This window comes from Microcaecilia unicolor, chromosome 8 (genome assembly GCF_901765095.1).
Source record: "Microcaecilia unicolor chromosome 8, aMicUni1.1, whole genome shotgun sequence".
In the NCBI taxonomy this organism is placed as follows: Eukaryota; Metazoa; Chordata; class Amphibia; order Gymnophiona; family Siphonopidae; genus Microcaecilia; species Microcaecilia unicolor.
Window position 1 is genome coordinate 214,153,747 of NC_044038.1, and position 72,089 is coordinate 214,225,835.

A 72,089-nucleotide genomic window follows, 5' to 3' on the forward strand; every position below is an offset into this window, starting at 1 on the left:
TATTTAGAATATGCTTAGGCACAGTTCATACGACTAAATCTAAGCATGTCCATTTACACCAATGAAAAGCTGGTGTAAATCCCTGCACATAGATTTACACGCACTGGCTCATATTTTAAAACAGCAAGCGTAGATTTTGGAATGCCCATTAGCACGCCCTTAACCATGCCCCTTTTTGCCTGCGCATGTTAGAATTTAGACACAGTACATTACAGAATACGCTTAGCAATGTATGTGCGTAAATTCTAATTTTTGCCAATTAGTGCTCATTATTGCTTGTTAAGAGCTGTTAACAATGCTTAACAGCTTGTTAAAACAATTAATCTACTTGCATAGTTATAGAATATGCCTAGATTTACACATGGAACTGCGTGTAACTCTAGGCGCGCTATATAGAATCTTGGGCTAGGTGCCCGCTCAGCGACATTCTATAACAGTGGTCTCTAACACGCGGCCCCAGCAGTCCATTTTTGTGACCCCATAACTGAAACAGAAAAATTGAACTGGCTCACCTGAAGGATGTGGCACCGTTGCATGTGTAAGCATGTAAGCATGTCAATGTGAGGCATACGCTTTGCAGGGCCTTTTCTCTACCTGCCTCCTGATGGTGCCGCATCCTTTGGGAACACCAATTCAATTCCTCTATGAGGCAATTCCATTTTTCTGCCATTAACCACTTAAAAGGTCATTTTAAAAGCCTTTTCCATGTATAAAATGATGATTAGTTGTCATGACTAAAAGTATGTCCAGTGCTGTAGGCGTGTCCTAGTAGAGTAGGAATGATCCAGAGGGGAGTTTGGGTGGAATGTGGGTGGGATAAATGAAACCACCCATTTGCTCAGATTTTATGAGCCACACAAAGGCAATTCATATCCATCTAAAATCAAACACCGGATTGATTATTTATTTTATTAGGATTTATTTACCGCCTTTTTGAAGGAATTCACTCAAGGTGGTGTACAAGAATAAGTCAAGCAAAAGCAATAGACAATTACAGCAGTAAAAATATTCAAGCAACCATACAAAGTATGGCATAGTATATGACATTACAATGTCAACATAATACGTAATAAAATCTTTTCATGGACAGCCTAGGGTATAAGCAAAGATGTAACATATAGATAGTTAAGATATGCTAACAGGAGTAAGAAAATAAGGGACTAGTTAATTTGATTCTACAAGAATTTATCTTTATAAAATCTCACTTTATTTTGGCTTATTATCACTTGCAAAACCCATAAAGGAAACTCCTGAGTAACAGGGATGGGATTTGAACCCAGGAAAGCAGGGAACATGCACATAGGATCTCTGAGGGACAGGAAGGGGTTGAAGAGCTAAAGTTAGTAAAGTGAAAGTTTAAATGTTCACTTTCCATCCATGAATTACCATTAAAGTTCATGAAATCTCATGAGGTTCACAATCATGAATAATGTGTCTAGCTCAACAGGTCATAATTGCCTAACTGGGCATGAAGAGGTTTTAACTTATGACAACTAGTCTGCCTATCTCCTTATATTGAGAAGGCAAGCCTTGTCTCAGTTGTGCCTGCCATGATAACATCAAGACTGGGTTGTTGTAATGCACTCTACACTGGTCTAATTACAAAGGGTTTGCACCAGCTCCAATTGATTCAGAATGCTGCAGCAAGACTAATACAAGTTCGTAAGTGGCATGACCACATCACACCATTTTTGCATAAGCTTCACAGGCTACCAGTAGATTACAGAGCCAAATTTAAAACTCTATGGGGTCCTTTTACAAAGGCACGCTGAAAAATAGCCTGCAGTATTGTAGGCGCGGGTTTTGGGTGTGTGCTGCTCCATATTTTAGTGCGCCTGTAAAAAAGGCCTTTTTTTGCCGAAAATGGACATGCGGCAAAATCAAAATTGCCGCGTGTCCATTTTGGTGGGTCTGAGACCTTACTGCCAGCCTAGCAGTAAAGACTCATGTGGTAACCAGGCGGTAATGACCTATCCGTGCCAAATACCACTTGGCGCACGTCCGTTATCCGCACCCAAAAATAAAAAGTATTTTTCAGACGCGTGTATCGGATGTGTGCCAAAAATGAAATTACCGCAAGAGCCAAAATGGACGGTAACTCCATTTTGGCACATGTTGGGCACACATAGACACTTACGCAGCTTAGTAAAAGGGCCCCTATGTTTGACCTTCAAGGCCCCTACAGGAAATGGCCCAGAGTACTTGAAGAGCAGTATCACCCTCTACATACCTTCAAGGTCACTAAGGTCCTCCCAAGGAGTTTCCTAACTACACCCTCTCCAAAGGAAATCACAGGATGTGATACCAACAAGCGAGTCTTCTCCGGAGTAGCCCCCACACTCTGGAATGCACTTCCTGAAAGGCTTCGCTTAACACAAGACTATCTCTGCTTCAGAAAGCAGGTGAAAGCTTGGCTCTTCAACCAAGCCTTTAACGGAAGAAGTAAATGACTCCGATTGCACATATTATATAGCAGGTCATGTTTATCCACAAGATAATGTGCCGACCGCAAAGCAGACGAGGGACAGTACAGTGTGATCAGACTGGCAAGGTAAAGAGGGGAACCTGAGTGAAGAGTGTGAAAAGTAATGGCAAGGACCTTTTGAGTAATCTGGGATTTAATCGGGAGCCTATTTACCAGCCTAAATTCATCTGCGTAGTCAAATGGGTAACAGCTTAATATTGCCAATTTTCCACAGAGTTAAGTCGAATGCCAATGCTCTAATCAGATAGTGCTGCTGAAAATAGGTACCTAAGTCACTTCTCTGTAAGTGGTTGCCACCATACTGATAATTGCTTTTGACTATCGGGTCATGTATTTATTATTCATATTTACAAACTGCCTATTGATTAAAAGGCTCAAAGCAGTGTGTATGTCCATGGGGCTCATTTTCAAAGCACTTAGACATACAAAATTCCATTGGTTATTATGTGTTTGTAAGTATGTATGAATATAATATAGGAAGATGGACAGACAGACAATAAGCTCAACAGATATATATATATTTTTTTTTCCAGGAAATATCGTCTGCATGGGGGACACTATCTCATGAGCAACAGAAAGTGGAATTGCAACTCTAGTTTTGCAGGAACACACATTGCATAATAATCTTAGCAGCATGACCATAAGGTTTGCTAATTGCCACATCTGTTTAACAGCTGTCAGATGTTTGCCGTATGCTGCTATCAATATTGCAACAGAGAGTATTACAGGGAGTGCTATTGAATTCTGTTATTAATCTGCCATAGATGCTACTTAAGTCAGCAATGTCTCCTTATATTAGAGCACTAGTTATAAAACACACACATGCATGCACTGCATAGCTGCTTACACAGGTATACAGAGGCATCCTACTTGGTTTAGATATGAAGCCCAATTTGCTATAGACACATGCTGCTGACTTAGTTTTTTCCTTCCTTAACATAGGCCCTCTTTTACTAAAGTGTGCTAAACAGTAACAGGGGGATGATCAGATGCAAACGCTGGCGCTAGTTGCTGTTAGCGCCATACTAGAGCCGGCGTTTGTTACCGCCCAATGATCAGAGTCCCCGAGCGTGTGAAACAATGCGCTCGAGGGCTCTGAACGCAACTAACAATCAAAACAGGGCTAAACATATTCATCCCCAATGATCAGTGACCAGCGCGCCAAAGATGGGGTTGCTGGCTGCGGCAAACCCTATGCCAGATCCGAGCTGGCGTTAGGGTTTGCAGATCATTGGGGAGGAATGGTGAGCCCTGTCCAGCATGCATTTGCATGCTAGCAGGCCACCATTCCCCCCAAGAAAGCAAACCTGGAAGACCCCCCCCCCCCAGCGACAGGAGGCCGGTGGTCCAGTGGACCTCCGGTCCCCCCGATGATCCCCCCCCAGGTTCAGGGAGGGCTGGAGATCCGGTGGTTCTCCAGCCCCCCCTAACTCCCCTCAACATTTCCAAAACAGTCCCTGGTGGCCCAGTGGGTGACCAACCCCACCCCCCTCGACGATCCCCCTCCCCAGGTTCAGGGTGGGCTGGAGATCTGGTGGGTCTCCAGCCCCCTCCAACCCCCCAAGCAAAGGGTCCCTGGTGGTCCAGTGATCAATCCACCCCCCTCCCTATCTACTCCCCTACCTTGTAGGTTGGAGGAGGGAGGTAGCCTGCCTCCCTCCTCTTCCTTTGATGCCGCAAAATGGCGGCGCCCAGCCCTGCCCAGTGTATCTGTTGACCATACTGGATGGACCGTACAGGTCTTTATTTGCCATCATTTACTATGTTACTATAAATAGTGCACGGTCTTCGGAAAGCTTGCACACTCTCTCACAGTGTATGCACTCTTCTCAAAGAATACATCCTCTCTCTCTTGATGGTGCACACACTTTAATTTAATTTAATTTGGCATTTATAACCCGCTTTACCGATAAGTTTGAAGCGATTTACATTTAACAGTATGTTATCAAAAGTTTAGCTAACATTAATTAGTAATAACTTACAATGGAACTGTTCAGTATACAGTAAACAATATTACATTACATCTTATTAACTAGCTAGACATGGTTGAGCATAATTGTTTATTTAAGGTCATATTTAATATGAAATTTGATAGTCTTTGGAGCTCATAGGGGGTCTTTTACTAAGGCGTGCTCACATTTTTAGCACAAGCTAAACATTAGCGACGCCCATAGGAATGCATTGGCATCTCTAACATTTAGCACGCGCCCAATTTTAGCACGCACTAAAAACGTGAGCACACCTTAGTAAAAGGGGGTCTTAGTCTATATTGTAGACCCTTCGCCATTTTTATCGGGGCAAGTTCAGGTTCCGTGTGAGTGTTCTGCTAGGTTTAGCAGGTGGTTTCGTGTTTCATCTTTCGTGTCTTGTGTAGATGTGGGCTAGTTTTCCTGAGGTTCAGCCAAAGTGTTTCTGAAATAACCAAGTTTTAACTAAGCGTCTGAAATGCAGATACTCTGTTATTAATGTCTCACGGCAGTAAGTTCCACAGTTTCGCTCCTTTGTCTGGTAAGGGCTGTCTGGTAAGGTTTGTCTCTTTGCGGATGATACTAAACTCTGCAACAAGGTGGACACCCTGGAGGGTGTGAAAGAACCAGGCACACCCATTAAAGGGGGGCCGACCACAACCGGGCTGAAGGCCAGCAAAGACAGAAGTGTGGGGGAGGGTACAGGGAGGGCCTAGCTAGAGAGCAGAGGTAGCAGTGGGAGGGAAACAAGGGGTAGCAAGGGGAGGGGGCAGGAAAAAAGGGGAGGAGCAAGGGAGGAGGAGAGAGGAATTTGAACTGCACAGGAAGTCCTTTTGAATTTGGAAGCAGGAGAAGAGCAACGCTGGGCAGCAGCTCCTGAAATTTTTACAGGCACATGTTTTGTGTCTGCCCTGGGCAGAGCTTGTGCAGAGTACAGCCAAAGAAGCTCTTACAGCAGAGCACGATATTCCAGCAAATTGAGAACAAATTTTATGGTATGTAGACATTTAAAACTTTGTGCAAGGCATTTTAGCTTTCTCCTGCCGACCCCCATTTAGTTTTTCCAGGATGGCCGGCCATCTCGGGTTAGCTGCCTATCTCACGGCATTACGTGCACTAGGCTAGAGTCCCACATACGCTGCCCATGGCGCATGGCAGATAGGTTTGCCACAGAGCGGTTGCCATTTTTGGCCGGCCATGCAGTGCTCACAATCTGCAGTGCATAGCACGGCACTGAGGCACGACTAGGAAGACCTTGTGCACAGTACTGAACCGAGGCACAAACTATCTCAGGGAGACGAAAACACCTTTAATGGTACGTCATTTTTGCTCTTCTCCTGCCTCAGCGGCACACCGCACGTTAAGATGCGGTGATGGCCGGCCACTAATAATTGGCCAACAGTTACGCACTATACAGCAACGGACCTTCGAGCCCCGTTGTGGCTAGCCACGCCGTGTTATCTAATTTGAAAAATAAATGCGGTATAAGCCGTCCATGCCATTACGGCGACGGACCTTAAGCCCCGTTATGGCCGGCCACACCAGATTTTCGATGTAATGCGGCAAAAATGAGTGCAGTATAAATCGCTCATGCTGTATAAGCCGCCCAGGCCACGCAGAGCTATACAAGCCCCATTGTGGTCTGCCACGCCGTGTTATCTAATTCGGTAAAATTTAGTGCGGTATAAGTTGCCCATGTTGTATAAGCTGCCCATGTCACACAGCACTACGGCCATGCTGTGTTTTCTACTCGGTCAACTACGCTTTATCCTAAACGTGACTTACCGGCGCCATGTCTGTATGATTGGTCTGCCATGCGATATTTGAGATGCGGGTTTTTGCAGAAACGTCCACATTGCGATCCTCGCTAGTCAGGGTCTTCTCTTGCGGGCCACTTATTCGCTACGCGTTGTAATTGCCCGCCCATACAGTCGGCCATTAACCTACAGAGGCACGTACGGCAGTGGTGAATTTCGATAGGGTGGCCATTTGCATGAGTGCCGATTGTAAAAACGGTGGCCACTTTCAATACACCGCCCATTCTGACTAGCAGTAAAATTTGGAAAAGGCAGCCAGTTTTATGGCGCTAAAATTCACTAGAATGGACATTCCAAATACAAATTTAACCGCAGCGGCCACCTTGGATACCGCACGCATTTGTGTCTTTGACACACGGCATAGGCTGGAACAATTGATATCATACCGTTTGGTGCCAGCATAGCGGGACACAGTACTTAGGGGCATCAGACAAACATATCGGTTACAGTATGCTACTCTCAGCTGCCGTTAGGACCAGGTCCACGGGGGGAAGGGTTGGTACAACAGTGTTAGTCCTAGAGGGCCATGTGCACTTAGCGGCCATTTTGACTAGAGCGGCCACGTGGACTAAAGCAGCTAATTTGAAAACGGTGGCCATTTTGATAGAAGGACCACCAGTCTTACTGATTTATCTGCCGGATTTACAGGGGCCTGGCCATTTTAATTTTAGCAGCCCATTTTGCATACGGCAGCCGTTTTGACTACCAGGCCAAATTTGAATGTAACAGCCATCGCCCGTGGGGCTTTAGGCCAGCCATTTAAGGAAGGGCGCACTGCGCAGACAGCACGCAGTCGGATATGTAGCTGTGAGCAAGGAGGGTACAGTTTACACAGGCACCACAAGATGCACGCAGCGATTGGGGAAGCCGGCGTCACCACAATCAGTTATTATGAGGTCATTTTGCTTTAAATTGTCTATTCTTTTAGTCTCTCCATTGCAGTAATGTCATTGTAGTGTGCGAAGGAGACATATGCACCAGCAAGGCCAGCCAAGCGGCCCACCAAAACTCCGCCAGCTAAGACGCGGAGTGCTGTGGCCCCAGACCTTAGAAGTCACAGTGGACCTACACCACAAGCACAGATGGTGCGGGGGTCTGCAAGGGAGGTAGCAGCACCGCAGACTCCACCTCCATAGTTGCGGGGCTACCGCCAGTACCGGCAAGGGGTAAGTCTAATGACAGCAGCACACTCCTTCCAGCGCAGACGCATGACATAACTAGATATGCAGTATGGGACGATAAGAACGGGTAACGGAGCCCAATATGGCAGGACAGAATGCGGTTGTGGCACCGGTCGGTGCACAGGGGACCAGTCAGGATGTGGGAGTACTTAATCACAGGAGCGATGCATTAGGTACCGTTCTCACAATACAGGTGGATCGATATCTTCTCCCTTCTTCTGTGGGAGTTGCATGAGGAGGGTACCGTAGGCAGGGATAGCGTAACAGATAAGAAGCCCAAGATATTCGGGTCCTTCATGGGCTGGTCGGAGGCTGTTCACATACTTAGGACACTCAGCTGTTGACATACTCAGGACACTCACTATAGTGAAGGAAACGGAAAGGGGCCCGGACTTGGTGTGGGATATGGAATATAATTTTAAAAGCGCATGAGATATTTAGGGGACGGGCATGGCTTAACTAAGATATTAAATTTACAAGAAAGCAGTGCAGACAATCCATTCATATCGGGTCAGCACCAGTGGTAGTCCTGTCAGGCAATGCCGTCAGGACAAAGGCAGGACGGAGGCAGCGGACATTGCACCTAGCACCCGACACGCCCGTGCGGGCAGGCATGCTGCAGGGCAAGGCAGGCTCCCCAGAGACAGGGAACAGCAATCTAGTAACACGGGACAGGGTACTGAGGGAGCTAGCACTCCCCCCATCAAGCTTATGAGACAGGAGAAAGCAACCTATTAACTCAGGACAGGGTCCGGAAGCCATCAAGCTTCAAGGTTAGCCCGTTACCCTGACAGAACGGGTGCATCACCACAGGTTTCCAATCAGGTTGCATGATTCCATATTAGAGGACAACACCACAGTGACAACACTACCCCAACAATGCATCCTCGATTCACATGCATCGACAGATAGCTGCAGGCAAGATTACCAAAGAACTATTGCTAGGCTGCATAGCGGGGCTGTTTGAGGACCCGCCCTTCAAGGCAACAACAGTGTCTCTGCTAGGCATAATACCAAGGAAGAAGCTGGGGAAAGGTAGGCCCAGTCGTAATTTGTCCCGCCACATAGGAACATCAGTAAATGACTACATTGACCATAGCAGCTGTACAGTACAATATGCATCTGTAGACAATGCCATTCAAATAATTCGGCGGCAAGGCAACTAGGCACATTGGGCTAAGGTGGACGGAGATTCGGCTTTTCGCACCTTGCCTTTACACCCACAGCCCTTTCCCTTGTTAGGTGTCAGGTTCCAGGAGAGGTTTTATTGCGATAAATATGTCCCCATGTGTGGCCACATCTAGTGCGCATACTTCAAAGAGCTTAGCATGTTTGTGCACGGGGTAGTGGAACAACTAGCCCCCGCTAGGTCTCTGGTCCTCATCTGGAGGACTTCCTGTTCAAAGACCGGGAATCACAAGAGTGGACGGATGTGTTACAGGTCTTTATCCACTTGGCACAGAAATTGGACATCCCATTAGCCGTTGAAAAAACAGTAGACCCACGGCGAATCCTTACATTATAGGTATTGAATTGGAACTAGATGTTCCAGACTGCCGGCTGACAAAATTGATAAGCTTGCCAGAGCGGCGAATACGAGGTGGCACTGTAAAAAAGCAAGGCTGAAGCAGGTACAGGAACTCCTGGGTCCAGTAGGCTTCGCAATAAGGGTGATTCCCAATAGCTTTAGCAACATCGGGAACAAACAAAGCGCATTTTCATCTCAGACGTACACAGGACATCAAGCGAGATTTAGCAGGTTCTTGGCCCATGGGATTTCATTTTGGCACGATTCACCCACTCTCACGGAAACCCTGCATTTTCTTTACAGATGCGGCAGATTTACTTCCAGGGAGCGTGGTGCGCAGCAAGCTCGGGTTTCAGCAGGGACCACGTAGGATATCATGTTTCCTGGGGGGACCTGGCATATCTCACAAGTTAATTGTAATTCCCTCAGACAATATGGCAGTAGTTGTCCGCCATGCACTTCCCACAAGTTATGTGTGCAGACAGATAGTTCCGCAGTGATTACAGCTAAACATATACCAGGCAGGGAGAATGGTTATAGTGGATGCTCTTTCTCGTTTTTAGAGCACAGACCCGGAAATGGGACCCGATGCTGCGATAGTTAACAGATATCTCGCGGACAAGATACACAACCGCACATATAGTCAACACTTAGAAGAGAAGGGTGGTACTGATATATTCCCGGCCCCCAGCATGTATGAAGGGAATTAGCAGAAACCAGGTCTCAATCATGTTCGCAGCCATCAGTTTTCTCGCCAAAGCGGTGGCTGTCCAAAATCCATCTAGGTCATTTGTTGTCATGAGACTGATGAAAGGATGGGGCAGGCCGGGAGTACCCTACCCAGGTAAAAGAAAACCCAGTACCGGCAGGGAAATGGGCCGTCTCTTTGCATCATTAGAGGAGATAAGTGACACTGAGTTGAGGGCCGTCGAGTCAAATGCGCATTCTCATTAGCTTTGCATGGTGCTCTGCGAGTCAGTGAGTTGGTGGCTACGTACAAGCATGCCCACCATGGCATGTCCCTCTTAATACGTGACGCGGCCATTACAGCCGCGGCAACTGACCTACTTATTCACAAATCAAAATGGATCGGAACGGACATGCCCTGTCCTGAACCTTTAAGCCGACTTAAAACAAAGACCAAAGACCAGCCTGCTGATTCATACACTATGTACAGTACCCACTCATTTAGGATTAGGGCAGCTACGGCAGTGGCAGCGCTAGGAGTGTCCATAGAGGCCATCAAAAGACTGGGCCGATGGCGACCTAATGTATATAAGCGCTACATCAGACCCATCTAGTGTATACAAGCGGTACATTGGACCCATTAAGGCATCCACAGCAAAGTGATAATGGTTGCTTGCACTGTGCTAACATGTTGCTTCCCATTATATTCTGTTACAGGTATCCATATCCAGAATGAGCTGCAGCGGATTTGGATATGCGGTCACTCATCACTTGTATGTACATTGGGCACAGGGAAAGGCGGTGGGCGCATAGAAGGGCAGCAGTGAGACCGAACAGTGAGAGCCTGGGTTGTCAGAGCGATAGAGGAGCCAGGGCGATAGAGTAGCCATAACAGGGTATAGGTAAGGGAGGGAGGCTTCAGGCATTCTTGTGTGCATTAAAAGTCATACGATCCCACATGACTTGCGAATAGATACAAGCCATAGCGTTAGGGCATGACCGCAGCCAGGAGGGGTGGGGGACCACGGCAAACGAGGTGTCGTTGCCGTGGCCTGTGGCGTTAGACTACAATGTTTACGCACAGCCAGCAATGGGTACACAGCAGCTTGACACATAACAGTTACAAGTTTGGGGTAACTACTGCTGCAGAAAGAGTTGTGTGGAAAATTATCAAGTTGATGCAAATGGTAGGCTTGCATGTGAGCAGCCTTGTTATAAGGAAACAACGTGTATACAGCTTGTCTCCTGGCTTGGGCGGCCGGGAGGCCTAGAACGTCATTTTGTAAATGTGGTAGGTGCCTCCTTCAACGGGAAACAACGTGTATACAGCTTGTCTCCTGGCTTGGGCGGCCGGGAGGCCTAGAACGTCATTTTGTAAATGTGGTAGGTGCCTCCTTCAACGGGAGACACCAAGTGACATCGGGTGCTTGGAAAACAGCACAGGGGGCCACAGGGGCTTGGTACGGCTTGGCCTGTGGCCCAGAATATGCAACTACGTGTAGAAGCTGTGTACCCGGGTAGAAATGCATGCTGGCATAATGATTAGTAGAAGATGTAATGTAATTTGTTTAAGTTGTAACAATTTTGATGTTCCTGGCTGCGGCCAAAATAAATCCAATTCTATCGAAGATATGGCTTGTAGTGTGGTATTGAAGGGGGCGGGGGTTGATAGTCTGAGTGTGTGCCGAATGCCCGAGTTGAGAACCAGGCACACCCATTAAAGGGGGGCCGACCACAACCGGGCTGAAGGCCAGCAAAGACAGAAGTGTGGGGGAGGGTACAGGGAGGGCCTAGCTAGAGAGCAGAGGTAGCAGTGGGAGGGAAACAAGGGGTAGCAAGGGGAGGGGGCAGGAAAAAAGGGGAGGAGCAAGGGAGGAGGAGAGAGGAATTTGAACTGCACAGGAAGTCCTTTTGAATTTGGAAGCAGGAGAAGAGCAACGCCCACCCGCCCACCCACTTGAGAGGCAAGATTTGTCGCAGCGAGGCGTTAGACTACAATGTTTACGCACAGCCAGCAATGGGTACACAGCAGCTTGACACATAACAGTTACAAGTTTGGGGTAACTACTGCTGCAGAAAGAGTTGTGTGGAAAATTATCAAGTTGATGCAAATGGTAGGCTTGCATGTGAGCAGCCTTGTTATAAGGAAACAACGTGTATACAGCTTGTCTCCTGGCTTGGGCGGCCGGGAGGCCTAGAACGTCATTTTGTAAATGTGGTAGGTGCCTCCTTCAACGGGAAACAACGTGTATACAGCTTGTCTCCTGGCTTGGGCGGCCGGGAGGCCTAGAACGTCATTTTGTAAATGTGGTAGGTGCCTCCTTCAACGGGAGACACCAAGTGACATCGGGTGCTTGGAAAACAGCACAGGGGGCCACAGGGGCTTGGTACGGCTTGGCCTGTGGCCCAGAATATGCAACTACGTGTAGAAGCTGTGTACCCGGGTAGAAATGCATGCTGGCATAATGATTAGTAGAAGATGTAATGTAATTTGTTTAAGTTGTAACAATTTTGATGTTCCTGGCTGCGGCCAAAATAAATCCAATTCTATCGAAGATATGGCTTGTAGTGTGGTATTGAAGGGGGCGGGGGTTGATAGTCTGAGTGTGTGCCGAATGCCCGAGTTGTGACATGAGGAAGGACCTAGCGAAGCTAGAGGAATGGGCCGATATTTGGCAACTAAGGTTTAATCCCAAAAAATGCAGGGTCATGCACTTGGGTCGCAAAAATCCGAGGGAACGGTACAGTAGAGGGGGTGTAGTGGTTCAGTGTGCGAAGGAAGAGCGGGACTTGGGAGTGATCGTGTCTGACGACCTTAAAGCTTTCAAACAGGTAGAAAAAGCGACGGTCAAAGCCAGAAGGATGCTTGGGTGCATAAAGAGAGGCTTGACCAGCAGGAAAAAGGAGTGATAGTGCCGTTGTACAAGTCTCTAGTGAGGCCCCATTTGGAGTACTGCGTGCAGTTCTGGAGACTGTACCTACGGAAAGATATAAACAGGATGGAGTCGGTCCAGAGGGCGGCTACGAAATTAGTAAGTGGTCTTGAATGCAAAAATTATAGGGACAGGCTTATGAACCTCAACATGTATATGCTGGAAGAGAGGAGGGAAAGAGGAGACATGATAGAAACATTTAAATATCTCAAGGGCATTTATGTACAGGAAGCGAGCCTTTTCCAAATGAAGGAGAGCTCTGGAATGAGGGGGCATATGACAAAGTTAAGAGGAAATAGGCTTAGGAGTAACTTAAGGAAGTAAATTATTTCACAGAAAGGGTGGTGAAGGCATGGAATGGCCTCCCGGTGGAGGTGGTGGAGTCGAGGACTGTTCCAGAATTTAAAAAGGCATGGGATAAGCATGTGGGATTGCTTAGGAACAGGAAGAATTAGGGGTTACAGAGGATGGGCAGACTGGATGGGTCATATGGCCTTTATCTGCTGTCATGTTTCTATGTTTCTATGTTGTGAGTTTTCTTTCTTCAAGGTTCTTCTGATGCATGCACTATCGGGAAAGAGCGTGCCCTATTGAAAAATAGTGTTCACTCTCCATTGCCAAACATTTTTAAAAAATTTAAAGAAACAAAACACAAATTCTCATCAATGGCAATGGAAAGTACACAAAATTATAATGATTGCCTGCACACCACAGTATTCATTTGAAACAACATGGGAAATACCAATGATATTTTCCATTTCATTTCATGTCATTTGTTTTGTCCAAAACTATAGGAAAAGACTTGAAATGTTGCTTTTTTAAAAATCTCTGTCATAAACTGTGGGACTCTTTTACTAAAGCTTAATGTACACACTAAAATGCTAAGAAGCCCATAGATTTTATTATTATTATTACATTTATATACCACATTATCCAAAAAATAGGAATGAGTTCAATGTGTTTTACGGATTAGCTTAAAATTTAAAGTATAGATTACAACAATATTGAAATAATAAACTATAGTGGCAAATAACTGTATATATTGATGGATATATCAATGAATTAATAATATTTTACATTCTGATAGAATTGCAATAAGAACGGTAAACCGGAGTTGTCAGTTATTTCTTACAGTATAGACTAATGAGATGAATTTTGAATTGAATTTGAAAAGAAATGGGATTTCAGCAGTTTACGGAATTGTACGTAATCTGGATAAGATCTAAGGTTTAGGAAGACAGTGCTAACATTTGGTTCCAATATAAGTGAAATCAGCAGATAGAACTGATTTTTTTTAAATTATTTATTTGGATTTTGCTCACACCTTTTTCCCTAGTAGCTCAAGGTGAGTTACAATCAAGTACACTGAGTATTTCTCTGTCCCTGGAGGGCTCACAATCTAATTTTGTACCTGAGACAATGGAAGGTTATGTGACTTGCCCAAGGTCACAAGGAGCAGCAGTGGGATTTGAAGCAGCCACCTCTGGATTTTATTTATATTTATTTATTTGTTGCATTTGTACCCCACATTTTCCCACTTATTTACAGGCTCAATGTGGCTTACATAGTACCGTCAAAGGCGTTTGCCCAGTCGGTGGATAACAAATACAAAGTTGTATAGTGATTGTATGAGGTGTAAGTGGAGGGTCAGAATGGATGAAGATTGCGTGATGTCCTGTTCAATCATAGTCATGCTGTGTTGGTAGGTGAAGAGTGTTACGTGGGGTTGTTGGGGTAGGCCTTTTTGAAGAGGTTGGGTTTTAGTGATTTCCTGAAGTTCAAGTGGTCGTGGATTGTTTTCACAGCTTTTGGGAGCCCATTCCGTAGTTGTGCGCTTATGTAGGAGAAGCCGGCTGCGTAAGTTGTTTTGTATTTCAGTCCTTTGCAATTTGGGTAGTGTAGGTTTAGGTAGGATCTTGACGATCTGACTTTGTTTCTTATTGGTAAGTCTATAAGATCTGTCAAGGATGTCAAGACCGGTACTCTAACCACTGGGCCACTCCTCCATTTTTATACTACATATTTAAAGTTTGGTGGATGAAGTAGAAGGGAGCTTCTGGCTTCAGAGGAGGCTTTACATGAAGATATCTCTATTATAAAATGGGCTTCTTAGAATTTCGCACATGCTAATTCCATGCTTTAGTAAAAGGGCCCCTGTGTGCACTATTCACAAAGAGTGTGCACTATTCACAAGTGTGCACTCTTCGTACTTAAAGGGCAATTCTATAACCTAGATGCCAACATTTACATGTCCCTTGTGCACGTAAGTATACAGAATACTTGTACGCTTACTCATCAAAGTGCTCAGGGTTGACTAACGGGCTTGTGGCACCTTGAACCAGTTTGCATTAGGCTGGTGCCCTTCCCCCCCTATGGGTCTAGCATCTCTCTCCTTCCCCATCCCTACTTATCATTTCTATAGCGCTACTAGACGTACGCAGCGCTGTACACTGGGCTTGATGGACCTTTGGTCTTTCCCAGTATGGCAATACTTATGTATTTATTTATTTATATTTACATACCCACAGTTATGCCAGGTCTAAGGGAGTATAACTGCGGGTTTATAAGTACACTGATACTGGGCTATGCTACCATTCTATAATGGAGTCTGGGTGGCCAGATTCCGTTATAGGGTAGGTTCCCATCGCACATCCCATTGCCCCCATTTGCAGAAATTTCCCCTTATTGTGCAACCTTTTAGAAGAGGTTTTAACACACTGTTACTACAAAATATTAATGCAGTGTAGTGCAAGAGGTCCTTGGTTGATCATTTAGCCCTCACTATCCTGTTCTTTGAGAGTTCCAGTCAAAATAGGTGAGACCAGGCTTGTTCTGGATAATGAGTTTTCCTGGAGATACTTGAAATCCTGAGTAATGGAAGTTTTTTCTAACATTTAAGTTCAGCAAAATCACGGGACAAGTATAGTCAAACTCTAATGGAGAGGAAAGGATTGTAGAGCTTATTAATTAGCATAGATGGGCAGACTAGATAGGCAATTCGCTATTATCCGACATCATTTTCTAAATTCTTCTGTTATAGATGTGTACTTTCAGTAGCTAGCATTTGGTTTATTAGCACACCTGTGGGTATGTCCCTGCTGGATCCTCCAAACCGCATAGGCTGGATAAGGCAGCAGTAGGAACACAGCAGCAATGGGAAGAAGGGAACAACAACAACACCGCTATTGGATGGGGCAGGAATTATAAAGAAACTTCAGACCGCCCAGAACACAGCAGCCAGGCTTATATTTGGAAAAACACGCTATGATAGCGCCAAACCACTCCGAGAAAAACTGCACTGGCTCCCAATCAAACAACGCATTGCCTTCAAGGTCTGCACCATGGTTCATAAAATTATCTACGGAGAAGTCCCGAGATACATGATAGACCTGCCAATCAGAAACACTACAAGATCAGCACGAACTTACCTAAATCTCCACTACCCAAGTACTAAAGGACTCAAATACAAATCAACTTATGCATCCAGCTTTTCTTACTTAAGCGCACAACTAAGTCCCGAGATACATGATAGACCTGCCAATCAGAAACACTACAAGATCAGCACGAACTTACCTAAATCTCCACTACCCAAGTACTAAAGGACTCAACTACAAATCAACTTATGCATCCAGCTTTTCTTACTTAAGTGCACAACTAAGGAATCGCACTGCCAAAAATAGTAAAAACAACGTACGACCACCTAAATTTCCGGAAAGAACTAAAAACAAACCTGTTCAAAAAGGCATACCCCACCGACCCAACATAAAAACCCAAGTTCCTGCGACACTGCAAAACCAAAGACTGTAATGGACACACCTTAACCCTCAACCCCTCTCCCTAACTTCCCCCTAAGTATCTACCAAACACGATCCTTCCTACCATCAATATCACCTGTATTTGTTCACACCGCAACTGGCGAACACCGTTACGGTACCATGTAAGCCACATTCAGCCTGCAAATGGGTGGGAAAATGTGGGATACAAATGAAACAAATAAAAACAAATTATCTGCTAATAATTAATTAAGAGCTCCTTTTACTAAGCGGTGGTAAGCCCAAAACAGGAAGTTGCAGTAGAGAGGGTGGGATGCAGAAGAAAGAAGGCCATGGAGACAGTCTCTGACTGTAAATTGGTGTCGGCTGCAGGAAGCTGTAGGTGAGACCAACGGGAAAGAAGAAGGCAGGGGAGAAAAGTGGCAGTGGTTGGGGGGGGAGGAGAGCAGTGGTAGTGGTGGTGGGGGGTAACAGCGATGGAGAGCAGCAGTGGGGGGGGGGGGGGCATGAAGAGTTTTTGCTCCAGGCCCAGCTTTGTCTCTCAGCGGCCCTGTTTACAAGGTCTGCCTTTTTGTTTCCTTCTCAATATTAGTGCATGGCCATTAATGCAAAAAATAGAAAAAAAAAGACATTTTACAGCCACATAAAGAACGGTCTTAGCCTCTGGGAATGACTGTGTAAGCCAGGGCACGCTAAAGGCACTGAAAAGAACTGGCATAAGGGATTTTTGTTTTTTTTAGGGGAAGGGGAAAAGAAATTCAACAAATAGGCAGGTGTCACGTAAAAAAAAAGTTAGTAATTGTGGATTTAGTCACACAGAGGTAATGGCAGCTGCACTGGATCCTTACCTAGCTGCAGTATAAATTGGTGATGTTTTCTTTTGACCTAAAATGAAGGCCCTTTTGGAGTGATCCAAAGATGTGGTGCATGCCACAAAATATTTTAATCCAATACAAGGTGCCACAAAATCAATTTTGCGATCTCTACACTCTAACCCACTGTAAACCCAGCTTTGCCAAGTTGATTCCAAATGTTTTTCTTCTGTTTTCTGCAGCTATTATGCAGGAGCAGAATTTGAATCATATTGGTAATTGCAGTCGAACTGCTGAATTGTTTGAAATTGGCTTTGTAGAAGGCATAAAACAAATTAGAAGCAATCTCTGCTAGCCTCAATGATTTCAGTAAACATATACTCACTGGCAAAACCACATACATAATGAAACAGCACCCTCTACTGAAAAAAGGAAATGTTGTACTCTGTGTTCTGACCTGAGCGATGAGGAAGCCAAGTTAGAATTTTAGCAATTCTCCCAGAAAGCATAGACAGTGGTTTCCAAATATATTCTGTGGGATCCCCAAGCTAGTCAGGTTTTTAGGACGCCCATGATGAAATGTATGAAAGTTTTTAGTGTGTAGTCTGGGAGGGTCTGCTCAGCAGGTATGGCTGTAATTCAGTCAGGTTCTATACTTGGATTCTATTGCAGTGCATATAGGGAAGCCATTCTCAATTTCTGGAAATCACTAAAGACCGATCTGTTCAAAAAGTCATACACTACTGATCCAACTTAAGTAACTGAACTCAGCAACACAACGAAGCCATAACCTGCAATGAACAATAAATCACTCTTCTTCTCTTGATTCTCTAATGTTCTGTAACAACATCACTCTGTATTTGTTTCATCACCGGAGGTGACTAATACCTCACGGTACTATGTAAGCCACATTGAGCCTGCAAAGAGGTGGGGAAATGTGGGGTACAAATGCAACAAATAAATAAATATATATATTGAGAGAGAGTTATATTTATTTACTTTTTTTATTTATTAGGATTTATTTACCGCCTGTTTGAACATATGTCATAAATGTCTGCAACCCTTTTCTTTAGTTCCCATTTCCTGCTGGTAGAGCAGATGGGTTCCTTCTCAGTGAGAAAAATGGCTTTCCACCTCTCATCTTCAACAGACTGAGAGGAAGGGCAATGAAGTTACACAGCATCAGCACCTCTGTCCTTGGAATTTGGAGAAGGGGAAGACAGCCCCGTTTCTTTCCAGTAGGTGGGCCTGGATAGAGGCACATGGTTTGGCTCTACCTTCTCTTGTGTCTGGAGGATGATGGAGGATGAGTTGTTTCTTACAATGTTCACTCCAGGTGTCTCACAATCTCCTTTCAACATGCCGGCATGGCCCTACCCCAAGACCAAGGTGAGAATTACTGTCCTACACAAAAAGAACAATCTAAATGCAACCTAGGAATTAATTCTATAAAACCAGTCCTAAATACCTACGACTAACTTAGGCGCAGATCATGTGTATTACATAATAGTGTGCATAGTTTTTTAAAATTGTAAATTGGTAAAGAACGCCGGTTATCATACCGAGCTGAGCAACAGTAGTATGAAGCTTTTCCTTTCTATTCTACACAAACACTAGAAGTGGTCTATCAATGTTTTTTTAGATTCATATCACATTTTTGTTTCACAACTGAACAAACAAGTGAATCTGATTTTTGAATTTACACCTACGTGAACATTTACACCTATGCCTGGTGTTAAGGGCTCATGCCTAAATTATAGGCATGTATCTAACCTATTGTGATAGTATTAAGGAAATATTAGGGCACAGATATAGAATTGTCCTTTAAAGTCAAAAGCTGAATTAAGCACATAGAGGGTAATTCTATTCCATGATGTCCACTAGAGGGGCTGGTTATGATATCTATTTCAAGTCTATCTTATACTGCCCTGAAAAGCCAGAACACAGTAATTCAAATTTTTGTCACAACTAAGCTAACTTACCAGATGTCCTGTAGTTACTGTATTTCTTAATATAGAAGCTGTATAATTAGATTGTAAACCTATTAGCGACAGGGAAATATTTATGTACCTGAATGTTGCTCATCTTGAATTATTACTGAAAAGGGTGTCAGCTAAATACAAATCCCCAGAAATAAAAAAAAAATAAATAAAACAAAAATGAATGCCCATCTCAAGTTGTTAGCATGTAAATGATTGAATTTATGTGTGCATCTGTGCACTCCACCCACAAGCGTGCTCACTGACAAAATACATGCCATCAAAACATGATGTGTCGGTCTGAATTGTATGAAGGGTCATTTACTTGCCTTCCTGCTGCCTTAAACTAGAATCCTTACAGAATTACTTCCATAATGGTGGCCTGCGATATAATCAAAGAGATGGCTTTCATTTCATTACAGCTACATACAGGCTCAATTTCATCCAAATCTAATTGAGGCCCACAGAATGACTTTTACTCCTCTAATTTAATCCATTCACTTCATTTAGGGCCCTTTCACAAAGGTGCAGGAGGGCCTACACACATACAGCCCGTGCCAAATCAGCACTACCACCTGGCTAGTGCGTGAGCTGGGCGGTAATTCCGAATTTGGCGTGTGTTAAATCCCCCGGTAGAAAATTATTTTCTATTTTCCACTGCAGGTCGCTTACCTGGTGGTAAACAGCTGCTGGCGCATGCTGCATGCTTACCTTGCGGGTAGTGCGTGAGACCTTACCACTAGGTCAATAGGTGGCATTAAGGTCTCAGGCTGAAAATGGATGCGCGCTGGTTTCAATTTTAGCACACGTCCGTATTCCGGCCCCTTAAAAAAAGGCCCTTTTTCCTAGATGCAGTAGAGAATGGCCCAGTGCACACCCAAAAGATGCGCTCGCACTGCCATAGGACACTTTTTACCGTGGCTTAGTAAAAGGACTCCTTAGTCTCAAGTTCTCAGAATTAATAATTTTTTTCTGATCTGAAGAAGGTATTGTCTTTGAAAGCTAATTTAAAAAAAAAGTATTGGTAGTCTAATAAAAAAAGGTATCATCTTATTTTCTTGTTTTATTTCTATTTATTACCTTTAAAGGTGGACTAACCCAGCTACCACACCACTTTACTCAGCGTACAAAGTTCCTTTTTACAAAGAGAGTTTTGAGAATCCTCTTTAAATTTGGTCACCATCAGGGGCATTTTCGAAAGAGAAGGGTGCCCATCTTTCGACACAAATTGGGAGATGGGCGTCTTTCTCTCAGGGTCGCCCAAATTGGCATAATGAAAAGCCGATTTTGGGCGTCAACTGCTTTCCATCACGGGGACGACCAAAGTTCACAGGGGCGTGTTGGCAGCATACTGAACGCGGGACGGGGGCATGGTTAAGAGATGGGCGTCCTTGGCCGATAATGGAAAAAAGAAGTGCGTCCCTGACGAGCATTTGGCTGACTTTACTTGGTCCATTTTTTTCATGACCAAGTCTCAAAAAGGTGCCCGAACTGACCAGATGACCACTGGAGGGAATCGGGGATCACCTCCCCTTACTCCCCCAGTGGTCACCAACCCCCTCCCAGCCCAAAAAAATTAAAAAAAACATTTTTTCCAGCCTCAAATGTCATACCCAGCTCCATGACAGCAGTATGCAGGTCCCTGGAGCAGTTTTTAGTGGGTGCAGTTCACTTCAGGCAGGCAGACCCAGGCCCATCCCCCCTTACACGTGGTGGTAAATGTGAGCCCACCAAAACCCACTGTACCCACATCTAGGTGACCCCCTTCATCCCCTAGGGCTATGGTAGTGGTGTACAGTTGTGGGGAGTGGGGTTTTTTTTGGGGGGGGGTTGGGGGGCACAGCACACAAGGTAAGGGAGCTATGCACCTGGGAGCAATTTGTGAAGTCCACTGCAGTGCCCTCTAGGGTGCCTGGTTGGTGTCCTGGCATGTCAGGGGGACCAGTGCACTACGAATGCTGGCTCCTCCCATGACCAAATGCCTTGGATTTGGTCGCTTTTGAGACGGGCGTCCTCGGTTTCCATTATCGGCGAAAACCGAGGTCGCCCATCTCTAAGGTCAACGATCTCAACATTTAGGTCGACCATCTCTTAGGTCAACCTAAATGTTGAGATTTGGGCGTCCCCGACCGTATTATCGAAACGAAAGATGGACGCCCATCTTGTTTCAATAATATGGGATGCCCGGCCCCTTCGCGGGGATGTCCTCAGAGATGGGCGCCCTTAGAGATGTGCGTCCCCATTTGATTACCCCCCTCCATGGCTCTCTCTTCGTGTTCTTTCAGCTTGTAGCCACACCTCTCTTTCTCCACTATGAGATGTCATGTTCCAAGTTAAACAGTAAAAGAAAAGAATACCTATGGATAGAGCAGGCCATCAAAGAAAAACTGAGAATGAAACAAGAAACTCAAGAAAAGGTTTTAATTTTTTTATTTTTTTTTAAATCAGGGGGTATATACACAAAGAACATTGATAAGAAGCTGTATTCTACAAGCGGTCAAGTTTCTATATTTGGAAGCTGGGATATATCTTTAACAGTGGGGAACACAGTAACCAGGCAGAATGGATGAATCAGTGAAGAAGTTGGTTGTCAGCATGATAATAGTTTATATGTGTCTTCTGCTTCACCTGATACTTCTGCCTTATAATTTTTGAATAAGGTAAGTTGCAGGCTTCATTCCTATATCTATAAATGTCGTGCTTTAGGTGCTGCAATTTCTGTGCAGATTCCCTGGATAGAATTTCAGACAGTTGCAGAAGCAGAGGTGTAGCCAGAAAGCAGATTTTAGGTGGGTCTAGGCAAGTGGGTGGCCACCAAGTGTTCTTCCCCTCCCCCCACCCCACCAAAATAATATCTCAGCTGGTGGGAAAACCTTGGCAGTCTGCAGCAGTCATGCACTGAAAACTGAGCATGCGCAGGTGCCAGTATCGTGGACAGCAGCATTTTCGTTACCAGCTGGCGGAGCTTGGGATCCCCACCAGCTACCACTAATCATGTGCTGTTGGGTGGGCCTGAGCCCTAAGCCCACCTGTGGCTACGGCACTGAAGATAAGGCCATGACAACCTTACAGAAACCTAAGCCAAAGTGTTGTGGATTGTTAATGGTTCTAGGGGTTTTTTCAAGCCCACTTGAACTGTGTTCGATTCTACAAATCTGACAAGTTATCAATGACCTGACTCTAATTTATCAACACTGGGAGCGTTAATTGAAAAATGTATCCTTCATCTATTGGAGTATCATATGAAGGACAGTATGTTGCTTCATTCCATCCAGTGCAGCTTCCATAGAGGCTGCAGTATGGAGTCATTACTTGTCCAATCTTGGATACATTACAATGACACCCGGATGGGAATTAGTCAATGCTATTAGTCATGCTTGATATCTCAGTTGCTTTTGATACGATTACTCATGTCATTTTATTTCAGTGGCTGCATGAATTAGGTTTGGGGAACATTGTTCATTTCAATGCAATTATTGTCAGAAGGCAGCATCCTCATGAAAATCAAGTTTTGGGGGTTCCACATGCTATGACCCTGTCTGCACTGCTGTTCTGTACTTATTTCCAGCCACTGGCAGCTCTGTTACAGTCACAAAAACTCCAGTTTCAAATGATATGAAGATAATATGATTGTTGAGCTCCTTTAATGCAAGAAATGAGCATTAATTTGAAATGGTATTTCCCATGTCACTTCATGTTATTTTTGACAGACCCCCCACCCCCCCAAAAAAAAAAAAATGTTCAGTTGTTTCCCATGTCATCAATTAGTGAGCACAACTGCTCAAACACTAGACACAATTGCTCAAAGAGTTTGCTAGAACACTCTTTATCAATGGGTATAATATTGCGCAATAGGGCACTTCACGCCTGGCTAATACTGAGGAAAATGGAAATTCAGCTTTTTGGAAGATGTGCTAAGATGTGGTCATAGTAACATAGTAGATGACAGCAGATAAAGACCTGTACGGTCCCATCCAGTCTGCCCAATAAGATAAACTCATATGTGCTACTTTATATGTATACCTGACCTTGATTTATCCTTGCCATTTTCGAGGCATAGACCGTAGAAGTCTTCCCAGTACTTGCCCCGCCTCCCAACCACCGGTGCTGCTACCCAATCTCCACTAAGCTTCTGAGGATCCATTCCTTCTGAACAGGATTCCTTTATGTTTATCCCACATTTTTTAACTCCGTTACCGTTTTCATTTCCACCACCTGTAGCGGGAGGGCATTCCAAGTATCCACCACTCTCTCTCTGAAAAAATACTTGCTGACATTTTTCTTGAGTCTGCCCCCCTTCAATCTCATTTCATGTACTCTAGTTCTACTGCCTTCCCATCTCCGGAAAAGGTTCGTTTGCGGATTAATACCTTTCAAATATTTGAATGTCTGTATCATATCACCCCTGTTTCTCCTTTCCTCCAGGGTATACATGTTCAGGTCAGCAAGCCTCTCCTTATATGTCTTGCAACGCAAATCCCATACCATTTTTGTAGCTTTTCTTTGGATTGGTCTGAGCGTGTGGGGAAAACCACTCGCTAAAAATAGTGCAGGCCACTTGTTAGCACACCTTTATACCAGGGGTCCTTTTACTAAGCTGAAGTAAAACATGGCCTTAACACACCCTTACATGGGTTTTTCCTGCATGCTAAGGTCATTTTTAGCACAGCTGGAAAATGTCTGATTTTCTATTTTTTTCTGTTAATGGCCATCTGCTAATGTTGCCATTAGTACATGATCATTAAACAGAATCACCGTAGAAGCACTTACCTATATCTATATCGTAGGCAATAAGGCCTCACGCAGTAGTCCTGCACTAACCAGTTAGCACGCAGTAATGTGGACACACTAACTGATTAGCACAGGAATGACTTGTCATCATCGTCCCCCCAATGCACTCCCTCCAACAAAAATTGTAAAATATTTTTCAGCGCATGGGTACAGCGTGCAGATTTAGAACTTCCCACAGGATGCCCGAGTGTATCCAGTCATGAACCACTTTAAGTTGTGCTAAAAGAACCCCCTAAATTAAAATCTGTGGCCTCTTATTTAATGCAACAGTCTATTTTCACTTTGGTATGTCACCATTTCTGTGTCATCCATCACTGGGAACAAACTGGTTTTGAATCAGAAGAAAACTGAGATGATGGTCATTAGACAGTTGCAGCTTCGGACAGATCCAGCTTTAGTAATGGTACTCCTATAATCTCACGTTCATTGATTTAACGTTGAATTGATAATGAATGTGATTGTTGGGTAGACTGGATGAACCGTTCAGATCTTTATCTGCCATCACTTACTATGTTATGCTCCGTTGCGCTCTGTAATTTGGAGATTAAACTGGAAAAAAATATTTTTAAGGAACCAAGGAAGTTCATCTACATTATTTTTATAAACGGTGGCTAGTATGTCACCTTAACAGGACATGCTAAAGGGACTATGCCACCCTGAGCCAACTTTTGTATTGGTGTTCCCCACCCCCAACCTCAACCCAGTATCTCTCCTTCCACTGTTTCCCCTACTGGTGACCCGCTATCTCCTCAAGTCCCCCCCCCCCCCCCAAGATAAAGGGTGTCAAAATCCAGTTCGGCATCTCTCCGTCTCTCTTCCCTCCCTCCTATCCTGTGGATACTGAACTGCAGGCAGAGGGACAGAGGGATAAAGAGATGCTAGACCAGGATTTTGGCGCCCTGGCCCAGTGCCTCACCTGGTCCATAGGTTGAGCTGGCCCTACACCTTAAACGTCTGTTGTTGCCCACTGATTTTAGGACTGTTTTGAAAGCAATAGTCTTGAACACCCTTGATTATTGAAATTCTGCAGTGCTGTACACCCAAAGAAAGTCACTCTTATGATCTGCGCTAACAGTCCACAAAAACAAAATACATGTCTTCTAATAGTTAAAAAGGCTTTTATTCTTGCCTCTTTAAAACACAACCCGACATGGCCACGTTTTGCCTCTCTAGAGGCTACATCAGGGGTTATCAACTATTAGGGTCAGGACAAAACGCCTAATAATTGGTAGATGTAACGATAAAAACAGCTCAGCAGCTAGCAGCAGGATAAAGAGTGTCTCCTCCTTTCTCGATAGTATACTAGTAATAGCATAGTATTGCATAACTGTAATAGACCATTGCTTTCAAAACAATGCCAGTGTGTAAAGGGTGATCCTGTTCTTCAAGTGATCTGGGCCATTTCCTTTAAGGGCCTTGAAGATCTGACATTGAATTTTAAATTTAGCCCTGTGTTGTACTGGTAGCCGGTGATGTTTTTTTGCAAAAATGGTGTGATGTGGTCACATCGCTTGCAACCTTCTAAGTCTTGCTGCAGCATTCTGAATCAATTGGAGCTGGCGCAGACCCTTTGTAGTCAAGACTAGTGTAGTATGAATGTAGTATAAAATACTTGATCCTGGTCTTTGCCATTTCTGGGACACGGACCGTAGAAGTCCACGCGGCATTGTCCTTACATTCCAACTACTGGCGTTGCCATCAAAGCCCACTCCAGCCCAATCCCAATCTGTCTTGATATCTATGGGACACAGACTGTAGAAAGATAATAATGAACCTGTCTGCTGGGCCTTCTCTGAACCAAAGTCCTGAGGCCTAAAGCTGTCTGCCTGTTCTTAAAATCATGTCCTTTGTCTGACCCAGAAATAAGCCTTCGAGACAAGCTGGCTTTGCAGCTTGCAGAAAGAGGAACCAAGAGCTAAAATGTTCCAGCCAGGGGCATAGAACAGAATGTGTACAGGGGCTCTCTGCAAATTATCTGGATATGCAGGAATAAGATAAAAGGCCACTGGTGAAATGGACTGTGAAGCAAGCTAGTAAACATTCTAATCGGTATGTTGTTGTTTTGGACCAACCTGCTAATCTTGATCAGCTTTAGAAGCAAAGAGGAAGATGAAAAAAAGGCAGGCCTAATGACAGGTATCCCATAGACTCAATGTTAAGGTTTCCATATATAAGTGATTGTATTTCCTACCTCTGTGGAGATGTGCTTAGAAACTGCATTTGTATGCATCTGACGATGAGAAAAAGCATTGTAGATGTTAATATTATTGCCTGTCTGTTTTTCTAACTTGGTAAGTGAATAAAACATAGTATTTTCTCATATCTTTCTGGCGTGCACTTTGTTTCTCCCTAACTACTGGAGTGCGTGGAGTATTCCTCTGCGTTGGGAAGAGCAGACAAATAAATAAACAAGAAGTATGCCCGGCACTGTCCTCACATTCAAACTACTGGAGTTGCTGTCGAAGCCCTCTCTAGCCCATCCTGAACGGTCTTTGCCATATATCGGAATCAGACCGTAGAAATCTGCCCGGCACTGGTCTTATTTCTTCACAGTCGGAGTCGTCATCTGTGCGCCGCTAGACACATCAACACACATGAAGTCATCTAAGTTTTGCTTTTTCATATCATACATTTTCTGATTAGGGATCCTCTGTATTAGAAAATGACACGGGGGACAAAGTTTGTCCCTGTCCCGTCCCCGCCCTATCCCCATGGGCTCTGTCCTCATCTGCAGAAGCCTCAATTATGATTTTAATTTAAATCTTTTTATTAAAGTATAAAACGGAACAATATGCTGTGCAACTATTGTATATAAATTAAATAGGAAACAATAATAACAGCAAGCAGCTATAATAACCCTCTTCACCACCACCCTCTACCCTTCCAACCCCAACAATAGATGATTTCTGCTACCCCAAGGAATCTTAATCCTCCCTGTTATAATATCCAGGGGTACAAAATACAACCCGTTCTGTATGCCCTAGAGGGGAGAAATATGCCTTATGTAGCACTGTTATGATTTTTTAATCTGTGGATGAATAAGAAGTCATCAACAAACTCAGGATTCAGTCTAACTCTCCTGTCTTCCACAGTCCTTCCTGCAATAGAAGACGTCTTCTGCTGGTAGCAGGATGTACAAGTTCCCCATGCAAATTTTGCTAGTTTTGGCCAGCATGTTTGCTTCTTTAAAAAAAAAAAAATATATCAAAATATTATTGTCTGCATCACTCAAACATAAATAACAGTCCAGTTCATGAACAGGCTTCAAAGCAGAAAATGACACAGGGACAAAGTTTGTCCCAGCCCCCGTGGGCTCTGTCCCCGACTCCCCGTCACCATTCCCGTGGTTACTGCGGGTCCCCGTCCCATTCTCTACTCTGTATTCAATTTCCTCCCCAGAACTCAAGAGAAGGCAATTGCTGGGGGGGTTCGGGGTTCAGCTCCCTATCTCCCACTCCCCTGACTCAGGAGAGGGTGAGTGCTGGGTGCATTGAGGGCACGGGGTGGGGGTGTGCCCCCCTTCCATGACAGGCCAAAGAGAGTGCTAAGAGTGGTGGGGGGAATGGAAAGGGGGGAAGGGGGCTGCCCCCTCCCTAGAACTCAGGAGAACAAGTGCTGGTGGTAGCACAGCACTGGGGCACGAGTTGGGGATTCCCTCTGGGAGAGGCAGGACAGGGTGAATGCGTGGGGGGGGGGGGGGGGTGTCAAAGACCTGTGCGGTTCACAGGCGGACAGAGAAGGGCCAGAGCCTCCATGAAGCAATGAGTGGGAGGGAGAGAAAAGCAAAACGACGCTGCCTGCAAGCCGGTCGTGTGTGACTTGACAGCGACTAAATCTACCTGTACTGCCGCCGGGCCGAAGCTGGAGAAGGGGGGGGGCAGGGCCTTGCCGCCCCCCGCCCTCTAGGTAGCGGAAGTGGCGCTGCTGTCGAGCGGAGACGGCGTCGCTCATCATCTCCCAACACCCCAAGGATTGAGCCCGAGGGGGCCAGCAGGACTCCCCCCCCTCCGCAGCCATGAACGGCGACGGCCAGACCGAGCCCTTCCCCGCTCCCTGTAAGTGTGTAGCAACAAGCCGCGCCTGCACACCGAGCAGGCCGCGAGCCGCGGCGCGCGCTCCCAGACCCCGGAACCTGGTTGAAGCAGAGTGCGCGAGGCCCGGGAACCTGAGTGGCTCGCGCTCGCACAGAGAAGAGAACGAGAGAGCGCGAGCGCTGCAGGGGTAGACATGGGGTCGCTTTAGTGGGTGTCTTGCAGTACAGCAAATTAGTTGTTTTGTGTTGGGGGAAGGCGGTTTTTCCACATTGAGGCTCATGGACAGGTGATAATAGGGCTCCCCGTTAATTTTTTTTTTTTTTTTTTTAATGCATTTACTCATGCATACTACCTCAGGGGACATGCTTTGGAAACCAGGGTTTTGCGGCCAGATTTATTCTCTAGCATCTTAATTACAGTCAGGGGCTAAGCCGGTCCGGGCTTTTCGCTCATTGCATGCATGCACTTGAAGTCCTCTTTTTTCGGGGGGGGGGGGGGGGGGTGGAGGAAAAGAGATTTTCTTTACAGTATACAACAACTCACTTGAAGTCCTCTTACTTAACTTAGAATTCCAAGTCTCTGCATCGAAATAGAGTAAACCCCGACCTGTCTCAGCTACTCTCTCCTGACATGGAGCTACTACATCGTAACCTTGCTAGGTATAGAAATGCAAAAGGTTGTAATTGCAGTTTTTTTTTTTTAAGTGACCCAGTTCAAGGAGATAGGCTTATGGGTTTCAAACTTATATTCCAGTGTACTGTGGAATTTGTACAAATGGGGCTGGGTTGTCAGAAATTCTGGTCTGGCATGAAATCTTCCTCCTGGCAGTTCTGTTCATCTGGGGATTCATTCTTTGGTAGAATTTATGGAATGCCAGAATTGAGCCTGGCAAATATGAATATGGAGGATAATTATATAACAGTGTGCTTATACAAATTTCCAAAAATGGGCTAATGTTATGCCTATAAAGGAAACATATGTGCTTTTATAAAACAGGCTTCCAAAACTATCCACAGTAGTACAAGTAGCACACAAATGTTCTTTCACAAGTTTACACCTTCTCTGAGGCAAGTGCAATCATGTGCCCAAGTTATTATTATTTATGACATTTATATCCCACATTATCCCAAACAAGTTTGAGTTCAATGTGGCTTACAATAAACAGTATTGGATACATAAAAAAAGAATAATGCATAAGGAAGTAATTTGTAATTAGTATTTTGCCCCCCCGTCAACATCTACAAACAGTCTCTATAAAATTATGCGTGGAGTTTTGTAATGGCCATTTTCCATGTATAAAATACGCATTACACATTGAAATGGTTTATAAATTTCCCCATCCCATCATTTATTTAACTCATGCTGATAGGTAAATATATAAATATGAAAAATAACTTCTTGACAGTTTTCCCTGTATGATGAAAATCAGATGATGGTCAGAAATGTAGGGTTTATTTTACAAAGCCACTGTAGTGATTCCCGGCACGGCTCGTTCAATCCCTATGAGCTTTGTCGTATTTGCCGCACGGGAATCACCACCGCGGCTTTATAAAAGAAGCCCTTGGCTAAAATGTAGCTGTCCACTTATCATATTTCACTTTATAGCATTATTTTTGCCTTTATGATCCTTTCTCTCTTGCTTGTTTATTGTTATTTTTATATTGTTCTAACTTGAAGAAATCAATAAAATATATTTGAAAATTAAAATAAAAAGGAGAAGTTGGAACTATATGGCAAGGATCTGCACAGAGCAAACATTTTTGGTTTGCTTGGCCTTTGCGATCATTTCAATTTAAGTTTTAATGTGGGTGCACAAATTCTAGTTTATAATATAAAATGTGTTAAATCAATTTTGTGCACACTAAATTTAAGGCACACTTACAGACTAAATATTTCCTACATTCCTGCACATCCCTACTACAGGGAGGTAAACGGAATTTTCAAACTATCTGCATTGTGATGAAGTGCCTGAGATTGTGAGCCCACTAGAGACAGAGAAAGTACCTGTATATAATATGTAAACCTCTTTGAAGGTTACACTGAAAAGTGGTATATCGTTGCATGACCTGTAGGTACTAGTGAATTTGCAACACTTTTCAAAGAGAATGTACATGCACTTGAAACCTCAAAAAAAAAAAAAAAGAAGTAGTTGTGTCTCTGGGATTTGAAAAAGAAAAACAAACAAACTAGAATCAATAGCAATGCAAGACAGTTCTGAGTGGAGGAGTGGCCTAGTGGTTAGGATGGTGGACTTTGGTCCTGAGGAACTGAGTTCAATTCCCAGCACAGGCAGCTCCTTGTGACTCTGGGCAAGTCACTTAACTCTCCATTGCCCACCGCATTGAGCCTGCCATGAGTGGGAAAGCATGGGGTACAAATGTAACTAAAAAATACCATTATTATTACATTTGTACCCCACGCTTTCCCACATAATGCAGGCTCAATGCGGCTTACATAGTAATTTGAAAAACAAAGTTAATAGAATTTTAATAAAACAGTAGTAAAACAATGTAAAGTTGGGCTTAGTAGTGTATGATAAGTTGAGCTAGATAATATATGACTAGGATAAAAGAGGGTAGACAGGATATGATAGTGTAATTTGGGAGAAAGGGTAAGGAGGGCTTCAATATGTGTTTTATGAATATGACTGTTCTCCTTTGTTTACTGGACGCAAATTCTTTTTGGAATGATGCTTAGTGAGTGCTGTGGTGCATTTTGATGATCAGGAGAATGGCACTGAAAGGGTGAGCACCAAGGATCTGGTTGAATCTCATAGCCTGGATCTATACCTAAATGCCAGGTGTCTTTCTGACTTTTGGCTTATGTTATGTTTAAGAATACTTGTAAGACTTTTTGGTTGTTGCTACTTCTCTCTGCTTCCCTCATTCTGCAGTTCCTGGAGGCACCACGGTTCTTGTGGAGCTGAGCCCAGATATTCACATCTGTGGACTTTGCAAGCAGCAGTTTAATCATCTGGATGCCTTTGTCACTCACAAACAAGGTGGCTGCCAGCTGCCCAGTGCCACTGGTGGTGTTACCAGCACTGTCCAGTTTGTGTCGGAGGAAGCTGTACAGGTTACACAGCCTCAAAGCACAAACAGAGCAATCACTTCAGAGACCCAGACCATCACAGGTAATTCATCAAAACATACATCCAGCAGAAAATACATTGTTAAAAAGCAACAGAGTGACATCTTCTCCTGAATTCTTCTGGGAATTCGCATTTAGCTCACACCTTTTTTTAGTAATAGTTCAAGGCAAGTTACATTCAGGTAAACTGAGTATTTCCTTATACCCAGAGGGCTTACAGTCTGAAGGGCCCTTTTTACTAAGCGGCAGTAAGCCCAAAGTGGACTTACCATGCGCCAATCCGGAACTACCACTGGCCCAATGCTGGTGCCAGCGGTATTCCTCCCCCCAGTGTTCGGTATTTCCGCAGGGGTTTACCGCTGGATTAGCCCGGGAGCCCATACCACAAACTCAATGGGTGGCGGTAAGTCTCCCCCCCCCCCCCCCCCACCGCATGGCCATGCAGTAAGGGCAATCGTACCACCTGGCCATTTCTTTTTTCAGTCTTTTTACCCGCTAGGGTAAAAAGGGCCTCAGCACATGGCAAAAAAAATGTCCACTGCCGCTAGCACAGGGCCCTTTTTACCTCAGCTTACTTAAAGGGCTCCAAAATTTGTACTTGAGACAATGGAGGATTGATTTCCAAAGATCACAAAGAGAGACAGTGGGGTTTGAACCAGGGGCGTAGCTACGTGGGGCCACGGGGGCCTGGGGCCACGGGGGCCTGGCCCCCCATAGATTTGGCCCTGGACCCCCCTGCTGATGACCCTCTCAACCCCCCTCCCGCCGCCAACCCGCCATCACCATCTGCTACCTTTGCTGGCAGGGGACCCCAACCCCCGCCAGACGTGGTCCTCTTCTTCTTTCGTTCTGTTTCTGAGTCTGACGTCCTGCACAGAAACAGAACGAAGGAAGAAGAGGACCTCAGCTGGCGGGGGTTGGGATCCCCCGCCAGCAAAGGTAGGCGACGGCGATGGCAGGGGAGTGTTGGTGGCGGGAGGGGGGGTCAAAGTTGGTGGTGGCGGCGGCAATGGCAGGGGTGGGGCTAAAATGTGCCCCCTCACCTCGGGCTCTGGACCCCCCTCCCACCGAAGTCTGGCTGCGCCCCTGGTTTGAACCCTGACTCCCCTGGTTCTCAGCTGCTGCTCTAACTATTGGACTACTCCTCCCTGCCACTTCCGTTCTGTTAAAAAAAACAACAACAAATCCACATAAGAGAAAATTTTGAAGTACTTGGAGCCAGAAGCATGAGAATAATGTGCAAGGTACTAGATCTATGTGTAAAGGTAAACTGTATGTCTTTCTCTCATTCTGCTTTTAAAATTAGATTTAAGTTGGCCCATATGTCTTTTAACTTTAGTAGTTTAACGGAAACAAAAGCAATTATGCAGCCGGGTCACGCAGGCTGAGATAATGAAATTGAGTATTATGATTTGTCTCCTTTTTTTACATTCTTGTGGATTTCTTGGGTAGGGGAAGGGGGATGGAGAGAGGGTCAGGGTTTCTTTGTTGAATAACTGTTAAAATGCAAATAAATATAACGTTTTTAAAAAAGGTACAGATGAGTCTGTCTGGCAGGCCAGATGATCAGGCAAAAGCTGCTCTGGTATTTTACCACAATCTCGATTATCTGATGTAAATGGGACCGACCCATTGTCGGATAACTGAAAAGTTGGATAATACAGAAAACACTGCATAAACCCCTCAAACCATCCATAAACAAATTCTTAGGGTTCCTGATTTTCAAAAACTGTTCTAAAACAAAGATTTTTAATAGAAATAAATGCAATGACGTCACCTGGAGGTCAGTTGTAAATGCCGGATGGTTGAGTTAGTGAAAGTCGGTTAATAATCGAAACTGTACTGTAATAGGTTTTAGATGATTTTAAGCTTTATGATTAGACGTGGAAAGTGAACATAGTAACATAGTAGATGACGGCAGAAAAAGACCTGCACGGTCCATCCAGTCTGCCCAACAAGACAAACATATGTGTATACCTTACCTTGATTTGTACCTGCCTTATTCAGGGCACAGACCGTTCAAGTCTGTGCAGCAGTACTTCCCGCCTCCCAACCACCAGTCCCGCCTCCCATCACCGGCTCTGGCACAGACCGTATAAGTCTGCCCTCCACTATCCTCGCCTCCCAACCACCAACCCCTCTTCCCCCCACCTGCTGCGCCACCCAATTTCGGCTAAGCTTCTGAAGGATGCTGGGTATGAATAGGGAATCCTGTATGCTCATCTGCCTATGACGATAAGAGTGCAATGGAGGAAAATGAAAAAATAGATAGGCTAATTGGAATTTTTTCTGCTGTCATCTGCTATCTCACTTATGTTGCTAAAATAAGATAGATTGTGCTACTGAGTAACGTTTCCCCCCCAAAATAAAAGCCACTGCTGGGGTAACACCTAGCCAGTCTGGTTCACAGGATAGCCACAATGAATATGCATGAGACAGATTTGCATGCAGATGTCTGTCATATGTATTAATCGTGAATATTCTGAAAACCAAACTGGCTAGGGAGTCCTCCGGGACCCGCTTGAGAAACACTACTGTATAGTTTTTTTCCTGTATTTAAAAATTGGTTGCAGTAGTTTTCTAATGTGAAAGAATGGTTTCCGCTTGTATACAGCCCGGGTAGGTAAAGGGAAAAGTCTGTATTTTGAAATATTTCGGAACACTGTCGAGTTTAACTTGCATGTTTCTTAGTCTCTGCTCCAGATTTTGTTTTCGAGCATGGTTATCAAACTTATCTACCCAGTGACAATAGTGAGCCTCAGACAGCGACTGTGGTGTCCATGCCATCAAAATCTCGCGCCAGAAAATCTACAGCCCTACTAGTGCAAAAGAAACTTGACTGCTGCTTCCCAGGTAAGGAATTAGCTGTAACCATGGGGCCTGATCCAAATCTTTAGCTGAGCTAAATGCCGTTTGTACTACTGGTGCACAGTGCACAACAAAAGATTATTCTGTGGATTGTTCACACCTCATGATTGTTGTTTTGGGATCTGCTTCTCAGAGGAGCCAGATTAAAATGTTACATAAGTGTTAAGTCAATTCAAACTTCTCCTATTGACCTATAAGTGCATTCACTCTGCCGCTCCCCAGTACCTCTCCACTCTTGTCTCTCCCTATGTCCCCCTTCAAGTACTCCGTTCTGTAGATAAATCTCTCTTATCTGTCCCCTTCTCTACTGCTAATTCCAGACTCCGTTCCTTTTATCTCGCTGCACCTCACGCCTGGAATAGACTTCCCGAGCCTGTACGTCTAGCCCCGTCTTTAGCCGTTTTCAAGTCCAAACTCAAAACCCACCTCTTTACCACTGCTTTTGACTCCTAACTCACTTGCCCTGTCCCTTATCCTCACCTCTTTATTCCCTTACCCTCAATTGTTCTGTCTGTTTACCTGTCTTATCTAGATTGTAAGCTCTTTGAGCAGGGACTGTCTTTTGTGTATGGTGTACAGCGCTGCATATGCCTTGTAGCGCTACAGAAATGATAAGTAGTAGTAGTAGTAGTAGTAGTTAGCCTATTTTATACTGTTTTACCAATTCTTTCATGTAAAGGAGTCATGTTAAGGACCCTGATGATCCATAGTTTATGTCTGAACCTCAAGTTGAAGAGCTCATTGATAAACCATGTTAACTCTCAATTTGTCTTTCCAAGTGTTGTGATCACTGTTCCGTAAGTCAGCTGCTTGCATGTTTCTGAAGTACTGTAATTTTAACATGTAGAAATGAAAAGGCTTAGTTTACATGCCAGGACTAAGTTTCAGTCTTGCTTTCCCGCAGACTCCATGCGACCCCTGCCAAATCGATGAGGGGAGGGGGGTATATGTAGTACTACTTGATTTCTCAAGTTACTCGGTGATGAGAACAAGGTGGGAAAGGGTTGAATCTATCAAAATGATAATTGCCACACAATTAAACTTCATTTTTAGTATGTTACCAGCATTGTATCCTAAATATGTCTACAAGAAGGTGTATAGACTCGTAACAAAACCGTGATCCAACCGTAAATATGCAGTAGATAAATGGGATCGTATGACATCATTTCCTTAGAGATCCTATGTACTTGTCGCAAGCCCTCTTGGATTCAGAAACTGTTTTCATTTCCACCACTTACACCAGGAGCCATTCCACAAATTCACCACCCTTTCAGTGAAGTATTTCCTAAAGTTATTTCTGAGTCTATCCCCTGTCACCTTCATCCTATGCCCCCTCGTTCCAGAGCTTCCTTTCAGTTGAAAGGGACTCGCCTTCTGTGCATCTATGCCGCATAGGTATTTCAATGTCTCTATTATATCTCCTCTCTCCTGTCTTTCTTCCAAAGAATACATATTGAGATCTTTAAGTCTGTCACCATACGCTTTATGATGAAGACCACCGACCATTGGTGAGAGGCTGCTCCTACCCCCTCCAAGTATTTTTCCCACAGGAAAAAGAAGAGACACATGACCTGTTGGGACAATCTTTTCTTTGCAACAGGATGCATGTTGTCTACGCATCTTCTACAGCCTATAATTTCACGTTACCTTGAACTAAGATTCACAGTTCACATTCCAAGTCTATCCTTAGGAGGTCTGCTTTAGATTTTATGTTAAAAGGTGATATTTCTGCCTCGTGCCCTAGATACAACATTATCCATCCCAAAGCCAATGCAGAATCTTCCATTTTATGGGATGTAGAACATTGGTAAAACTGAAGCATCCGGAAGTCTTTCATAGAACCCAAATTTCCTCTTAGCAGAGAGAGGCCTAAAGTTATTATTGAATAGATTATAGCAATGTAACTTCTTTCTCTACCAAATGGGACCTGTGTTCTATCAGAAGCCAACTGGGCAATGAGATAGGTATTGAGTCACTTCTCTTGTAAGTATTGGAAGAGTAATTTACCTGGTCACTGGATTCCTGCCAATGGGTTTTCACTCTCCTAATTTCTGCTTTGATTTTTCTTGCAGGTTGCCAATTCAAAACGGCATATGGTATGAAGGACATGGAGCGGCATCTGAAAACTCATACAGGTGAGGAGTTCTCATGCCAAATGCAAACGTGAAATATTCCATTCTCTTAAAGCAGTCATCAGGATACACCCAGCCAGTCTGGTTTTCAGGATGTTCACATTGACAATGCATGAAAGAGATTTGCATATAATGACGGAGTGCATGCACTCTCTCTCATGCATAGTCAATGGTTAGGGTAGACCAAAAATTTGAATGTATGTTTTCTGTTTTATAATGAGAAATTCCACACACTTTCCCTGTCAGCTTTTCCACCAGCTCGGAATCACATATAGTTTTCTGACAAGTGTTTGTTTCAGCCAGGGCTTTAAGCAAAGGATTAAGGGAGTAATTTTCCTTAATCCCTCATTTCTAAATTTTGCTTCAGAATTAAAAAATAAGAAAGTGACTTCCTCAGTAATTGGCACAACTTGTAAGTTTGTAAAATTAGGCCACTTTGGGGGCAATTCTATAGTGACTTCTGTAGGTAATTTATAGGTTTGTAATCAGGGCCGCCGAGAGGGGGGGCAGGGGGGGACAAAATTCCCCTGGCCCGGGCCTCCAAGGAGGGCCCAGCGCCGCAGTCCCCGATCTCACCCACCCTCCCTCGGCCCCGCCCCCGAGGTCACCGTGCCTCTGTCCCCACCCGCCCCCCTCCATCTGCCACCGGGCCGGGCCCCCTGCATTGAAATCATCACAGCGCCTCACCTGTCACCTCCATGACTGAAAGCGCAGCAGCGGCAGATTGGATTCATGTCCCGCCCTCATCTGATGTAACTTCTGCGAGGGCGGGACACAGGGAGGGAAGGCCCGAAGGGAAGCGAATCCGATCTGCCGGTGCTGCGCTTTCAGTCACGGAGTGAGGTGACAGGTGAGGCGCTGTGATAATTTCAATGCAGAGGGCCCGGCCCAGTGGCGGGCGGAGGGGGGCGGGCAGGGACTGCAGCGGCCCGGGGGGGGCGACGACAACGACAACCTCGCGGGCGGGGGTGGGCTTGTCCCGCGCCCGGCCCAGTCTCTCGGCGGCCCTGTTTGTAATTTTGCTACTACATTAACATTCTATAAAGGAAATTAGGCACTTATGTTCCTTTATAGAATGTTAACGTAGCAGTGAAAATAGAAACCTATAAGTTAGCCATGAGCACTTATACCTACAGGCCGACTGAATTTTGGTTTTGGGTTCGGCACTGAAACTGGACCAAAATCTGGGTTCAGGTTTCAGCCAAAAATGCCTGTGCATTTTTGACTGAAACCAAAACTCTCTCCCCCCATCCCACCTGACCACCCGTAGGCCCTTCCCAGGCCTATCTTAGGAAGCTCTGGTAGTCTAGGGCCTCTTTGGTGGCAGAAATGAACCCCACTCGTTTCTGATCCGTGCCACTGCTCGGTCACAGTGGCTGTCAAGATTGCCACAGGAGGTCCTGGCAGCCATTTTTGTGATTGGAACCAGCATGGGCAGCCTAGGAGGGACCTATGGGTGGTCGGATGGGATGGGGGGGTGGAAAGTGATCACGGGAAGGGCAGCGAGTGAGAGGGACAGCTGCTGAGGGAGTGAGCTTGGTGGGGGGGCTTTTGTGGTCAGAAGTAGGGGGGGAGCAGTTTCGTTTTCAGTTTTGTTTTCTTCAGAAACTGAGGGTCCAGTTTTGGTCGCAGATTCGGTTTGAGGAAACTGAAGATCCTGGGTTCAGTCAGGCTCTAATACTATGAACCATAGAGCTAATGTGAGTTTATGCACCTAAGCGCTAGAGATACGAACTTAACTTGTAATATTCTATAAGTTAGGCACATTAGTTATGCGGGTGGGCCTGTCACTTTGCGACATGTGCAGCTTAGAGAATACTGTTAGTTTTGTAAACTGCATGGTGCAACGAGGTGCAGCAACTTACGTTAGCCTTAAATGGTTTGTTCTTTGTTTTGGCACAACAAAGTAGCTTTGAGCTTGTATTCTGTAACAGGTTACGTGGCCTCACTGCTGTTCAGTGGTGTTCCTAGGTTAGCTGCCACCCGGGGCGGATCGCCGCTGCGCATACCCCCAGCATATCACTCTTACCTCCTAGGGATGCAGGGCAGTGGTGTAGCTACGGGGGGGCCTGACCGCCGCCCCCCCCCCCCCCAAAGTTGGCTCCTTGCACTCAGTTTTATTAAAATGAGCATGCGCGGCTCTTAAAACAGGATGTGGCGCCAGGTGATGTGAGACCAGCGCGGGACAAACGCTTTAGCTGGTGGGGGATGGGGACCCCTGCCAGCCAAGGTAGGAGGGCGTCAGCGGGGAGGCGGGCGAAAATGTGCTCCCCCACCTTATGCTATGCCCCCCCCCCCCCCCCCCCCCCCCGTCAAGGTCTGGCTATGACCCTGGTGCAGGGAGCAGTCACACAGCTGATGGCTTCGCCGGTTCCCTGCCCCAGAACAGGAAGTAACATCTGTGCAGGGAGCCGACAGCCACACGGCTGCTCCCTGCACCCCCTTGCAGAGTGCACCCGGGGCAGACCACCGGCCCCGCCCTTGATACGCCACTGCCGCTGTTACAGAATTGACGCTAAATGTGCCTCTTTGTGGCGCCACTTTATAGAATTATACCCTTAGCATGTACTTCATAGAGTTGCGCTACACATTTATAGATGTTGCCACTTATACATGGAAGGTGATGGCGCTCTTATTTTTTTTAAGTTGACGCACCTGCCGTACATATTGTACAGAAGTTTCCACTTTTGGCAGAACCTTTTGTAAAGTACTGAGGGAACTGTGCATACCTGGACTTGAAGGTATTAAAGTGTAACTGAATTTTGGATTTGGATTTGGGTTCACTTTGTGACCGAAAATACCAGTGCATTTTTGGCTGAAACCAAAACTCCCCCCTCCCCCCACAATAACTCTCAGCTCTCCCCCAAGTAGAAGACTAGCCCATCAGCGGCAGCTCCCCTGTCCTGGGCCCCCTCCTGAGCACTACCCCTGGCAGCAGCCCATAGGCGCCCGGTATAAGAGGCTTGGACAGGCTAAGCCTCCCCTGCTGTGCTCTGAGGGGTTTAAATTGTTGATTTACCTCCATCCTCACAGCAGGAGCTGCAGTGAAAGCCCTCTAGCCTTGTCCAGTTGTAGAAATTGGTTTATGGTTTGTTTACCTTACTGCTGGGAGAGCGGGGGGGGGGGGGGGGGGGGTGGATGGAGGTGTCCTGTGTTGCCAGGGAGATATTTAAGGAGGATGACTTCCTGACCTGCACTGAGGACAGATAGCAGCAGAATCATACTGGGCCAGCATGATCAGAAAAACTCACCAGACAAAAAAGTAGAAAAGATCATTTTATTTTCATTATAGTGTTTGGAATATGTCCACTTTGAGAATTAGGTGTTCAACATTAAAAGTTTATATTTATTTACTTATTTATGGCATTTTATCCCGCATTAAACATGAATTAGGGTGTTTTGTGGCTCTACATGAGAATTGTGATGATATGATCCCTTGTTTCATATTGTTGACGGTCTGCATTTTCCGTATGGGTGGTATATTGGTGTATTAGGTTCTGCCCAGTGTAATATTTATGGTACAGTAAGGTTCTGAGTGTGTTTTTGCACAAAGTTGTGCATAGTGTTTTGTAGTTGAGCGCTTGTGCTTAGAATATGCTTTGAGCAACCACTTTATTCTTTGACATATGATACATATCTAATATCTAAATTTAATAAAAGGTATTAATTGTGATTATTTTATTTTTATTTATTTATTTTTTCTCTGTGTTATCAGACAATTATGTATATAAGCTCCACCCCTGGCTCCTCCCCTAACCCCGCCCCCTTTAGCCTCCCCAAACAGTTGGGCCACCGACCGCCTATGCAGCAGCCCCCTCGTAGGCCTACTTTTTTTTTGGTGGGTAGTTGGCCAGAAGCGTCCCCAATCACTCCTGTTCCTTTGCCTTTCCAGCTCAGAAAATAGCTGCAGGGACTTTCAGCAGCAGTCTCACAAGACTGCCATAGGAGGTCCCGGCAGCCATCTTAAGAACGGAACCGGCACAGGAGGGGAGAGCCGCCTCCAGGTCCGGGTGTGGGCGGCAGTTTTGTTTCCAGCTTTGGTTTCTGCTGAAACCAAGTGTCCAATTTCGGTCGCAGATTTGGTTTCATCAGAAACTAAAGATCCTGGTTTCAGTCAGGCTCTAATCAGCATCGCAGCTCCAAGATTTTTCTGTTTTTCCTGCAGGAGATAAGCCGCACAAGTGTGAGATCTGCAGCAAGCGTTTCAGCCGGAAAGACAAGCTGAAGATGCACATGCGTTCTCACACGGGGGAGAAGCCATACAAGTGCAAGGACTGTGAGTACGCAGCAGCGGACAGCAGCAGTCTGAACAAGCACCAGCGTATCCATTCCGACGAAAGGCCCTTCAAGTGCCAGATCTGTCCCTACGCCAGCCGCAACTCCAGCCAGCTGACGGTACACTTGCGCTCCCACACCGGTAAGTGCCAAAAACTTCAGACTTGAAATACGCCACTATACTTTCACAGTGCTCAATTAAACAAAAACAATCTGGATGTTAAAGAGAATGGTATATTTTTTTTTACTAGAGTTGCCAAGTTGACTCTCGGGCTCATTTTCAAAAGAGAAAAACGTCCAAAAAGCGGCATAAGTCTGCATTTGGACGTTTTTCTCTGAAGTGCGCCAGAAGTGCATCCAAATCTCAAGCAGGAGTGCCAGGGGCGTGTTCAGGGCGGAACTTGCGCGTTGGATTACGAATAAGGCACAAAAAGGTGTCCTACATAACCAGATGACCACTGGAGGGAATCAGGAATGACCTCCCCTAATTCCACCAGTGGTCACTAACCCCCTCCCACCCTCTAGAAATGTGATGAAAAACATTACTTACGAACCTCTATGCCAGCCTCAGATGTTATACTCAGGTCCATTAGAACAGCATGCAGGTCCCTGGAGTAGTCTAGTGCTGGGTACAGTGCACTGCAGACTGGTGGGCCCAGGCTCCTACCTCCCCCTACCTGTTACACTTGTGGAGGAAATTGTGAGCCCTCCAAAACTCACCAGAAACCCACTGTACCCACATATAGGTACCCCCTTCACCTGTAAGGGCTATGGTAGTGGTGTACAGTTGGGGGTAGTGGGTTTTTTTTTTTTGGGGGGGGGGGGGGGGCTCAGCACACAAGGTAAGGGCGCAATGGTCAGATGTGTACCTGGGAGTAGTTTATGAAGTCCACTGCAGTGCCCCCTAGGGTGCCCTATTGCTTTCCTGGGATGTCTGGGGAACCAGTCTACTAAAAATGCTGGCTCCTCCTACATCCCAATGGCTTGATTTTGTTCGTTTTGCACTTGGACATTTTTTATTTTTTTTTTTAAATGGACCAAAAAAAAAAAAAAAACATCCAAATCACAAAACGTCCAAAAAAACCAAAACGCTCACAGTATTTTTGAAAACAAAAAAAAAAAGACTTTTTTTTTTTAATGACCTTCTTTCCTATTTAGATTTTGGACGTTTTTTTGCAAAACGTCTAAAGTCGGACTTAGACGTCATATCGAAAATGCCCCCCCTCTGTTTTTGTTTTTCCACAGGTTAGGCTGATCCAGTCCCGGTGTTACCCCTGTTGCATGCAAAACAATACAGCATCACAACCCTATATATGCAGTGTGGTAAAACTGGACTGGACCAGCCTGTCTGGAGATACTGGAGCCCGAGTCTGGGCATGTCTGCATCTTGTGCACACCGTCAAAATATTCATTTCTGTGGCTGCAGAAAGTGTACTGTGTTAAAAAGAAATGTACTTAGAAGTGGCATACCCTGAATAGGTACAATTTGAGCAGTTCTGGCTTACTTCTGTGCGTCTACTATCCAGACTTTGCTCTGTCTTTTCCTTCATACCTTCATATTCGCTGCATATTGGTTGGCCGGTACTTGTGGTTTCAGCCACCCTTACAAAGTGTCTGACATGCAGAATGAGATTACCTGATAGACAGTAAGCAGCAGTCACAGAATAGGGGGGTCCTTTTACAAAGGCGGGCTGAAAAATGGCTTGCGGTAGTGTAGGTGAGGGTTTTGGGCGTGCGCCGATCCATTTTTTTGCGCGCCTGTAAAAAAAAGGCCTTTTTTTTTGCCGAAAATGAATATCCAGCAAAATCAAAATTGCCACGCTTCCATTTTGGGCCATTGACCTAGCAGTAAAGACTTGCGCGGTAACCGGGCAGTAATGACCTACGCATATCGGGTGTGCGCCAAAAATGAAATTACAGCAAGAGCCACGTGGTAGTTGTGCGGTAACTCCATCTTGACTCGTGTTGGGTGCGTGTAGATGAGCAGAACAAAAAATTTAAAAAAATCAAAGTACTACATCAAATCTACTCTTCTCCACTTTGTCCTTTTTTTTTTTGTTTAAATTTACCTTTCCGGCGCGTGGCAGCGTAGCGTTAGTGAGGAGGCGGCGCTTCCCCGCCCCGACGTGTCTTCTTCCCTTCGCTCAGTGTCCCGCCTTCTTCTGACGTCATTTCTGACGTCAGAAGAAGGCGGAACCGAGCGAAGGGAAGAGACTGACACGTCGGGGCGGGGGAGCGCCGCCTCCTCACTAACGCTACGCTGCCACGCGCCGGAGAGGTAAATTTAAACAAAAAAAAAGGACAAGGATCTGGGGAGAAGAGGGCGAGGTAAGCATGGTGCGGCGGGGCGCCCCCAGAGGATGGCGCCCTCCTGCCATGCTTACCTCGCTTACCGTGTCGGCACGGCCCTGGGTTAACCAGTCCCGGGTTCAAAGTGGAGAAGAGTTTTCGGGGGGGGGGGCGCCGGCGGAGCCAACTGCAGGGGGGCACCGGAGACCCTAGGCACGGCCCTGGGTTAACCTCAAACACTAGAATAGGTGGAGAAAAAAAGACCTCAGAACACAGAGCTCCAAACACACAGCACACAACTGAAATAAGTCAGAAGCTTACAATAATCATAGGTCATTAAAAAAGAACTCCACTTCTCATACTCTTGAGAGCCAAGTAAACTCAGTAACAAAGAAAATGTTCTATTCAATGTGGAAGCTCAAACAATTAAAACCTTTCTTCCCAAGAGCAATCTTTCGATATCTAATACAATCAATGGTCCTAAGCCATGCAGATTATTGCAACGGAATTTACGCAGGTTGCAAAGAACAACTCAAAAAAACTCCAGACCGCCCAAAATACAGCAGCTAGGCTGATATTCAACAGAACACACTTCGAAAGTGCCAAACCCCTTCGAGAAAAGTTGCACTGGCTCCCAATCAAAGAACGGATCACCTTCAAAATCTGCACCTTAGTCCACAAAATCATCTACGGGGTAGTCCCAGGATACATGGCAGACCTTATAGATCTGCCAATAAGAAACAAAGTCAAATCGTCAAGATCCTACCTAAACCTACACTACCCAAATTGCAAAGGACTGAAATACAAAACAACTTATGCATCCGGCTTCTCCTACATAAGCGCAAAACTATGGAATGGCCTCCCATAAGCTGTGAAAACAATCCATGACCACCTGAACTTCAGGAAATCACTAAAAACCAACCTCTTCAAAACAGCCTACCCTAACGACCCCACGTAAACCTCTTCACCCAGCAACACAGCATGACTGTAATCGTACTAGACAACACGCAATCTTCATCCCTTCCGACACTCCACTTATAACTCATACGAGCACTATACAACCTTGTATCTGTTATAAACCGACTGGGCAAACGCCTTTGACGGTACTGTGTAAGCCACATTGAGCCTGCAAATAGGTGGGAAAATGTGGGGTACAAATGCAATAATAATAATAAGGCAAAACAAACCAGTCTCAGGCTCAAAAGCTATAAGAACCCCCCAGGCCCATCAGAAAAGAAAACTGCTTCAAAATCTCTGTCCAAGAGTGGTAGATCCTCTGAATTTTCTTAATGTTCAGCTTTTGTACTGTTTGTTTTTATTATTAACTAGCCATTAAGCCCGTTAAAACGGGCGAGTATTGGTATGGGGGTTTTCCAGGGCCCCCTCCCACCCGCCACTGCAGGGCCTCCTCCCCCCCCCCACCTCGCAGCTGCAAGGCCCCCTGCCCTCCCTCCCAGTTCCAAGGCCCCATTCCCTCCCAGCTCCAAAGGCCCCCCTCCGTTTTTTCCCCCCATCCAAGCTCCAAGGGCCCCCCTCCCAGCTCCAAGGCCCCTGCCTGCCCTCCCAGTTCCAAGGCCCCATTCCATCCCAGCTCCAAGGCCCCTCTCCGTCCATCCCTCCCTCCCAGCTCCAAGGCCCCCCTCCTTCTGATACCTCCCATGTCCAGTATTTCTCCTGCCCTCCCCCCCCCCCCCCCCAAAGGTCGCCGCTACCCGGTCCCCCCCCCCCCCCCCCGGAGTCGCCGCCGCCCCCCTCCACCCGGCCCAAGCCCTCTCTTCGCTGTTGAACTTACATCACCGAAAACGCAGCAGGGCAGATCAGCTGAGCTGCCGTCGGCCTTCCTTCTCTGCTTGTGTCCCGCCCTCGTGTGACGTAACGTCGGCGAGGGCGGGACACAGGCAGGGAAGGAAGGCCGACGGGAGCTCAGCTGATCTGCCCTGCTGCGTTTTCGGTGATGTAAGTTCAATAGGGAAGAGGGGGGGGCGGCGGCGGCGACTCCGGGTGGGGGGAGCGGTAGCGGCGACCTCGGGGGGGGAGTGGTTCCCTCCCTCCCCTTCGCACAGTTTCCCTCTATGTCCCGCCCTCGTCATCACGTATTGACGCAGGGGCGGGACAGAGAGGGAAGTCTGTACTGCGCATTTGCGGGTCAGTACGGTCACTCGCGTTTTGTATGTTTGATTTTTGAAGATACACAAGCGGCTCCAGACCCATCGCCGGGAACCTCTTCCACCACATCTGTGTCTTTTTTTTTTCCCCCAAATGAAGATGAATCCCTTTACATAAATAGTGTCAAATCTGCACGAAAAGCCTGACTATCATCACGGCGGGCAAATATTATTTTTTTATTGAGCATCACACAGACCTGCATGCCCAAGATGCGTGAACCAAGGATGCACATATCTTAAAGGTTAAAAAACAAGATGCTGTAGCTTTCTCCCTCAACCCCCGCCCTCTCCACCCAAGTCCTTATTAATCTCTTGTTTTAGGGCACATCAAGGTGATAACTAGAATTTTGCTTCCTAAGCTGCCACAATCCATCTTTCCCTTCAAAGGTCAATCGTAATGCAGTAACAGTTCCAAATGCTTGTCAGCAAAAAAAAATTATGAAAAAAGTATACCTGCCATCATACAAACTTTCCAGCAAAGCTTGCAGCTTGTGTTTGCCCTATAATAATATTGTCCTCTTCCTGTGTCCTCCAAAAATCCAGAAGGTTGGAACACAATTAAAATCTTGAAGGCCAAGTATTACGTGGATACACACATGTACACCAATAAATTAAATTACTGAAGAATAAGCAGAAGCTGTAAAACTAATTAATAACGTAGGAAAGGACACTTTAAATACTCAAAAGGATAAAAGAAATGCAAATACAGAAAAAGCAAATTGGAGTGGAGGAGTGGCCTAGTGGTTAGGGGTGGTGGACTCTGGTCCTGGGGAACTGAGTTGGATTCCCACTTCAGGCACAGGCAGCTCCTTGTGACTCTGGGCAAGTCACATAACCCTCCATTGCCCCATGTAAGCCGCATTGAGCCTGCCATGAGTGGGAAAGCGCAGGGTACAAACGTAACAAAAATAAAATAGATACTATTGGAGATTCTACATGGAATGTTGCTACTATTGAGATTCTGTTGCTTCTATTGGAGATTCTACATGGAATGTTGCTATTCCACTAGCAGCATTCCATGTAGAAGGCTGCGCAGGCTTCTGTTTCTGTGAGTCTGACGTCCTGCACATACGTGCAGGACGTCAGACTCACAGAAGCAGAAGCCTGCGCGGCCACATTGGTGATCTGCAAGGGCCGACTTCTACATGGAATGTTGCTAGTGGAATAGCAACATTCCATGTAGAATCTCAAATAGTAGCAACAGTGGAGGAGTGGCCTAGTGGTTAGGGTGGTGGACTTTTGTCCTGGGGAACTGAGTTCAATTCCCACTTCAGGCACAGGCAGCTCCTTGTGACTCTGGGCAAGTCACTTAACCCTCCATTGCCCCATGTAAGCCGCATTGAGCCTGCCATGAGTGGGAAAGCGCAGGGTACAAATGTAACAAAAAAAAAAAAGTGCCCTCCTTTTTGCTGCAGGAAAATACAGAATTTTCCAACCATACATTATGGGGGTAATTCTACATAGAGGGACATTTTCAATCCAGTAATGAACATGGCCATTTTACTAGTACTTACTACTGCTTATCATTTATATAGTGCTACAAGGCATACGCAACGCTGTACACCTTACACAAAAAGACAGTCCCTGCTCAGAGAGCTTACAATCTAGATAAGACAGGCAAACAGACAGAACAAAAGGGTAAGGGAATAAAGAGGTGAGGATAAAAGGACAGAGCAAGTGAGTAGTGGTTAGGAGCCAAAAGCAGTGGTAAAGAGGTGGGCTTTAAGTTTGGACTTGAAAACGGCCAAAGACGGGGCTAGACGTACAGGCTCGGGTAGTCTATTCCAGGCGTGAGGTGCAGCAAGATAAAAGGAACAGAGTCTGGAATTAGCAGTAGAGGAGAAGGGGACAGACAAGAGAGATTTATCTACAGAATGGAGTACTCGAGAGGGGGCGTAGGGAGAGACAAGAGTGGAGAGGTACTGGGGAGCGGCAGAGTGAATGCACATACAGGTCAGTAAGAGAAGTTTGAACTGAATGCGGAAACGGATAGGGAGCCAGTGAAGTGACTTAAGGAGAGGGCTAATGTGAGCATAGCGACTTTGGCGGAAAATGAGTCGCGCAGCAGAGTTTTGGACTGAATGAAGAGGAGAGAGATGGATAAGGGGGAGGCCAGTGAGAAGCAGGTTACAATAATCAAGACGAGAGGTGATAAGAGTGTGGATGAGGGTTCTGGTAGAGGGCTCAGAGATGAAGGGACGGATTTTGCTGATGTTATAGAGAAAGAAACGACAGGTTTTAGCAATCTGCTGAATGAGAGCAGCAAAGCATCCAACTTTGCTAGATATTTTTGTGCTCAGTGCATCTTATCTTTTAGGACTATTTTTGGAAAAAAAAAATCCATGGGAAAAATGCACAAAAACAATCCATTGAGATGTATGGGTGGCCAGCATTCTTAGTAGACTGGCCACACAGACATCCCAGCAGAGCAGTGAGGCACCCTAGGGAACAATGCAGTGGACTTCACATAAAAGGTCCCCTGTAGATTGTAAGCTCCTTGAGCAGGGACTGTCCTTCTGTGTTAAACTGTACAGTGCTGCGTAACTCTAGTAGCGCTTTAGAAATGTTAAGTAGTAGTAGTAGGTACACATCTCACCATTACCCTCTGCTGACTCCAGACTCCGTTCCTTTTATCTTGCTGCCCCATAATCCTGGAATAGACTTCCTGAGCCGGTACGTCAAGCTCCATCTCTGGCCGTCTTCAAATCTAAGCTAAAAGCCCACCTTTTTGATGCAGCTTTTAACTCCTAACCCTTATTCACTTGTTCAGAACCCTTATTTTATCATCCTCACCTTAATATTCCCTTATCTCTTGTTTGTCCTGTAAGCTCTGTGGAGCAGGGACTGTCTCTTCATGTTCAAGTGTACAGCGCTGCGTACATCTAGTAGTGCTATAGAAATGATAAGTAGTAGTAGTTATATTGAATGATGAGCCCTCCAAAACCCATCAAAAACCTACTGTACCTAACTGTACACCACTACAATAGCCCTCATGCCTGCAGGTGTCACCTATATGTAGGTGCAATAGGTATTTAATGTTTTTTGGAGGGTTCACACATTCCTCCACAAGTATAATAGTTAGAGTGGGATATGGGCCTGGGTCCCCTTCTCTACTGACCACTAGGCTACTTCTAGGGCCTGCTTGCTGCTGTAATAGGAATGGCTATAACATCTGAAGCTGTCATAGAGGCTGGTATGTTTTGTCACTCATATTTTAGGGGGGCGGGAGGGGTTCAGTGACCACTGGGGGAGTAAGGAGGGTTATGCCTTAATCCCTCCAGTGGTCATTTAGGGCACTTTTTGGCCACTTAATCATGATTGAAACAAGTTTGTTTGTTTGTTTGTTTGTTTATTTATAGTACATTTCTACCCCACATTTTCCCACACATGCAGGTACAATGTGGTTTAGCCAAATATGTCTTAATTTTGGCCTTAGACGTTTTCATTTTGTTCCATTATTGCACAAAAAAAAAATCTATCTTTTGATGCCACCGATGTCCCTCCCAAAACATGCCCCCTTGAAATTTGGACAAACTGTGGAGCAAAACATCTAAAATCGGGGTGTTGAAAATTGCAACACTGGATGTTTCTAAGAGAAAGACGTCCTTCTGTCGCCTTATGACATTTTTATAGACTTTTTTGTTTTGAAAATGAGCTCCACGTTGTGCCATCAGTTAAGTGCGAAAACAGGAGATAATGGTAGTTAAGCTCCAAAACGGTGGGTAAAATGGCAGTTACATGGGTGAGTGCATTTAGGCACTGTTCTGTAACTGGGCAGCCAAGCGTTCTCGCTCATACACAAAGAGGGCTTTCCCACGGGCAAATCATGGGCATTCCCACTGCTTTAGCAATCCTCACATTTACACACACAACTGCCGCATTAAGAGTAGCCATATTGGGTCAGACCAATGGTCCATCTAGACGAGTATCCTGTTTTCCAACAGTGGCCAAGCCAGGTCACAAGTACCTGGCAGAAACCCAAATTGTGGCAACACTCCATACTATAAATCCCAGGGCAAGCAGTTGCTTCCCATGTCTGTCTCAATAGCAGTCTATGGACTTTTCCTCCGGGAATTTGTCCATACCCTTTTTTAAAACCCAGATACTCTTACCGCTGTTACCACCTCCTTCGGCAAAGAGTTCCAGAACTTAACTATTTGTCAAAAAATATTTCCTCCTGTTTGTTTTAAAAGTATTTCCATGTAACTTCGAGTGTCCCCTAGTCTTTGTACTTTTGGAATGAGTAAAAAATCGATTTACTTCTCCTTGTTCTACACCACTCAGGATTTTGTAGACCTCAATCATATCTCCCCTCATCCAGGAATAGAGATGGCATAAGTGGTCATGCCAAAAGTTAGGTGCGTTACTACTGTTGAGAATTAAGGGGTCCCAAGCCCCCCCAAGAAGGCTAGAGTGACCTTAATCTGACTCCATCTCTAAATAACACTAGTACTGGGGTAATCAAGGAGTTATTGCCTCTAAGGGAGATGTTAGATCTAAGGAAAAGATACCAGCCTTATGACAAACTGGATTTAGATTACAAGTTATACAATGCATTTATACTTACAGCCTTTGATCATTAAGTGAAGCCCACAAATCATCATTTGGAATGAGGAGTTTATTTGCTAAGGTATAAGTCAAATCAGTGATTGACAACAGGCATGTACAATCAATTAATTATAGGAATATAATAAGCTACAAACAGGTGTTAATTATTTGCTAATCTTTTATAATTTCTTTTATCAATTAGAGGTTTTACAAGGGAAAGCAACTAGGAAATTTGTCAATTTTGTTGGACACATTGGTTTCCCTTGGAGAGAGAGTGCCAACCCTTGTCTCTCTCTCTTAAACCAGGAAATACCCTGATTTTATAGATGCCCTCAGGATATGGATAATATGACAGTAGATATACCTGATTGGATCTATGCTAATGTCATGGTTGTCACTGATTGGCTCATGCTGAGTAGCTTCTATCTTGCTACGCCTTTCCTTTCTCACACCAGCTGACCACAATCCTGCTCACAGGAAGTCTCCCTCCTCTCTTGAACAGCTAGTTCCCTATTTTCTTTGCACCTGCTATGACTCACTTATTTCTCAACTTGTTTTTCTAACTTACATTAGAGAAAATTCCACTTTGTAACTATAATAACTTAACTTTAAGGCCTCAATCTGGGCTACAAACTAGGCCATACTTTTCCAGTAAGCTCCCAGTTATGTCAGCCATCAGATTTCTGACTCAGCCAAGGTCTGTAACAGCCTGAGCTCTATGACTGGGCCCGCCACCATTCCAGTGGGGGGGTCTCTGGCTGTACCATAATTATACACTACGTACTTACGCTAGTTTTCTGTAACAGGTTGGTTGCACAAACATGCTTATAGGATACTAGCTGAGTGCCCAAATTTTAGGCACCTAAGATTTTCAGTGCCCTTTATTGACTTGACCCCCAAGTGACACATCCATAGAGTATGTTATACTGAAACTTAAATATAGGGAAAGATGTGGATGTGGAAGACATTTTTTCTTGTTGTTTTTATGGGTATCTACTAAACAATTTACAAATTGGGTGTGGAAATAATTAATCACTTACAATATAAACAAATGATTTTCCACAGACACAAATTATGTACCATGTATATTTCACATAAGGTAGCAGTTATGGTGTCAAATCTTCTATAGACTAGGAAGGAAAAAGCCCTCAAAGAGCTCCAGGACATTATCAGTCCTCTAGAGCTAAACAGATCAATGAGATCAACTCTTCATCATCGGCCACCAAAAAAACTTCCAAAATTATATCAAATTGTATGTACTTAACCAATCTTTCTTAATAAACGATCCACAGAATGTGGTTGCACTAACAAATATTATTCTAAAAATGCATGCACTCTATCCAACTGCTACGATATGCTATTGTTGATATGCTATGGTATGCTGGAAAGCTGAGAAATATCAACACTTATCTTATTAGTGGTATTGGCTGTTGGCGGTAGGATCTCATCATGCTGACTTAACATCTCCGTGGTATGTGCTAATGATGATGAAGTCTCATCCTACCACATCGAGTGGTCTGTACCCTTTTAGGCGTCCCCAAGCCAACGATGGCCAGCGTTTCGCGCTGTGGCTGCTTCAGGGTCTTGGCGACTGGGTAACATTAATCACAGTGGTTCTGAAATGGCCACACATTTTCTTCGCACTGCCTCACTCGTTTATTAAGAAAGATTGGTTAAGCACATACAATTTGATATAATTTTGGAAGGTTTTTTGGTGGCCGATGATGAAGAGTTGGTCTCATTGATCTGTTTAGCTCTAGAGGATTGATATTGTACTGGAGCTCTTTGAGGCCTTTTTCCTTCCTAGTCTATAGTAAAGATTTGGCACCATAACTGCTACCTTATGTGAAATATACATGGTACATAATTTGTGTCTGTGGAAAATCATTTGTTTTTATGGGTATCCCATAGCTGTCCCTGTTAGTGCAAAATATCCTTTCAAAATTACCTTCTTCCTACCTACTGGCCACACCATTCACCAGCTGCCAAATTCACCTAGTCTGAGGTGACCTCCACCTACACAAACTTGCAGCATAGCTGAGAACTGGGAGGCCACTGATGCTTTGGGTCCTTTTGTTACTGGCTGGACAGACTGCGCTTTTAAGACCTTACTGTGTTCGTTCCACTAGTGATTCTCCAATAAATCTCTCCCTCTGCCACCTTTCCCAAAAGTAATAGTCTCTATAAATCTCTCTTCATTCTCTCTCCTTGTGCTCTGTATCCTTGGTGATCCTGCCCTGGTACACCTGGAAGCAAGAACAGGGAGAGATTTATAGAAAACTTCGTAGGGGACCGTTGGAACCAAATTATGAGACCTGACCCAGTCAACTATGGTAAATCTAAACCATTACCCTCAAGTGAGTACCTGGTGAGCTGATTGGGCCCATAGACACGTAAATTCATTATTACCACTTGTAAAGTACAGTCAGATGTATTTCAGTTCAAAGGAAGCCATGTCTAGCAGAAGCTGCATCTCATAGGCAGTTTCCTATTTCAGCCTTTTATTTTGGTGATGTGGACAGTTATGTCTGCATTTTCCCCTTTGCATTTTGGAAATGGTGCCAGGGGCGTAGACAGACTTCGGCAGGACGGGGGTCCAGAGCCCGAGGTGAGGGGGCACATTTTAGCTCCCCCGGCGCCGCCGACCCCCCCCCCCCCCCCCCCCGCCGCCATTGCCGACACCCCCCGCCGCCGCCAGCACCACCACCAACAACTTTGACCCCCCCCCCCCCCCCGCCGACGACCCTCTCGACCCGCCCACCCGCCGTCACTGTCACCTACCTTTGCTGGCGGAGGACCCCAACCCCCGCCAGCCGAGGTCCTCTTCTTCCTTCGTTCTGTTTCTGAGTCTGACTTCCTTCACGTCACACTCAGAAACAAAACGAAGGAAGAAGACTTCAACTGACGGGGTTTGGGGTCCCCCGCCAGCAAAGGTAGGCAACAGCTACGGCCGGTTGACGGCAGGAGGAGGGGTTGAGAGGGTCATCGGCAGGGGGGTCCAGAGCCAAATCTACGGTGGCCCAGGCCCCCGTGGCCCCGTAGTAGCTACGCCCCTGAATGGTGCACAGAAAGGTGTGCAGTTGGCCAAGAGACGTTATTTCCCTGTTTTTAAGACTGTACTGACATACTACCTGCCATCGCTCCACATGCACAACCAGTGACATCCACCCATTCTAGAACAATTTGGCACGTGGCATGCTATTGCACAGCTGTGGGGGAGACTTTAGGGCTCATTTTCAAAACAGAAAAATGTTCAAAAAAATGGCAGAAATTGACATTCGGACGTTTTGCTTGCCAAAACATTCAAATCGCTGTTTTCAAAAACCATTTTTAAACATTTTGTTGTGCAGTTCGTCGGCAGTGTGTTGAAATCACAAGTGGGCGTGTTGGGGCAGGATTTGGGTGCTTCTAACACTTGGACGTTTTTCTGCCATAATAGAACGAAACCAAAACGTCTGGGGCTACAGTATAGCCCGCAAATTCCTCAATCTGAACTTCCCCAGCTGTAAAAGGACTTAAATATAAGCAGGCATACGCCACTACCTTCTCCTACAGAAGTACACAGATATGGACTGGGTTACCCCCAGCCCTAAAAACTATGGACAATCTCAGCAACTTTCGCAAATCTCTGAAAACACATCTCTTCAATAGAGCCTACAAAAAGAACCCTTAAAGACACAAAACACAAAGATTCCATCTTCTCTAATCCCTCATCTATCCTCTGTTTACTTTTGATTGTTTCCAATATCCTGTCATGACTTTGTCATTACCACACTCTGTAAGCCACATTGAGCCTGCAAATAGGTGGGAAAACGTGGGGTACAAATGCAATAAATGACCACTGGAGGGATTAAGGTATGACCCTCTTTACTCCCCCAGTAGTCACTGACCCCCTCCCACCCCCAAAGATGTGAAAGAAACAGTACATACCAGCCTCTATGACAGCCTCAGGTGTTATATTCAGTCCTGTTAGAGCAACAAGCAGGTCCCTGGTGTAGCCCTAGTGGTTGGTGCAGTGCACTGTGGGGAAGGAGACCCAGGCCCATATCCCACCATAACTGTTACACTTGTGGTGGAAAGTGTGAACCCTCCAAACCCGCCAAAAACCTACTGTACCCACATATAGGTGACACCTACAGACATAAGGGCTATTGTACTGGTATACTACTACTACTACTATTTAACATTTCTAGAGCGCTACAAAGTGTACGCAGCGCTGTACAAACACAAAAGAAAGACAGTCCCTGCTCAAAGAGCTTACAATCTAATAGACAAAAAGTAAAGCATTTAAATTTAAAATATTTAAGCAGTCAAGCACAAGAGAACAGTCACAGAAGGACAGAAGATGTTGAAGGGTGGTCAGTGTGATTAGGTGTAACTCTGGTTGGAGTAGTGGGAGAAGGTGATAGAAGAATAGAAATGGGTGAGGTAAAGTAATGAGTGGGTTGATAGGGAGGTTATATAAGACATGTCACTCTAGGGGTGGGTGGGTAGAGGGGTAGGGTGGGTAGGATTAAGTCTAAAGCAGGAGAAGGCATACAGCAGGGGCGTAGCCAGACTTTGGCGGGGGGGGGTGTAGAGCCGGAGGTGAGGGGGCACATTTTAGCCCTCCTGGCACTGCCGATACCCCGCCACTTTTGATCCCCCCCTGGCGGCGCCGCCCCTCCTCCGTCCCTTTCGACTTCCCCCGCCACCGCCAGGTACCTTTGCTGGCGGAGGACCCAACCCCCGCCAGCTGAAGTCCTCTTCAGCACCGGTCTCCGAGTCCGGCACGTTCGCCGATCTGGATTCTGTTTCTGTGAGTCCTGACGTCCTGCACGCTCCTACGTTTGGGAAGGATCTACAAATATTCATTTAGGTACGTGAAGAGCCCTGAAAATTTACACAGTTCATGTGGTTAGTATTTATTTATTTATTATAATATTTGAGGCACCTGCTTAAAAAGGTCCGGGTGTCTTACAAAAGTACATACATAATCAGATCAGCTCATAGTAAAACAGTACATAAAGCTTGTAGCCTAAAATAATGCAAACAATTAAAATACTTCCTAAAATAGCCAGGTCTTATACTCACAGTAAAATGCAATATATACAACGGACATAAAATAATGCAAACAAGCAAAAGGCTTCTTGAAAAAGCCAGGTCGTACAGACATTGCAAATAACAGGATAACTAAACCCTGCAAGAAGCTCCCTAGTAGTCACATTCCACTGTCCCAGGGTAAAACAAGAAAAAAACCTTCTTCTAGATAACACTCGATACTTACAGCAAAGAATCCTGGGAAAACGGAGGTACGTTTGTGGGCTCATACCTCCTCAACAACAATTTCAAAGCAGCTGGAGCTTCCAAAAACAACACCTTAAAAGGCTTAACCACACCTTTAATATACAGTAAACCACAGGGAGCCAGTGCAAGTGTGTCCTGTACAGGCAACATCGAATCTGATAACTTAAGACCCAACAGTACTCTCACTGCCACGTTCTGGACATGCTGTAGTCTAAAAAGCTGATTTTTATAAAACCTCAGAAAATGAACATTACAATAGTCCATACGACTTGTTAAAAAAGTAGGAATAACCTTCACCAGATTTCTCTAGATGAGTTTCCCACTTCCTAAGACTGAGCACATGGAGCTATCTGAGATCAGGTGGAATGATACACAGGAGCTCATATTCAAAAGAGAAAAACATCCAAAAAGTGGCATAAATCCACATTTGGATAACCAGAAGACCACTGGAGGGAATCAGGTATGACCTCCCCTTACTCCCCCAGTGGACACTAATCCCTTCCCATTCCCCCAAAATGTGATTTAAAACATTACTTGCCAGCCTCAGATGTAATATTCAGGTCCATTAGAGCAGCATGAAGTCCCTGGAGTAGTCTAGTGCTGGGTATAGTGCACTGCAGATCGGTGGACCCAGGCCCATACCTCCCCCTACCTGTTACACTTGTGGAGGAAACTGTGAGCCCTCCAAAACTCACCAGAAACCCACTGTACCCACATATAGGTGCCCCCTTCACCTGTAAGGGCTATGGTAGTGGTGTACAGTTGGGAGTAGTGGATTTGGGGGGCTCAGCAGACAAGATAAGGGAGCAATGGTGAGATTCGTACCTGGGAGCATTTTATGAAGTCCACTGCAGCGCCCCCTAGGGTGCCCTATTGCTTTCCTGGGATGTCTGGGGGACCAGTCTGTTAAAAATGCTGGCTCCTCCTACATCCCAATGGCTTGATTTTGTTTTGCACTTGGACATTTGTTTTTTTTTGTTTTTTTGTTTTTTTTTTTTTGAAAATGGCTCAAAAAACAAAATGTCCAAATCACAAAACCTTGCTCTAAACAGTATTAAAAAAAAAACACATAGACGTTTTTCTTTTTTGAAAATGACCTTCTTTCCTATTCATATTTTGGACGTTGTTTTGCAAAACGTCCAAAGTCGGACTTAGACGTCGTATCGAAAATGCCCCTCACAGTGTAATATACAAGCTGATCTTTACGATAATTGTAAGCTTATGGAAAAGAAACAGTGTTACAGCCCCGGTGGTCTTACTACAACGTCATGAGCTGAACGATGGTCTTAAGATGATTCCATGCCCAGCCTAAGAAGATGAAGATCTTTGATTCACAAAATTAAGTAAGGACAGAACAGCCTGATAATTTGAGGAGCAGGAGATGGGGGAAGAAGGAAAGTTGGTTAGTTGTTTCCTTCAGTGTTAAGCGAAAACGTTATGGTTGAGGACCCTATTAGTATATGACTTACGTTCTGTGTGTGTTGAATCTTGGTAAGAGTACAAGTGTTGGTCTGAATCCTGTATGTTGGTAGCTCTATGCACACGTTGGATTAAGAGTGCATGAGTAAGAAGGAATGCTAACAGCTGAGACATAGAGTAACTGTCTTCATGGGGTGCTGTTTCCAGAAATAATCCATATTAATGGGGCACCTTTAACTATTGGAATTGTTTCCTTCCTAGACGTATCAATCTAGGGGAAGGGTTTGAACGAAATCTTATTCCAGCTATATCTGTGTGACAGAATAAAGTTGTACCCATTTATAATGTGCCATAGGGAATCACTGGAACTGAGTGTTCACTGGTTTTCTTAAATGTTTTATGTTGGATAATTGTTTTGACATGTTTCTGGAGAGGGAAATGGAAGGAAATGAACCCTATAGTAGGCCTCTAAATATTTTTATGTGAACAGTCTAATTCAAGAGATATTTTTTCAACAGGGGATGCACCTTTTCACTGTCAGCTCTGCACTGCCAAGTTCAAAATCAACTCTGACCTGAAGAGACATATGCGCGTGCATTCGGGTGAGAAACCGTACAAGTGTGAGTTCTGTGAGTTCCACTGTGCCATGAAGGGCAACCTGAAATCTCACGTGCGCATCAAGCATGGCTCGGAAAACACAGTGCAGTGCCCGGAGTGCAACTTCCAGTGCGGGAACAAGATGAGCTTGAGGCTGCACGTGCGATCCCACCAGCCCGAGCAGCCAGTAAAGTGCCTGGACTGCAGCTACTCCTGCTCCAACAAGGCGGCTTTGAAGGTGCACGAGAGAATCCACTCCATTGAGCGCCCTTTCAAGTGCCAGTTCTGCGGTTTTGATACCAAGCAGCGGAGCAACCTAACCACACACATGAAAAAGACGCACCGGGACAAGGTGAAAGCCAAGAAGCTGACAACCGAGAAGAAAGATGGAGACCTACCAAAACTGGTCACCTCTCGCCAAGCGGCCAAGCTGGATGCTAAGAAAGCGTTTAATTGTGACTCGTGCGATGCCTCGTTTGTCAGAGAGGACTCACTGCGGAGCCACAGAAAGCAACACAGTGAGTGCCGGGATGCTAAAAATTCAGAACTGACTGTTTTACAGCTTCAGATGGATCCAAGTAGGGAGTCTAACGCTTCTGTTGATGTCGGACATCTTGAAGTTCCACTTCAATCCGGTCAGGACACATCCTACAGTGAAAGCATAATCAAGGTCATTGTGGGTCACCAGGTGTCCCAGGCTAATGCACCGTTGAATCCACTGCCCTCCGGTTTAGTGAGTCCGAATCAACAGGACATGGCTTCCAGCAACCAGCTGGAAATTCTGCGGCACGTTGGGTTGGTGGCATCGGCTCAGCCCGTGGGATCACAGCAAGAGGCAAATTCAGTTGAGCAGCAAACTGTTCTTCTCACCACCAGTGACCCAACTGTTGGCAGTTCTCTGCACCAGACACTGATTTCCACCCCAGCTTCAGTCTCGGGTGTGAAATCTATGGGAAACCAGATGCTCATCTCTAACACAGCGATCAGCTGCTCCAGCCTGGATGGTCTCAGTGCGTTAATACAGGAGGGAGCCACAGAAGTGACAGTGGTTAGTGACGGAGGAGGAAATATCACTGTATCCACATCAAGTTCAGCGCCCCCTCCCATTTTTTCTGCCTCATCTCATGCAGAAGTCCCTAAGCTGGCCTGGTCTATCATTCGGGATGAAGCCCAGCCCACTTTGCTGTGTCCTGCGGACTCTATACCAGATTAATTTAAAAATAAAACAAAGCCTTTTGCTCACATTACAGTGGCTGTTATTGTATTAAATGGTAGGGTAAATCAACTGAAATCAAAAGAGGCTTGTTTTTGCCAGTTGTCTCCTGTCAGTAATGATCCTCTGGATGCTTTCAGCAGTAGAAATCTCTCTTGAACGTAGATAATAAGGATGTGCACTTGATAGCATGCTTTTGATCTGTTTAGGGGCCTTAAAAGTTTTCGTGCATGCAAGATCGATTGTATGCACATAAACATGAATTTATGCATGTACAACTGATTTGTGCTTGTTGGAAAAGTTTTAATACACATACAAAATGTTGTTAAAACATATATGTGAAGTGAAAGTAAAAACACCCAAAAATTGAGGGGGGGGGGGGGGAATCTGAAAACAGAGCAGAAGATTTTGGACTGTGCACATTCCTTATAGCCAGATGGAGTTATAGTGGTTGATGCTGTGGGGGGGAGGGTTCCTGGTCCAGTCTTAAGGGTCACTGATGAGTCTGATTTTCAGAATATCTATAGAAACTATATGGGAGGTTTGCTTTCAGGCAGTGACTTTAGATTAAGGTCAGGTTAACTTGAAAAGCATAAGTACATAAGTACATAAGTAATGCCATACTGGGAAAAGACCAAGGGTCCATCGAGCCCAGCATCCTGTCCACGACAGCGGCCAATCCAGGCCAAGGGCACCTGGCAAGCTTCCCAAACGTACAAACATTCTATACATGTTATTCCTGGGATTTGGATTTTTCCAAGTCCGTTTAGTAGCGGTTTATGGACTTGTCCTTTAGGAAACCGTCCAACCCCTTTTTAAACTCTGCTAAGCTAACCGCCTTCACCACTTTCTCCGGCAACGAATTCCAGAGTTTAATTACACGTTGGGTGAAGAAATATTTTCTCCGATTTGTTTTAAATTTACTACACTGTAGTTTCATCGCATGCCCCCTAGTCCTAGTATTTTTGGAAAGCGTGAACAGAAGCTTCACATCCACCTGTTCCACTCCACTCATTATTTTATATACCTCTATCATGTCTCCCCTCAGCCGTCTCTTCTCCAAGCTGTATAGCCCTAGCCTCCTTAGTCTTTCTTCATAGGGATGTCGTCCCATCTCCGCTATCATTTTAGTCGCCCTTCGCTGCACCTTTTCCAATTCTACTATATCTTTCTTGAGATGCGGCGACCAGAATTGAACACAATACTCAAGGTGTGGTCGCACCATGGAGCGATACAACGGCATTATAACATCCTCACACCTGTTTTCCATACCTTTCCTAATAATACCCAACATTCTATTCGCTTTCTTAGCCGCAGCAGCACACTGAGCAGAAGGTTTCAGTGTGTTATCGACGACGACACCCAGATCCCTTTCTTGGTCCGTAACTCCTAACGTGGAACCTTGCATGACGTAGCTATAATTCGGGTTCTTTTTTCCCACATGCATCACCTTGCACTTGCTCACATTAAACATCATCTGCCATTTAGCCACCCAGTCTCCCAGTCTCGTAAGGTCCTCTTGTAATTTTTCACAATCCTGTCGTGATTTAACGACTTTGAATAACTTTGTGTCATCAGCAAATTTAATTACCTCGCTAGTTACTCCCATCTCTAAATCATTTATAAATATATTAAAAAGCAGCGGTCCTAGCACGGACCCCTGAGGAACCCCACTAACTACCCTTCTCCATTGTGAATACTGCCCATTTAACCCCACTCTCTGTTTCCTATCCTTCAACCAGTTTTTAATCCACAATAGGACATTTCCTCCTATCCCATGACCCTTCTCGCAGGCCTCAAGCACCAAATTATAAGAGCTCAGGCAGTTTCACTGCCACCAAGTACCTAACTGGAAAATTCAATTTATTCATTTAGGGGTAATTCTATAAGGGGCCACCAAGTTTTAAGTGGCAGGAACATGTATAAATGCCCATATTCTGTTTTCGGCTAAGCAATATTCTACAAGTACACACCCTGGATGTGATGGCACATACTTTGCGAGTGGACATTCACATGGGCAGAGTTTAGGTAGAGTTTGCGTAGAAAGGTGTAAAAACGTATACCAGCCCTATAGCTGCTATACGTGCTTTAAATACAGTGGCGTACCAAGGGGGGGGGGGTGGGGGCGGTCCGCCCTGGATGCACGCCGCTGGGGGTGCCGCGGCGCGCGCCTGCTCTGAGATCGCTGATTTCGCGCGTTCGCTGCAGCTCCCTCTGCTCTGCCCTGGAACAGGTTACTTCCTGTTCCGGGTCAGAGGGATCTGCAGCGAACGCGCGAAGTCAGGGAACTCTGAGCAGGCGCGCGCTGCGGCCCCCCCCCCCAGCGGCGTGCACCCGGGGGGGGTCCGCGCTGCATCGTGGGGGGGTGCTGCACCCGGAGGATGGTCCGCTCTGCATCGGGGGGGGGAGGGGTGCTGCACCCAGGGGGCGGGGCGCCGCCCCGGGTGTCCGCCCCCCTAGGAACGCCACTGCTTAAATATAGGGGCATTTTCAGCGACTTACGCTTGTACTTTATGAAGAAAAATGGATGCCTACTTGTCCATGTAGACCGGACTTCAAATGGGTGCTTTCCTAACGCCTAAATCTTGGTGCCCTGTTGTAGAATTGTCCTTCACATGCGCGATCACAGGACTTGCGGTAATCAAAACAAGGAAATGTAGCTCGTCAACCCACCCTTTGTTTTCTTCCTTGTATTGATTTGCTCCTGCCGGCAGAGCTGTGGAGCTGGTACACCAAACCTTCGACTCTGACTCCAAGTCCTGTTGATATTGGGCTTTGCATTTTTTGTACTGGATATTTACCAGTACTTTTGATCCAGGACAAATAAATAAGATATTACACAATACACGATGTGATACCCCACAAGCAAGCCTTCTCCGGAGTAGCCCACCGCACTCTGGAATGCACTGCCTGAAAGGCTCCGCTTAACACAAGACTTTCTGTACTTCAGGAAACAGGTTAGAGCTTGGCACTTCAACCAGGCCTTTAATGGAAGAAATAACTAACTTGTTAGTCTCACTCACACACACACACACACAAGGAGTGACATGGGCTGCACATGTAAGCCACATTGAGCCTGCAAATAGCTGGGAAAATGTGGGATACAAATGTAACAACTAAAGAAAGAAAGAAATACTGCAGCTGGACATGTTTATCTACCCCTACCCTATCCTACCTCATGTGCAACCTTCTTCAAATTAATCACCTTACTTTCTAACTCTTGTTACTCTCTTACCTATCTATCTAGCTTATTTTCGAAAGGGAAGGACGCCCATCTTCCGACACAAATTGGGAGATGGGTGTCCTTCTCCCGAGGTCGCCCAAATCAACATAAACGAAAGCCGATTTTTTGCATCCTCAACTGCTTTCTGTCGTGGGGACGACCAAAGTTCACGGGGGGGTGTCGGCAGTGTACCGAAGGCGGGACGGGGCGTGGTTAAAAGATGGGTGTTTTCGGCCGATAATGGAAAAAAGAAGGGCGTCCCTGACGAGCATTTGGTCGACTTTACTTGGTCCCTTTTTTTCACGACCAAGTCTCGAAAAGGTGCCTGAACTGACCAGATGACCACCGGAGGGAATCGGGGATGACGTCCCCTTACTCCCCCAGTGGTCACCAACCCCCTCCCACCCTAAAAAAAAATTAAAAAAAACATTTTTCCAGCCTCTATGCCAGCCTCAAATGTCATACCCAGCTCCATCACAGCAGTATGCAGGTCCCTGGAGCAGTTTTTAGTGGGTGCAGTGCACGTCAGGCAAGCGGACCCAGGCCCCCCCCCACCTGTACACTTGTGGTGGTAAATGGGAACCCTCCGAAACCCACTGTACCCACATGTAGGTGCCCCTCTTCATCCCTAAGAGCTATGGTAGTGGTGTACAGTTGTGGGGAGGGGGGGGGTTGGGGGCTCAGCACTGAAGGTAAGGGAGCTATGCACCTGGGAGCAATTTGTGAACTCCCCTGCAGTGCCTCATAGGGTGCCTGGTTGGTGTCCTGGCATGTGAGGAGGACTAGTGCACTACGAATGCTGGCTCCTCCCACGACCAAATGCCTTGGATTTGGTCGTTTTTGAGATGGGCGTCCTCGGTTTCCATTATGGCCAAAAACTGGGGACAACCAATTACCTTATAAGATAATAAGATTTACATTGAGCCTGCAAAGAGGTGGGAAAATGTGGGATACAAATGCAACAAATAAATAAATAAAATAAATTTAAGTCGACCATCTGTAAGGTCGACCTAAATGTTGAGATTTGGGCGTCCCTGACCGTATTGTCGAAACGAAAGATGGACGTCCATCTTCGCCGGAACATCCTTAGAGATGGCCGCCCTTACAGATGGTCGTCCCCGTTCGATTATGCCCCTCCACGTGTCCCGTCTTTGCTTTACACGTCACTATCAATTAAAATGTTCTATATTGGGTTGACATTTTAAGTAGTATACTTTGCCATACTTTCTATTGTTATTTGAATATTTTTACTGCTGCAATTGCCTATTGTTCATGTTTGATCTGTTCTTATTTTGAAGGAATTCTTGAGTGAATTCCTTCAAAAAGGCGGTAAATAAATATAAATAAATAATATATAGATAGATAGATATAGATAGATATTGTAATGTCAGTTTATTTATTTTGAAGCTAGCGTCGGTTCATTTTTACCTACTCTGACTCTACGCCAAATATTGCTTCCAACTACGACTCTCCGACTCCACGGCCCTGCCCTGCCAGGATTGGTTGTTTTATGATAGCATCATGTATAATGTAACGATGAATAAGTAATCATGTAAGAAAGTAACAAAACATTCCAAAAAACCATTCCAGCAATAAAAGGTCAAGAAAACGCTCTGTCCAGTTACTCCAAAACACACATATCAGCTCCATGTTTTTCATGGTCTACGTGGACTAGCACAGCAGCCACACAAATTTTAAAAAACGATAGTATATTGGTTTGGCAGAGGAAACAGAGATGCATGAATACGTGAATACTTTTTTTTTCCACTGAGGAAGGTACAATGTGAAAGAGGACTGTTGGGAGAAAGATCATAGCATCATAAGAGAGGACGTTTCTGCTAGGATTTCCCTGACAATCTGCTGTTATGGGAAAAAGCAGAACTTCAACCTCCAAATTGTGACGAACTAATGCTGGCAATAAATCAGCTCAGTGCAGGAGGCAGCCTGTGAGGGCAGAGGAGTCTCACTGTGGGGATAAATCCTGGGTCCTGCAGGAGGCCTGGCGTCATGGTGGGGAGGTCTCACTGAGGGGATAAGTGCCGGAACATGCAGGAGGCAGCACGTGTGGCTAGGGAAGTCGCGTTTTCTGAGTTAGTAGTGGAACGTGCAGAATTGCAAGGAAGTCTGTGGAAATACAGGATCATAATGTGTGAAGGCAGGAAAGACTCCGTGCGGGGGTCAACCCTGTAATGTGCAGGATGACGATGTAGGAGAGCTCCAAGGTGCGACAGCACCTGGAATATTGCGTTCGGTTCTGGTCGCCGCATCTGAAAAAAAGATATAGAGGAATTAGAAAAGGTACAGAGAAGGGTGATGAAAGTGATAAAGGGGATGGGATGACTTCCCTATGAGGAAAGGCTGAAGTGGCTAGGGCTCTTCAGCTTGGCGAAAAGACGGCTGAGGGGAGATTTGGTAGAGTGGAGTGGAACGGGTAGACGTGAATGAAGCTACAAAGTAGTAAATTTAAAACTAATCAGAGAAACTTTCTTCACTCAACGTGTAATTAAACTTTGGAATTCATTGTCAGAGAATGTAGTAAAAGCAGTTACCTTAACAGAGTCTAAAAAAGGTTTGTATAGCTTCCTAAAGGAAAAGTCCATAGACCGTTATTCAAATAACTTGGGGAAAATCCACTGCTTATTTCTAGGACAAGCAGCATAAAATGTACTTTTTTGGGATCTTGCCAGGTACTTGTGACCTGGATTGGCCACTGTTGGAAACAGGATGCTGGGCTTGATGGACCTTCGGTCTGTCCCAGTATGGCACTACTTATGTAGATGATAGGATGGCAGTGCATGAGGGCACAGGAATCTCGATGTGGAGATAAATCCTGGATATGCAAGACAGCAGAGTGTGAGAGGAGAGGATAGGTCCTAAGCTGGCAATGTGTGAGTGCAGGGAAGACTCACTATAAGCATATATTCTAGGACATACAAACAACAGTGTGTGAGGAGAGGGGGCAGACTTTGGGTGTATTTTTACCACTTCTTTAAATACACATTTCTAGCATAATGCTGGAAAAGAGGGAGGGTGCTGGTAGAAAGTCCATGCTTGAATCAAAAATGTATTCTAGATGCAACCAGTAGGTGGTGCTAGAAGTCAAGATATAATATATTCCAGTCTCCTGACATTAATTGATGTTTGAGTACTTTTTCTTTGTAGGAGAGTATACTGTGAATTCACATGTCATCTTTTTCCTCTGAGAAGAGCAAACTTGTTAAAAGGCTTTGCCCATCCTCAAATAAAACTCCTGGGACTTTGTAGTCATGGTTGGGCCAGTGTGCATTTTACTGCTGTCGCTGGAGCCATGCAGCAATTCATCTTTTGCTGAAGGTTGATATACCCTGAGTTCAAGGCTGCTAAAACATTAGGGGCCAGACTGAAAAATTGGGCAGAACAAATGCAAAACAAAATTGGAGAAATACCCCTGCAGGCTCCTGTGCTAGCACAGTTTTGAATGGATGCTACTTGTAGCTGATTCATTCATTCCCTACAATTTATGTAGAGGAGTGTGGTAGCCGTGTTAGTCCACTCTTAAGGTTATCAATAGAAATCAAACAAAATAAAACATAGAAAAGAAAATAAGATGATACCTTTTTTATTGGACATAACAATACATTTCTTGATTAGCTTTCGAAGGTTGCCCTTCTTCCTCAGATCGGAAATAAGCAAATGTGCTAGCTGACAGTGTATATAAGTGAAAACATTCAAGCATTACTATGACAGTAAAATAGATACCATTGGAGATTCTACATGGAATGTTGCTACTATTGGAGATTCTACATGGAATGTTGCTATTCCACTAGCAACATTCCATGTAGAAGGCTGCGCAGGCTTCTGTTTCTGTGAGTCTGACGTCCTGCACGTACGTGCAGGACGTCAGACTCACAGAAGCAGAAGCCTGCGCGGCCACGTTGGTGATCTACAAGGGCCGACTTCTACATGGAATGTTGCTAGTGGAATAGCAACATTCCATGTAGAATCTATAGAAATCAAACAAAATAAAACATGGAAAAGAAAATAAGATGATACCTTTTTTATTGGACATAACTTAATACATTTCTTGATTTATGAAAGGCAAAAAAAAAAATTCCACAGGAAAAAGACCTGTTTATGTTTATTAAGAATTTTGTAGACCGTCACAACTACAATAAGATCACAGCGGTTTCTCAATAAAAGCAATAATAAAATGGAAAGGAACTCCATAGCATGATGGGAAAGGGCAACTCATACAAAAGCAAACATGCAAATTGAACAGTCCAACTGCGGAGTCATCCGTCAACCAATTCCCAGTATTAACAAATAGGAGACGAAAAAACGAACGTAAGAGTGAAAAAGTGAGTCTTCAAAAGAGCTTTAATGCGAGAAAAAGACAATTTAGAACAAAGAGCAGGGAGAAGATCATTCCAAAGTTTCAGTGCCAGAAAATAGAATGCAGAGTAACGAGTTGATTCATAGTGAGCGTGAAGGTGTATAAGGTATAGTGAGGGAGGAAATTCACAGCCATTAACACACCAAATCTGAACCTTCCAATTTTGGACACCCTGAAAATTCTTGGAGTTACCATCGATCAAAACCTAACACTCGAGAGCCATGCGAAAAACACAACCAAGAAGATGTTCCACTCAATGTGGAAATTAAAAAGAGTAAGACCTTTCTTCCCAAGAACTGTTTTCCGCAACCTGGTACAGTCAATGGTGCTCAGTCATCTGGACTACTGCAACGCACTTTACGCCGGCTGTAAAGAGCCCAAAACACAGCAGCTAGACTCGTATACGGCAAAACAAAATCTGAAAGTGCTAAGCCCCTACGAGAAAAACTACACTGGCTCCCACTAAAAGAACGCATCACGTTCAAAATCTGCTCCCTAGTTCACAAAATCATTCACGGAGATGCACCAGCCTACATGTCAGACCTGATAGACCTGCCACCCAGAAATGCCAAAAGATCATCCCGCAAATTCCTTGATCTGCACTTCCCAAACTGCAAAGGTCTAAAATACAAATTAATACAAGTGTCAAACTTTACTTACCTGAGCACACAATTTTGGAACGCACTACCACGCAACTTAAAAACGATCTACGAATTAACGAACTTCCGCAAACTACTGAAGACCCACCTCTTCAACAAGGCATACCACAAAGATCAACAGATGTGAACTCCTCCACATACATCCAGAACTGTCTTATAATATCTGCTTGTTATACTAATATCACGTTACCCCAAATCCTTCTTGTTACACTACGATTACGTTTTTTTTCTCCGTTTATCATATTGCCCAAGATCCTTCTATAACACTAAATGTCTATTCTCTATCATTTTTCCACTGATCATTATGTATTGTAAGCCACATTGAGCCTGCAAAGAGGTGGGATACAAATGCAATAAATAAATAAATAAATAAAAATAAATAAATAAGCTGGGGAACCTCCGTGCAGAACTTTACAGGTTTGAACAAAGTGTGCTGCGGAAAGTTGTCAGACTTGTGGCCAATATTTACATTTAGGGGTCCTTTTCCTAAGGTGTGCCGAAAAATGGCCTGTGCTGGTGTAGGTGCGTGTTTTGGATGCGCGCAGATCCATTTTTCAACGCGCCTGTAAAAAATCCCTTTTTAAAATTTTGGCCGAAAATGGACGTGCAGCAAAATGAAAATTGGCGCGCGTCCATTTTAGGTCTAAGACCTTACCGCCACCCATTGACTTAATGGTAAGGTATCATGCGTTAACTGGGCGCTAATGCCTTCTGCCTGATTAGCGCCACGCGCCGGAAAATTAAAATTATTTTCCGGCATGTATAGTGGATGTACGTAAAAATTTAAATTACTGCCCGGGCCACGCAGTAGCCGGGCGGTAATTCCAAAATGACACGCGTTGGCTGTGCGTAGGCACCTACGCTGCTTAGTAAAAGGGCCCCTTACTCTCCTGCCCCATGGCCCCTGCAGCCGCAAGCACATGCCCACCGCCCCCTCTCCATCCTTTACCTCCTATGCTTACTTATTGCCACACGTCCATTTTCGGCAAAAATTTTAAAAAGGCATTTTTTTGTAGGTGCGCTAAAAAATAATTCTGTGCGTGCCCAAAACATGTCTACACTACCACAGGCCATTTTTCAATGCACCTTAGTAAAAGGACCCCTTAATGAAATCAGAATCCAGTTGATTTCAACTTGGGGTTCTTCAGATTTTGCGGGCCGTGTTTTTAATCCCATTTGATCTTTTGACTTGCTTAGATGATGCAGCTAAGACGATAAAAGAATCCTGTAATTACTAATGTAACATCAGATAAGTGCCACAGGATTGAGGGTCAGAGCTCCTACCTGTGTACCTGGAGGGAACATATTCCATCAATTGTCACAGGCCAGTGGGTAGGGGTGGGGGGATGGGAGCGATTGGGTTATCTCTGCCTTGGTCTTTCAAAACAAAGAGTTGTTTACCTTTCAGTAGGAAATCAGTTGATTTCTGCCATATTACCAATGCTCACATTTCATGCTGTTTCCTTAGTTTTTGTTCTTAGATAAACAGGAAAGATAACACCATGGTTAGATCAAAATAAAAGCCTGTTATTCTCTTGTAGTCGGTATGATATGTGGTGTGTGTGTGTTGCTTGCAAGGAAATAATTTGTGACTTTTTTGGCCACACGATGTCTTACAACTATCTCAAAATCTTGTTTGAGTTCTGAGTCTAGCATCTTTCTTTCTCTTTAAAAGAACTAGTTGTTGGGTAACCATGCTACAGTCAACTGGAAACTTGTTACAATGGACAGATTCCTAATATTTACTAGCAGGCAGATGATCAAAAGCAAACGCCGGTGCTGCGTATGCCTTGTAGCGCTATAGAAATGATAAGTAGTAGTAGTAGAGGCTGTTAGCGCCATACTAGTGCCGGCGTTTGCTACCGCCCCATGATCAGAGCCCTCGAGCGCGTGAAACAACGCGCTCGAGGGCTCTTAGCGCAAGTAGCATGCAAATGCAAGCCAAACAGGGCTCTTAGTGCAAGTAGCTTAACGCATTATCCCCAATGATCAGAGTCCAGTGCGCCAAAGATTGGGTCGCTGGCTGCGACAAACCCTACGCCAGCTCTGAGCTGGCGTTAGGGTTTGCAGGTCATTGGGGAGGAATGGTGAGCCCTACCCAGCATGCATTTGCATGCTGGCAGGCCCCCATCCCCCCTACAGCAAACCTGCCAGCGAGAGCAGTTGAGGACGTCCAAAATTTGAGGACGTCTTTCTCATAGAAACATCCAATTTTGGACGTCCTTAACTGCCCATTGCTGAAACGTCCAAATTTTGGACGTCTTCAACTGCCCTGTCGCTATACCTCCGACACCCTCTTGAAATTTGTCCGTCTCTGCACCAGGGCAGTTGAGGACATCCATCTTCCGATTTAAAGGTGGGCGTCCTTCTCTTTTCATTGGTCTCCAGCTGAGACCTGTCAAACAAGTGCGGGAGGATTGTGCTGAGCGCAAGCTCAGGCACAATTCTCCCGCACTTCTACCCCATAATCAGAGATAATTGCGCTGCTTAAATTTGCATGCATTATCTCTGGTCATAGGTCTAATAGCGCCCTGCGCTGTTCCAGCGCTATTTTAGAGCGCTTTTTGGAACAGCGCGGGGCTTTTGATCATCTGCCTGTAGGAGAGGTGGGGGGATTTTCAAACTGATTTGGAATAAAGTCATGAGCACCACTGCCCCAGGGATTTTGTACCACCTTTCAAAGAGAGAAAGTATATGCATACTTTCACTTTGAAACCTGCATCAATTTTTGCACCTTCGTTTTGGACAGAGAGATTTTCTACAGAATGCAAAAACTTGAAAATACAATTTATGCACATTATTTTATGATGCTGCCTAGAACACTGCCCCAGTAACCCTCCCATAAGTGTGACAAAAAGCAATTGCAGTGGAATTCCTTTTTGTTTAGGAGGCCAAAGCTCCACCCCCCGCCCATTCCCAGCTGTGCCCCCAAGCTCCACCTTACCCCAGCATCTCCCCTTGCCTACCAGTATACAGCCCAGCATCACCCCTATGTCCCCACCCCATGGTCCTTAGCATCTGTATACCCTCCCCTGTTGTATCCAGAATCTCTCTCCTTTCCATCTCCCCCTCCCCCGCAAGGCATCTTACCTTCCTTCCCATGGAGCAGTGACACTACAGTCAGCATTACAGAAGACACATGGAAGCAAAACCCGGACTGAATCAATGTGTCCTCCTTTTTCTGGAGCCATATGGTAACCCTAGCGGCTGGTTGGCGTGGGGCGTGAGCATCTGCCCATGCTCAAGGCCTACTGATTCCTGCTCCTGATGAAATAAATAAATTCATTTATTTCCTTGAAATGTGTAACCAATATTCCTTGATCCAGTGTCCTTTTCTACTTCCTTCCCAGTGTACTTCTGTAGAAATGAATGACCGTTGTGATTATCCAGTACAGATATTTTCATGGGTCTATTTGAGTGCAAGTTACGTAGTTAAAAAACAAAAAAACAATCAAGGAGTAAATTGAAATGAGCACCTGCTCTGCTTTTTTCTTTTATATAGTATAGAGCAAGGAGGTTTGATAACAGGAGGTGGCATGAATGATGTGACAGGGCTGAAGACGGTCTCCACCCACTCCACTCAAGGACGTTTTAATTCTCCCCAATGTAGCCGCCACCATAGTGGTACACCCAAAATAATTAAATTGATAGGGCGATAAGCTCTACCTACTGGCTTCAGCCCACATAATAGGCCAGATAAACTCATGCCATCATCTCCTGTTATCAAACCTCTTTGGTATAGAGTTACCAGGTCACCCCAGGTCAAGTGAACAGGCTCCAGTCTTGGTGTTATCACATTGCATGCATGGAGCTGTTCTCATCATCTAGGGAAAAATCAAATGGGTAGTTAGAACTTTAATTCCTTGCATGCAATGGGGGGAAAGCAGGGTGGTTGGATCAGCTTGTTCACTCAATCTGGCAGCCTCAAGTATACATCAGGGAATTTTTTTTCTCCTGTTTTTAATGATGGGTAGGAAAGAACTGATACCTCCTGTGATACTGCCTGAGCATGTGTGTATGCATGAGTGTGTCATACTGAAATGTAAAACTAGCATGCAGAGCTCAGGATACCATTTTTAGTGTAAACGCGAACATCTCACAGTAGGACAGCCATTGTCTCCTGCACCCATCTCCTCCACCGCTAACTCCAGACTCCGTTCCTTTTATCTTGCTGCTCCATATGCCTGGAATAGACTTCCTGAGCCGGTACCTCAAGCTCCATCTCTGGCTGTCCTCAAATCTAAGCTAAAAGCCCACCTTTTTGATGCTGCTTTTATTTATTTATTTATTTATTTACATCAATTTATATACCGTATCTTATTGCTACTGCAAGACAGAACGGTTTACAATTTATAAAAAAAAGCAGTACAATAAGTACAAATTGGACAAACATTAGAACTCCAATCATTACAGGAAAGCACAGCAAACCCAACAAACTAGCTACATAAGATGAAAACAATATAACTCATGATTAATACACAGGAGAACACTGCAGATACAAAATTAAATACATAATATAATCTACACAGACAGATAATACAGTTTTGACTTAGTATATATTACAGATGCCCATTTATAACCTTTCTTCCATTATTCTAAATTCTGATCTACATACTCGATAAAGTAGAAGGTTTTCAAAAGTTTCCGAAAATGAAAGTAAGATTTCTCAAGTCTGATCTCTTTTGGAAGGCCATTCCAAAGAGAGGGAGACAGATAGAAAAAAGCCGAATTCCGTGTAGATTCCCATCTAGCCCTAGCAAGAGGAGGAATCACTAACCTGTTATCTGTCAGGGATCTAAGGGTTCGTGTGGCAGTGTAAGGAATAGTTAGATTTGACAGATAGTCAGGATTTAGTGTATAAAAGGCCTTATGGGTCAAGACTAAGGCTTTAAACTTAACTCTTGCTTCAACTGGAAGCCAATGCAGTTGATGTAGCAAAGGTGTTACTCTGTCATCCCTCCGGGCCCTACAAATCATACGTGCTGCAGTATTCTGTATTCTTTGTAATCGCTTCAAGCTAGCTTGGGTGATCCCTGAATATATGATATTACAGTAGTCTAAGCGTGAGGTAATATAAGCAGATGTCAACGTTTTAAGGGAATCCTTACTAATTGAATTCCTAACTGACCGAAGTCTCCTAAGATGGAAAAAAGATTTTTTCACTACATCAGATATTTGTTCCTCGAAAGTCAGAGCAGAATCAATTATAACCCCAAGGTATCTAAAAGATTTAACTGTAGGGATATTCTTGCCAAATAGCATAGGTACCACTGCTGGACATGTGCCCTGTCCTACTATCCAAGATGTTATAGTCTTATCTGGATTTAATACTAATTGATATGTTGTGAGCCAGTCTGCCACTTTATCCAGACAAATTTGTAGTGGTGTAAGATCCATATTAGATGGTTTAACATAATGTATAAGAAGGAAATCGTCCGCATAAGAATAAAAACTAATACCCATTGTTTGAATGAGAAGTGCCAAGGGACTGACATATAGATTAAACAGTAATGGGGACAGGACCGATCCCTGTGGAACCCCACATGGTAAGTTGTATTCTGTAGAGGACGATTGCTGCTGAACTACTTTAAATGACCGTTCGGTAAGAAAAGATATAAACCATTTCATAATTGTCCCTGAAATGCCAATCTCACCTAGTCTATCAAGAAGTAGTTTATGATTAATTAAATCAAAAGCTGCAGATAGATCCAGTGAAACAACCAAGGCAATATAGCCATGTTCTAGTTTTGCATGAATCTCACTTAACATTGAAGTCAGGATAGTCTCTGTGCTATGGCCTTTCCTAAAGCCCGATTGTCTAGGATGTAGCAAATTTTTAGAATCTACATAAGTTTGCAATTGTCTAAACACTATTGTCTCTATCACTTTGGATAGGAACGGAAGATTAGAAACTGGTCTATAATTGTTGGGTGTTATAGGATCTAATGAGGGCTTCTTCAGAATAG

The 72,089-nt window shown here is 45.0% G+C and overlaps 1 protein-coding gene across 2 annotated transcripts; it reads left to right on the forward strand.

The window, feature by feature from the left end:
• Positions 1-27,856: 27,856 nt before the first annotated feature.
• On the forward strand, positions 27,857-57,881 carry ZFP64 (ZFP64 zinc finger protein). Of its 2 annotated transcripts, none has more exons than XM_030211828.1 (6): positions 27,857-28,014; positions 30,881-31,120; positions 33,769-33,930; positions 36,018-36,080; positions 40,243-40,494; positions 56,578-57,881. In XM_030211828.1, exons 1-6 carry the CDS (start codon positions 27,969-27,971, stop codon positions 57,867-57,869), a joined length of 2,055 nt encoding a protein of 684 aa, XP_030067688.1. In that variant the 5' UTR covers positions 27,857-27,968; the 3' UTR covers positions 57,870-57,881. The 2 variants fall into 2 exon arrangements, with proteins under 2 accessions (XP_030067688.1, XP_030067689.1); XM_030211829.1 differs by having other exon boundaries at positions 27,857-28,008.
• The last annotated feature ends 14,208 nt before the right edge of the window (positions 57,882-72,089 follow it).

Excerpts from the sequence above, each read along its gene's own strand:
- ZFP64 (XM_030211828.1), top strand. The coding sequence starts at position 27,969 with ATGAACGGCGACGGCCAGACCGAGCCCTTCCCCGCTCCCTGTAAGT. Across the intron at positions 31,121-33,768 it reads AGAGACCCAGACCATCACAG|TCTCTGCTCCAGATTTTGTT; the intron begins GTAATTCATCAA and ends CATGTTTCTTAG. Across the intron at positions 40,495-56,577 it reads ACACTTGCGCTCCCACACCG|GGGATGCACCTTTTCACTGT; the intron begins GTAAGTGCCAAA and ends TTTTTTCAACAG.